Genomic DNA, 72,089 nt, shown 5'->3' on the forward strand with positions numbered 1-72,089 from the left:
AACATAAGAAATAATTTCATTCAAGAACTAAAATTATTTATGTCTTATCCAACTGAGTTCTTCTTGAAGCTGTTGTGCCTATATTTCTGCTAAAATTAGTTCGCACCTCAAGATTGATTGTTATCTATTTGATTAGTTGCTTGGCATACGATTCAATCTCAGACACGTACGAATAAAAACAAACATGCTTTGCTATGTTTCTTGTTTATTTTACTCTTGGTAGTTTTGGAAAATGCATAAAAAGTAGAATTGCCACAATCTATCACTGATGCATTTCATAGGCCTTTACATGTATTTCAAATATTAGTGGTCTTCTTCTTAGAGTTTGAGATGTGCAAATCTTTAATTAGTTTCTAGAAGAGAGGGTGGAAGGGCGTTCTGATCATTGGCGGCATGGCTGAGAAAGAAGACCATCTTCAATTTGCATTTCAAATTCAATATGGACTTGATGAATCCAGCTTACGAATAAAAATAAACATGTTTTATCTGAAAGCGGCTGTGGGGGAGACTAGTTTTGTCATGTTTCTTGTCTATTTTTTACTCTTGTTAGTTTTGGAAAATGTATGCACAGTCCAATAGATGTTTGAATTGTTATATAGCTTTAAAAAAATTTTCCGGTATAACTATATCCGATATAACGAACACTCTCATTGGTTGAAAGATGACCACGTGACACTAGTTAAATCTAAATATATCCCGACTGGGAAATAAGTTACTTATTTCCCGGTCGGGAAATAACTTGCACATGACAATAATCGTGAAAATAAACAAGTGCACGTGATCAGAACTTGAAAATCGTTGATGGCGTGATTTTTTGCGCCAATCACAAACAACAGAGCGGGAGCAGATATTTTGCTCGAATTTTCAGTACAAATGGAGCTCGAAGCGAAACAATAGAGTATTTCAAGTGTTTATACAGAGAAATTACGCTGAGACCTTTATTGAGAAAAAGGATTCGCAAAATACGAAAAAAGCGACTAAAATGCTGTTGCTAGTCTCCTCTCTTTGGTAGAGAAATACAAGACCGCATGTGAGTTGTATTTGTAAAATCATGGTCAGTTTTCGTGCACGATTTAGCTTGCTAAATAAAGTTCTTATTTCGTAAACTGACTTCTCAATATTTCTCAATTATTGCTATATAACAAAACACTTAATGTCTGGTCCCTCGGGAAATTAGTTAGTTTTGTTTGGCCAATGGCTGACCACAGATAAAAAAATGCAGATAAAAATATATCAGCCTCTTCGGACGATAACTGAGCCTCTTCGAACGATAATTGAGCTTCTTCGGAGGATAATTGAGCCTCTTCGGAGGATAATTCAGCCCCATAGTGGGATTGATAGTATCTCCTTAATACTTATACCAAATTATAGCACTTTGCACTGTTGTATTTTATGCCTTGTCGTTTTTAGTGCCTACTACTTAAGCAATAGAAAACTTTTTTCTCTGTGTTTACATAGCCTGATAGCAACACTCGGGGGGTTGGGGGAATTCTCGACAGTTACGCAAACCCTCGACTACATCTCGGGTTTGTATAACTGTCTCGAATTCTCCCAACCTCCCCTCGTGTTGCTATCAGGCTATGTAAACACGGAAAAAGTTTTCTATTGCTTAAGTAGTAGGCACTAAAAACGACAAGGCATAAAATACAACAGTGCAAAGTGCTATAATTTGGTATAAGTATTAAGGAGATACTATCAATCCCACTTTTATAAAATAAATACTAAGGGAAAACATTACCACTTGCAAGAAAATAAATCTTTATTTGGATTTGATTCTCATATCAAAATACAAATTCTCCATACATCACGAACTTCGATCGTTAGCCAATCAAAGTTCGTGTAATAAACGCCAAGGAGGCAAATGTGAAGCGAGAAAGAATAGCTAGCTATTTTAAACATTTATCATTCTAAAACTTTAAAACAAATACAAAGAAATGTCCAAAGATTGAATAGAAATCTTAATAAAAGATTTCAGAATTGATTATCTTTACGAAAGTGATCAAAAGTGGATAACAAGTGTCACTGTGAATGGAATTCTCGGTTGAAAGAAACGTAGTTTTGCTCAATTTGACAGCGAGAAAACATGGCAGCGAAGTTGATTGTTTCGTCTTGCCTCGAGAAGATACTTTGTGGAGCTGAAGAGCTATCGCTGGAAAAAGTTTGAAGCTGCTGACTGTTTCCTTGAAATACTGGTATTCTTTATCGGGCGGTGCATTTACATCATTAGAAAGCACGTCGCTGAACAACCGCAGCTGTCCTGACGAAGGACGTGTGTTGTAGCTCCTGAGGGAATTCTCTTTGCGGTGACCAACGAGAGATTGTCATGATATTACGATCAGAAAGACCTGCATGAGACCATAGGGTTATGCCTATGGCCCTGACACAAGTCAAAATTTGGAACTTCGTCTTCAAAATACATTTTTGGGGGCGTTTTTTTCCTCGAAAGAAACTGTAAATTTTTAATTTTTGAACTTGTACTGCGAAAACACGAAAGTTGTGACGTCACAACTGTGTTTACATATCCTCATGGAAACATGGCTATCAACCAATCACAGCGTGCGTACTATTTTATTTATTTTGTAAAAAGTAGTAGACACTATTGTCATCGGGTTGTGAAATTAACTCTGTCACGCGTATAAACTATCGAGTAAATAAACAAAGCATATTTTCATAACTTATACCTGTTAATCGCCAAACAGAATCACATATGAAGTAGAAGAGACCTCAAGGGAAAATTTATCTAGGTCTGGGAGAAGATTGTGGCTTTTTCATTGAGAAAACGAGGAAAACGTTCCTCAAAATATGATCGCCGTTTTGTTTCAGTCACGCAACAGTTGCACAAAATGAATCGGCATAACACAGGAAGCCCAAATTAATCAATATCAACATTTAATAAAAACCAATACCGAAACCTTTACTTTCAACATTTAAATTTTTTTCAGCAAACCCGCTATTTCAATTACCTACATATCCTTCATATATCTCATTAGTCAGCTACCAACTTCCATTCCTTTCCTGTATAACAATAATTTCTTATGGCAGTAGCCACATGCGCTTATTGAGCGTCTATTTTATTGGATTATTGATCAAGCCTCAATGTACGATCAATCGAACCCTCGAATAAAATTGCTTTAAAAAATCATGAAATGTCTTTTGAAGCTCAAACCTAAAAAGCTCGCGATGCATGGAAAGCAGATTCCTTAGCAATCTGTGTGGACAGAAAAAATGAACTGGGACCTATGCCTTGAAAAACTGACAAGAAACTAAGAGGCAGTCCGTGTAAGGATCGAGCAAAGCTGTAAATGACACAAAAATAGAATCGCCCTACCTCAACCTTTGCCTGAAGAAAGCCTACTATTGGGGTAGTCACTAGTACAACTTTTTTTGGGAAAAAATCTTTTTTCATCTTTTTGAGAAGTAAAAAACGAAGTTGGCCATTTAACGGGACACGATCGAGAACGTGAAATTAGTTAATTTCAAAATTCGCTCAAACAAAAACCAAAAGGTCTTTCGTAATCAAACTTTGAACGATTATTTTTGTGCCCTAAAACTGTTAGTTGAGTATTAAATTATATAATTTGAATAAATTGATAGGGAGATAATCTTCTCCGAACAAGGCATGTTTTGACGTTTGCAACCATGATTAATTTCAAGTTGTTATTTCATTTCTTACTCTATGACGTCACGTGAAAACGAAGAATAGAAGTGCAAAATAGCCGAAGTTCAAACAGCCCAAAACCAAGGTAGTAGATAGCTTGAGAACACTAAAAACCATTCATTTTCCCAGAAAGGTCACTTAATCTACTACCAACTTTTTCCGATTGGCACTTGCTTTGTGTTGTGAAGGAGCTTCTTTCTTACTTATTAACGGACCTATTTTAACGCTTTGTCACATCGATCGCACACTGAATACTTCATGTAAGAAATACAATACGATGATTTATGATTTATATAGCGCCCTTTAATTTCTATGTGGATATAATCAAATGGCGCTTTACAATGAGTTGTGAATGACAGATCGCTCTTAAGCAATTTACAAGCATGAGAGATGGTTAGTATGAAGTGTAGGCACTGAGGGTGGTCACTGCCAGGATTTCTTTACGTCCTCAGTGGATCTTTTACGTCCCTCCGATGTTGGAGAGACGGAACCGCCATTTAAAGTGGTCATCCGAGCCATTTGATAGTCTAACCATTTGCAGATGTAATTACAAAGGCAGCATTTTCTGCTCAGTTATTTTAAGACCCTGATTGGTTCGGCCGGGACTCGAACCACCACGACTTCCCGCACGAAAATCCGATGCTCATGAGCGAGCCGATTACAGATTAAATATACAAATGCTGTTCTTAGGCAAAAACTACATTGAATTCAACGTAGTTTTAAAGGTATAAAGCTCTGAATGTGGAAACTGCTATTGCCACATTCAGGCTTAAGCATTTGTCACGATACGTGAATGAATTAAGAGCGACTGTCTGTAAAAATCAAACATACGGCGGAAAGGCTCAAATTTTCGAATTCGCTCTACTTTTGGATTTTAGTAGTGCTTGATGAAGGAAGAAAATCTGTGTGGTTAGTTTTGAAAAATACTTTTTTGTTTTCGAGAAATAGGGAAAAATCGGTTTGAGCTCCAGGGACGATTTTCGCTGCCAAAAGATGGCTGAAAATTGCTTACTTTCGCTTGGTCCGTGTATCAAAACTATTAATCCAAATAGCCTTCTAATACTTTCTGCCAAAAGTACAACTCTTATTTGCTCAATTAAGAGTAGTTTCATAAAAATCGAACAACTCAGAATTATTTTACACAATAAAAAGCAATGGGCACTGAGTTACAATGCTGGTCAGTGCATCTCGAAAACTGCGAGTTTCCCTATGTGCCATCCTTCCAAATCTTATGAAATTATAGTCAACAACTATTGGGAAACTACTCTTTTGAAAAATGTATTTTTTATTTTGGGGAAATAATTGTGCGCTTTTTGCGAGAGCTTTTATTTTGACTCATTAAATATGCAGAAATCATTGTTTGGCGATTGCGTGACTAAAGACTTCTCGAAATAAATTCCCTTGAAACATCATTGTTTTTCAAATCTAGTCTATACAAATAAAAGAAAAAAATTAACATACTAACCTTCAACACGAAAAGGTCTTTTCCGTTGCTCCATTCATCGGAGTTATCGAGAAATTAGAATTGGCAACCGTGGCGTTGGCTTGTTTTATGCAACCGATTTCCGAAAATACCATCTATCAGTACCAGTCGACATGCACAGTTCGTGTTTCTTTACAAACAACTAGTCAGATTTCAATAAGAAATATACGGAATAGTATACTAAATTCGATTCCTACAGAGTCCAGTAGGTTATTCTAGCTTCACTGGTAAGTTGTTTAGTTGTTACAGTTGGCGCGAGAAAAGAGCGTACCGTAGTTTCTTCCGGTTCTGTCCATACCCTAGTGGTCTTGGAATTTTATGTATTATCTCTCTCTTGGTAGTTTTGGAAAAATAAACCCCAAAAATAAACCAAAAAAAAAAAAGAAAATAAACCTCATTTTGCATTTCAAATTCAATATGGACTCAGTTGTGAATCCAGCTTACCAGGAGTATTGTCAAAAATATGGAATAATTTCATATTTATAATAATATTCATATTTATAATAATATTCATGTTTATAATAATATTCTATAATTCTAGGAAGAATTCTACAAGAATTTTATGTTTGTATCAAGGGAAGGGTGACCAAAAAAGATGTTGTTTTAAAATCCAGAATACACAAAAGTCCCCCTCCCCACTGCCCCACGCTATCCCAGCCAAACATTATGAACGGTCTACTAGATACTACCATCATCGGTTTCATAGATTTTAGCTAGTGTAAAACTGGATTGAAAAGGGTAAATCAGATTTGCTTTTGCTGTTCGATCTTGTAATTACCTATGAATTTTTTCCCAAAATAATTTGTACAACTGTTCTAGCCCAATATTAGGCTTTCTTCAGTCAAAGTTTGAGAGGTAGGGCGATTTTTGGGTCATTTCCAACTTTGCTCGATCCTTGCACGGACTGCCTCTTAGTTTCTTGCCATTTCTTCAAGACATAGGTCCCTGTTGATTTTTTCTGTCCACATAGATTGTTAAAACAATCTTTCCAATCATCACGAGTTTTAGGTTTAAGCTTTAAAAGACATTTCATGAGGGTTCGATTGATCGTACATAGAGGCTTGATCAATAATCCAATAAAATGGAACTTAAAAGTAATGCCGCCGTGCAGAAACAAAAGGCTCGTTTTTTAAAAACGCGTGACACAGATTAATGAAACGCATGGTAAGTTTTATTTTAAACACTTTTTCTACCAGTGACAGTGGACTCCCTGTAAAAGATTGTAGCAAGCTGGATTCACAAAGTCCATATTGAATTTGAAATGGTCTTCTATCTCACCAAGCCGCCAACGATCAGAACGCCCTTCCTCTCTCTCTCTTCTAGAAACTAATTAAAGAATTGCATATCTCAAACCCTAAGAAGAAGACCACTAATATTTGAAATACATGCAAACCCTATGAAATACTATCCAAGATTCAGAGGGAAACAATATGTAACCCCACTGTTCACAAATAATTCAAACATCTATTGGATTGTCTGTGTGATAATTATCATTATTATTTTATTAGCATGTATCAATCACAGGCTCTATAAATAGCGAATTTAATTGCACATCAGACCATAATTCTATTGGAAGCACAAAAGCACAACTCGTCTATCAAGGTATGTCTCCAGCTACTTTTGTACACCTTTCTTCGTTCTTCTCAAGTTTTTAGGTCCAGAAACACAAATCAAAAATGCATCTGTTTTCAATACTCTGCGCGTTAAATCTAATTGTAATTGAATTGTTAGCGCGCAAATATAATGAACATTAGGCTAGTCATTCCAGAACAATTTATTCGAATTGGTCGCCATATTTCAATTCGGTGTAGCAGATATCAGAGTTACACTTTTTCAGATTTCAAACGATTGTTTTGGATTCGACGCATTCGGCAACGATAAAGTAAGTGATTAGAAACTAGTTAATGTTCAGCCACGCGTAACAATTCAAAAAACTTGTATTTTGCAACCATCACTCCCCGTACGGGGCTCTTCCGTGGAGCTCGCTCAACACACATTTCCACTACATTCTATATTTACAACACACAACTCTCAAACTCAAATGTCGATTCTTTACGGAGGGAGGAAATTCGGAGAACAACAACCCTCGTGGCAAGTGAGAAAATAACACATCAAACAAACTCAACTCACACATGATACAGTCTGAGCCAGGGCTCGAACCCGGAGCACCGCGGTAAGAGGCGAGCGATAAGCCACTACGCTACCCATGCCATAGAAATCCAGGCGTTGCCGGTCGAGGCTGACATTAGTTCACTGATTTTGATTACGTCTGACTCCTTTTTGATCCAAATCCAACAACAATGGTTAAAGGCAATGTAGTGCAACTATATATCTTCTTTTATTTGTAAATCAATGATTTTAAAATCTCTTGTGCTCAAAGCTTACTTAGGCAGTTGATTGTGATTCTCAGCATTCTCGTGCCCAGTTATCGTCGTTTCGTTCCTCCCCAAAGCCTCTTCGGCATTTGGTACGAGACAGAGGCTTGTCTGCGTATCACCTTATTTAATTTTACTGATTAAGTTCTGCAAAAAAAATTGAAATTTTCAGGACTACTTTGCAGTAAAGAAGCTTAAAGAATGGCCAAGAAAGTTCTTTTGTTATTGGTATTGTGCATGGCCTCGGTTTTCCTGTCGAATGGCGTGGAAGGTAAGGTTGGATTTGTAGCATCAGAACTAGTGTAAATATGGCCAGAAATTCTGAATAGTCCTGCGCAGTAGGTTCACTAGACCTTTAAAGACAAGCTTATGGATAAATACATTTGTTATATAGCTTTCAGGATACTTAAGCTTGGAGAGCACATTTTGCAGTCTGCTGCATTTTCCAAGCTTAACTATCATGAAAGGTTAATTAGCCGTACCATCAATCGCTTCGTATTGGATAAAACATATCCGAAGCATATCACGTCCAGCTCCGATGATGCAAAAAAGACCGTACGTGCAATAATTCCTTTCAAAGATCAAGGATCTGCAGATTTGGTTAGAAAACAATTGAAAAACCTAGCCAACAAAGTTTATATTAACATCCAACCTGTTTTTGTTAGCTGTTATATATATATGTATATATATATATACACTCGATTGCAGAAACGTTGTAGTATACATTTATACAAATATCTAATTTATTCAGTATATTTAATGATATGCAAAACAGAAAAATCGCTTTATTCGTTGTTTGTTTCATTCAATGACTGTCAAAATATTTTTTCTTGTCCATTAGATCGTACAGATTATAAATCAGTTGGTTTTAAGCATTGAAAATGGTTATTTTGTATTATGCATCTAATTAGATATACTGGATAAATTATATATTTGTATAAATGTATACTACAACGTTTCTGCAATCGAGTGTATATATATATATATATATATATACAGCGATATGCAGAAATTCTGACCCTTTTGTACATATGCAAGTATATCAAAAGTATATCCAGAAATCATGTGATCTCATCGCTGATATTTTTTTCGGGTTGCCTATCACTAGGACTTTCTGAAAAAAATATCAGAGATGGTATTCCATAATTTCCAATACACTTTTTATATACTTTTATGTATATACAAAAGGATCAGAATTTCTGCATATGTATATATATATATATATATATATACAGCGATATGCAGAAATTCTGATCCAACCAAGTATATAGTGCATAGCTATATCGGGTACATTTTGGGTAATAGACCCGCGGTATTTAAAGCTAAGTATCAAAGCGTTGGCTGGCGTACCGAGTGTTGTTTATAAACAGCGCTAAAGTCAAGAAGCGGGAACTATGTGCTCACTTTTTTATACCTCTACACTACTAGAAATAAATGTCATATTGTAATTAGTTTTATTGATGTAAAGTGAAACATTGGAAGTTTTGCAATTGGTTGAGTTAAAAATCAGTTCAGAAGTCGTTCTTCTTGGAAGTTTCGGTTGAGCTGCGCTCAATTCTGAACTCGTTCTTCGCTTATTTATATGTGCCCTTCTAAAACAATCAATCACTCCGATGACAGCAAAACCAAAACAGTCGGTAATATGACTTATGACAAGTGGCACAAAAATTGTTCATGAGCTACTCTGGATAGGATATTTTGCTTTATTCGTAGTCTACCGTGTTATTGTCATTGAGCATCAACTCAGTCAAATCTCAGTCGATGAACATGCTGAATACAATTTCTAGATAAACAGAGGTTATTCTTAATTAAGAGGCATATTCTTCCACTTCTCCTTTGATAACTTAGTGTTTCTATGTGGTTACTTTTTCTTTTATTCTCTCTCTCTCTCTCTCTCTCTCTCTCTCTTTTTGCTCAAGCTATTAAAAGCTTTGCATTTTTATGCAAAACAAGTTCACTCACGAGAGTGAAAGTTTGAATATTAATCACCATTGCATTAAAGCGTTTGTATTAATCAAAATTGCTTAAAATAAACAGCGGTTTATATTGAAAATAACGCCGACTGTCGAGTCCTAGGCAGGGCGAAAATTCTTTTTCTGGTTGGAACAAGCGGAGTTTGTTTTGAAAGGTAACTTATCTTTAAACAAAACGCCAGCCAACGCTTTGATACTATACTTTGAATCCCGCGAGTCCATTACCCATAATGCACCCGATATAGTTATATACTATATACTTGGCTGGATCAGAATTTCTGCATATCGCTGTGTCTATATGTATATATATATTCTATATTATGACAAAAGTGGTACAAAAATTGTTCATGGGCTACTCTGGATAGGATATTTTGCTTTATTCGTAGTCTACCGTGTTATTGTTGTTGAGCGTCAACTAAGTCAAATCTCAGTTGATGAACAGTCTGAACATAATTTCTAGATAAACGGAGATTATTCTTACTTAAGAGAGGCATATTCTTCCACTTCTCCTCTGATAACTTAGTGATTCTTTGTGGTTACTTTTTCTATTATTTCTCTCTCTCTCTCTCTTTTCGCTCATGCTATTAAAAGCTTCGTAATTTTATGCAAAACAAGTTTACTCACGAGAGTGGAAGTTTGAATATTAATCATAATTGCACTAAAGCCGTTTGTATTAATCAAAATTGTATAAAATAAACAGCGGTTTATATTGAAAATAACGCCGACTATTGAGTCCTAGGCAGGGTGAAAATTCTTTTTCTGGTTGGAACATGCGGAGTTTGTTTTGAAAGGTAACTTATCTTAAACAAAACGCCAGCCAACGCTTTAGTACTTTGAATCCCGCTTTGAATCCCGCGAGTCTATTACCCATAATGCACCCGATATAGTTATATACTATAAACTTGGTTGGATCTGAATTTCTGCATATCGCTGTATATATATATATATATATATATATATATATATATATATATATATATATACACACACTTGATTGCAGAAAGGTTGTAGTATACATTTATACAAATACCTAATTTATTCATTATATTTAATGATATGCAAAACAGAAAACTCGCTTTATTTATTATTTGTTTCATTCAATGAACGTTAAAATATTTTATTCTTGTGTTTTACATCCTACAGATTATAAATCATTTGGTTTTGAGGGTTAGAAAAGTAAAATTGCAATATGCATCTCATTAGGTATTGGTATAAATGTATAAATGTATACTACAACGTTTCTGCAATCGAGTGTGTATATATATATATAAACTTGTATAAACTTGAATATAGATGGTAGATCAACGATGAACTTCCAGTAGAAGGATTCCAAAGAACTCAACAGTCTGTTCTCTTCGTAGAAATATTCTAGTATATAAAAGTAAAAAGAGAAAACAGGTAACTTTTAACTGTTCCAAAAAAATGTATTTAACGTTTCGGTCGTTCGGCCTTCTTCAGAAAAAATAAAGATATATACAGCATAAAAAGTAAAGAATGAATAGCCAAACAACTAGTATTTAAAGGGCATAAGAACAAAAGGATGATGTAACCAGTAAATTCAGACGAAAAGCTTGGACCACGGGCTAAATCAGTCTTTTGTAAGATAATGAAATATAAAGAAACAAAAGTGAAAGGTATACATAAAGGCATTTGCAAAAATTATGGCCGCTTCCAATCTATATACGAGTATATCAAAAGCATATCAAAAATTATGGGATATCATCCCTGATTTTTTTTTTTTTTTTTTTGAGTTGTCTATCACCAGGGCTTTCTGAAAATAATATCAAGAAAGATATCCCGTTCTGTCTGATATACTTTTGATACACCTGCATGTCTATTTGAAACGGCCATAATTTTTGCAAATGGCTGTGTGTGTATATATATATATATATATATGTGTGTGTGTATATGTATATATATATATTTAGGTGTCCCCTATTAGTAGAGAGTTATCCCTCAGCTAGTTATTTTCTTGACACGTTTATAAAGTATCTATCTATCTATCTATCTATCTATCTATCTATCTAAGTAATATTTATCAAACTCATTAATAATTCATGAGGAAAACATAACAGAAATCACGACCGTGAAGAGTGTTGTAAATTTGATACAAAACTGTGCTCATTTGCATAAACGTTAAGTTGGATTTTCTTGGCCAGATTCACTTTAATTTTGAAAATTTTAATGAAACACAATTGAACTAACCTAGACGTTTGATAAGTCATATACAGTATTCGTGGCCGTGTTGTATCAGATATACAATCACTCGGCTACGCCTCATGGTTGTATATCTGATACAACACGACCACTCATACTGTATATATTACATATATGTGTATATTATATATGTGTGTATATGTAATATATACAATATGAGTGGCCGTGTTGTATCAGATATACAACCACGAGCCGAAGACGAGTGATTGTATATCTGATATAACACGGTCACTCATATTGTATATTACTTATGAAACGTCTAGGTGTATACATTTATGTTCTACTATAATTTTAAAGATAAAATTGAATTTGGCTAAGAAAATTGGAGTTAAAGTTTATGCAAATCAGGACGATTTTGTATCAGGTATACAACCTCCTCCACGGACAATGATTTCTATTGTGTTTTCCTCACTATTTATTCGAGAGTTTGATAATATTATATATAATTTATTGCAGGAAGGTTGTAGTACGTAGTACACATTTATAGAACTAGTCATTTCAGATTGAAAGTGAAGTGCTGTGGATTGATTTGTCCTTTTCCTTCATATTGTGTTATGGAAGAGTCAATATAGTAAAGTATTCGAAAAGGAAATTCTTTTAACTTGTTTCCATGGAAACAAGTAATAAACAGCAAGAATATAAGTTTATGTCATATCTTCAATAGTAGAATGTTTATACAATAACAAGTGAAATTATAATTGGAATAAAACAAATTCATAAACAAAAAAACAGACAAATTTATAATTTCAATTGATTTATCTCCCTCGTGAGAGAAAACATTAAATTACGTTGTTTTACAGCCCACAATTATAGAGCGTTTTCACGTGACGTCACAGCGGCCATTGTGGTGTACCAAAGCAATACATTTTCTATCCTCCGGGAATTGAACTCTATTCTTATGCTAAAACTATGCAGAAAGTTTATATTGTTTGGGACACCAATATGGCTGCCTTCTCAAGTGAGTGAAAACGCTTTATTAATTTTTCTATTTTTCATGGGCTAAATATATTGATATCGTAAAATCATCGAAAAAATAGACCTATAGAGCCGTTGGATTGATTTTTACTTGTGCACATTAATATTCAGTAAGTGTTTATTAGTAAAATGCAACAATCTTTGGATCATTTGTAGTATTTTTTATCGTATTTGACAATCCATATTACCGCGCTGAACAGTAACAAAATGTATAACAATTTGTTGTCCTCAAAGACGTTTGGCTCGAAGATACTGTACTGCTATCGAAAGCAAAAGGCGAAAAAACAGTGTTAGGCAAATAGCTTAGAGATATATGCTATTGATCTGGGGTTGCATGGCTTTCAAAAGCATTTAGATACATCTTGTCACCTTCGATTAGTATGTTATCTATAGTAGAACGACTCCATTCATGAATAGGACAGAACTGCGCACATAAAAGTGCCGACAAACTCATAAATGAATATTGCCTCCAACGAGAAATGTAACTGAACTGTTCATGACCTTGATGAATAGTTCCACGAATATATAGAACCGCATTGTTCGTATAAATGGACATTAGAAGCTCAAACACGTTGGTCGAACGAAGGAAGACCTTGAGGCTGTGCAGTGGTCATCTGTGCATAATGTAATAAAATAGACCGCTGCCCAAGTGTGTTGGGTGTGCATGTTACGGAACTGATGACGTAAAAATCCATTATCGCAAACGCATCCAGATTTTTTCTACCTGATGTGTCCAGTACCTCTCGTTCGTGTATGAACAGGATACCCTTCAAAATTAGTGTTGCTCCTCGCTTCGCTCGCAGCGAGGCTTTTTTTTCAAATAATTGAAATCATTTTAAAAGGTCGCCTGTGACGGAAGCTTTGGGTATTAAATGATTTTAATTATTTGAAAAAAAAGCGCTCCTTCCATCTATCATTATTGATGCATTTTCTTGATCATCTGGAATACTATTTCAATTTCAGTCAAGACCAGGGCTGCTGCATGCCGTTGTCAACCTGGCGGCCGGGAGGGGGATTATTGGTTTTGGAGAGGTTCCTGCCCGTCAGGATATGGCTACAGAAGTGTGTGCAAAATTGGCTGGGGGGATATTTGTTGTTTCCCAAGAACTTAATAACAGGTTATAGATAAACTGTAGTTAACTAAAATCTCAGTAGTTCAAAAAATGATAAATTGGTCAAATAAATAGTGATTAATTCAAAGATTAAAACTGAAATGTCTTCAGAGTGATAACTTAGTTGTAAACATGTTGTAATCATAAGGGAATGAACTACAAATAAAATCACAGGAACTCAAAGAGATAGAAGTTTTGTGCTTTGAATAATTAATATTAAGAGAGAATTCTTTTCGTATTCAAGCAGTGAGCGCCAAAAACTATTTTCTTGAAGAAAGGCTGTTGTACAAGGCTAAAATCTTGTTATTCAGAAAGTTTAACTGGTTTGGAAGTGGAGATGAATCAAAGTGTTAACCCAAAGCAAAAATTTTATTCGAAAATGAGGTTTAGGCCTTCATTTGCTTATTTCCCATATATTTTCTATGAAAAAACCTAACAAAGCAACATTCTAACACAAATGCAACAAAACATCTTTGTGCAATTGAAAATACCGCTTCAAACAGGCATTTTATCATATTATATTAGTTTCTAACTGCTTAAAAAAGGTTTTGAGTGTTAACCCAAAACGAAAATTGGGATCAAAACTCATACGAAAGTCTAGTTTTTGGCGGTTTTTTCCATTATTGCTCATTATTGAAAAAATTTTCCTCTTAATAAAAATGCATTTCAAGAGACGAAGGCAGCACATCAAATGTTGATTATTCTCTCCGACTCGTTACTTCCAGAGTGTTTCTGTTGCTTCCAGAGTGTTTCTTCATCACACAATTATAGAACAAGCTTTCTTTCAAGAAACAATAAATTCTTCACAGATCCGGAGAATTGAAGATAAGATTAAAAATACTTGTAAAGGAAATCGTATAAAAGCTTGGCTTATTTTGGGGAGTAAATGAATGAATATTTTCTTAATGAACAGCCCCCCGAATTGGAGGTAAAAATCAACACATTGATGTGCTGCCTTCGTCTCTTGAACTACATTTTTATTAATTTTAAGGGAGCATTCACAAAAACGTGTTGGGAAATATGGGAACTGATGAGAAATTATCCTTTGTGAAAAAAATTGGCAGGATCCCCTTCTTCCATTATAAAAATTTCAAGGACCCCACTAAATATAGAAACTTAATAATATGAGACACCCCCACTGTCCCCAAAACCTGGTACTAGACCTCAAATTCACTCTTCATCAATTAAATATTTAGTATATCATAGTAGAGTGCTTCTCATTTGATTTGAAAACGGTATAGCCCGTAACGTAGCTGTCAGTGTGTATATATCTATAGAAAAAATTCAATTGAACACTCATGCGAGAAACCCCCTAATTTAGACATTTCTAATTTCTTACTTTACCACAATCAGTTAGCCTGCCTACAGGCTCTACACAATCAGTAGTAAAGCCAGTCAGTGTCGAATCTTCTCACAATCCTTCTTCCCGATCTAGTAGCTGTTACACTATCTTCTTCTGTGACTTCATGTGTACATTTAAAGGGCCAGTCTCAGCGAAAAATGCGGATTTTTTAAACAAGCTGTGGAAATGTGTCTTAACACATATTCAGCCTTTATTGGCTTGTTTATTTATTTTTTTAGGGGTAGTAAAGTCGAATTTTTCGACTTCCATGCAAAAAAGTTTCGTTTTTCAGTCACGTGATCTTACGACGTCACACGTGTGTTGAGCTACAGTGTTGATCCTTCTTACTTCAATAGCTTGTATCGAAACATGTCTAGTACGGAGGAAAGTGATTCTTGCAATGTTAGCTCTAGTTTAAGTTATAGCAGTTCCGGTTCAGATGGATCTGAAATGCTCGATGATGAGGGGGAGGGAAATGTTATTCGACCATGGCGTTTTGAACCGGTGGGTCGAAGACGACGGGAAGCTGAAGGAAACAACTAAAACAGCAATGAAGACGATCAGCAGGAGCGACTTGAAAACAGTGAATGGTGAGAATTACTTTTTTTATAAATTTACTTTCACTTTCGCTCGATTAATTCATGAATTGATCGTCTTTACTTATTAGGTGTACCTGCGAAAATTGACAAATAATGGATAGAGCTGTAGAGTGTAAGTGTTGTCAGGAGATCGCCCAAGTTAAAGCGAAGCTTCGTGAGGCAGTCGAAGTGGATGGCTTGGAAGAGGAGCCGGCCTGTATTACCTACCATCCTGGCTTCCTAGCCGTTTGTACGAACCGATGGGTTCTTTAAGCGGCTTGGTATCAATACAGGCAGCATTACAGTGGTAATGCAGCTGAGGTTCCTCTTCATAAGCGGAATCGACATATTGCCTACCGGCAACTGGTTCGCTGGTGTTGGGGCATTCTGGGCAAAGAAATACGAGTTGCTCTCCCTTCATGCGCTGTCATGTGTATTAGAGCTCATTTTCCTCCCCTAGGTTTGGAAGAAGATTTTGTATTTACTGGTTTTAAATATGCAGATGAATAGTTGTGACTTGCATTTATGAAATATCTTTGATACGTATTTTTTTGATATATCGAATAAGCTTATTATATTTACTATTATACTAGAGTGGTTTTCATTAACCCGTGAGGACAAAGTGCTAATATTCAAATAGATACAATAGAATACAATGTGATAAAGTATAATAAGCTAAAGTGTATTTCACGGGTTAATGAAAACCATTTTATTAATTGTTTCTTTTTGTAGCTAATATAGATAAACTTTATTCACAAATTTATTCATCAAAGGTACACATGAGCTACCGCATATTCGAATGTAGTAATACTTTTGACAGTTTATAAAGATCATCGATCAAAATCTAATCAAACTTAGCTTTGAACATGACTTTCCTAAATTACTACTATAATATTACAAAGAGATTTTTAGGGGTAGAAACTAAAGTTGCAATTTTATATTGAACAAGCATATCAAAAACATATTTCAAAATTACATTTTGTTATGTAGACCAGTATGCACCTGGTTTGCATCCCCAAAACAGCACTCGGAGATTATTTCTGGTTAGTTGAATTTCATATTGAAATGGCTATGATAGGAATTGGAAGTCAGTGAACTATTTCCCGGCGGTAATATCTGGAGACATAATCCAGAATGGCTTCCTCTTTATCGGGCTTGTCTTCAATGGAGGCGGTTAGTGGGGGAGGTGTGCTTTTCTTCAGGTTTTCCATATAGAGACGTAACTGTTTTGGGCTCTTGCTATATTCATCAAACAAGAGATTAATGGCCTTTTTGCAGTATTCTTTTTTAAAGCAGTAAAAAAAGTAAATGAGAAATGTTTTCAATTTGCCTACAGGAGCTTTGTAATAAATTTATTGTATTTTAATTTTTTGTTCATTTACCATATGTTGCTCTTGTCTTCTGTGGTCTGACAGCACGTTTTCCCTTCTTCGCTTTAGGGAATTTAAGAGAATAGCAAAGCCTACCCTCCTTATTGACTGCTTGCATTCTGTCAGCAGCTTCGTTATAATGTAGTGCTGACAAACATAACCTTGAAATAGAACAACCAAAATGGGCAAATAAACCACATCAGATGTGGGGGGGGGGGGGGGGGCACATAAGACAGTCAGGTAGATTCAGGGAAGGGGTAATGGGATTACAACTCAGCCAATAATAGATTTGAATTTTTTAATTTTTTTTGTATGAGTTGTCAAGGTGAATCACATTCTCATTCCCCTCCAATAGAATGTTTTTTCTGCCACTGGATATTTCATCACACCTGAAAGACACTACTTTTATTATTACTAAATGGGTCTTAAAACCACTTGAAATACTTTGTTTGCATTCCCCAGTATGAGAAAGCTGTGTGCTTGGGCACAAACTGTATATCAAGACTATGTTTTGCCTCCAAAGTTGATGTCTGATAAACAGGCGAAAGTTTGCTCACGTCATCAAGCACTCGTTTTTTAAGCAGAAGTTCCTCTAGATTAACTGCAGCAGTTGAACCTGTGTGATTTAAAGTTACATCTGATTTCAAATAACAGTATTTGCTGCCATAGCCATTTTTAAAAAAACCTGGTATTTCGATACTGTATAAATTTATGTACAACTGTACAAAGATGCTTTCAATTTGTACCTTTGTCCAACCATAGTCTACCATTGCTCTCTCCACGAAGTTGTCCATGGCCACATTCGGGGTATAGAGCATTTCCCCCTCTGTGTACATATATATATGAATGTGTAATGGTAAGATCTCCCACTTTGCTTTGATAAGATTTCCATCACCATCAGGTGTTGAGGCTGCACACCAATACATATGGTTACTAATGGACTGTTTCCATTCCCCAACATCTTGACAGTCCTTCTGTTTGGCAATCTTATCGATTTTTTTTGGCAAGTCCTACAATTAAATAATCTGTATTAATTTTGTATTTAGGGACTTCATCGGGCAGAATGGCTGGACATATCATTATGCAAATTTAATTACTACACCTCAGTGTTTCGAGCTCGGCGCGGGAAGTTCAAATCTTTGAAGCAAATTTACAAAGAAAACAGTCAAAACGCGTCAAGTCTGCCGCGAATATTGGTTCTAACTCTGCTGTTTCTTTTTTTTTTTCAACTGCTACCAGCTGGTTTCGGAAGAGGAAATATTTATCAACTTTGATCCATTGATTTTTTTTGTTTCTCTTACAAACTCACGACGGGAAAGAAGTTTTAATATTGGGTACATTTTGGTCGATTATGTATCTACACCCGACATGCTTAAATGTTTGCGTTCATTTTTATAGTCATTCAAACATTAAATGATCTCACTACCAGCGGGAAATGATAAATCGAATATGAAATTCAGTCTTCATCTTATCAGCTGACCATCAATAACTATCTGGCTAGCGGGAATTAAACTTCAAGCAAGATAAATAGTTTCGGCTACATTAGTATTCAAGGCTGAGCACATTTCAAATTTCCCGCACAAGGTTTAGCTCCGCCTACTTATCTCCCTAGAGAAAACCTATCTGATCGTTACTCTGGAAACACCCACGCTCTCGTTTCGCTCGAATGCTCGACACATCCGTCCTACGTGCCTCGACGCTTCAATAAAACCATATGATTGCTGGTTAAAATACCCATCCACCATCAAAACAATAAACTCTCGACAGTCAGAGTCTCGTAGAATAAATTTTACTCTCACAAACAACGACCCTCTTAAAACCAAAGTCTTGTCGAATGAGTTTTATTCTCATCAAAACAATAAACTCTCGACAGTCAAAGTCTTGTCGAGTGAGTTTTACTCTCACAAACAACGACCCTCTTAAAGTCAAAGTCTTGTCGAATGAGTTTTATTCACATCAAAACAATAAACTCTCGACAGTCAAAGTCTTGTAGAGTAAGTTTTACTCTTACAAACAACGACCCTCTTAAAGTCAAAGTCTTGTCGAATGAGTTTTATTCACATCAAAACAATAAACTCTCGACAGTCAAAGTCTTGTAGAGTAAGTTTTACTCTTACAAACAACGACCCTCTTAAAACCAAAGTCTTGTCGAGTGAGTCTTACTCTCACAAACAATCCTCTTAAAGCCAAAGTCTTGTCGAATGAGTTTTTTTCACATCAAAACAATAAACTCTCGACAGTCAAAGTCTTGTCGAGAGAGTCTTACTCTCACAAACAATCCTCTTAAAGTCAAAGTCTTGACGAATGAGTTTTATTCACATCAAAACAATAAACTCTCGACAGTCAAAGTCTTGTAGAGTAAGTCTTACTCTTACAAACAACGACCCTCTTAAAACCAAAGTCTTGTCGAATGAGTTTTATTCTCATCAAAACAATAAACTCTCGACAGTCAAAGTCTTGTCGAGTGAGTCTTACTCTCACAAACAACGGTCCTCTTAAAAACAAAGTCTTGTCGAATGAGTTTTATTCTCATCAAAACAATAAACTCTCGACAGTCAAAGTCTTGTCGAGTGAGTCTTACTCTCACAAACAACGGTCCTCTTAAAAACAAAGTCTTGTCGAATGAGTTTTATTCACATCAAAACAATAAACTCTCGACAGTCAAAGTCTTGTCGAGTGAGTTTTACTCTCACAAACAACGACCCTCTTAAAGTCAAAGTCTTGTCGAATGAGTTTTATTCACATCAAAACAATAAACTCTCGACAGTCAAAGTCTTGTAGAGTAAGTTTTACTCTCACAAACAACGACCCTCTTAGTGAAGCTACACCTGGGCAAAGCGCCATCTTTTTACAATGGAAACAACAAGACGAAGGCTCGACACATACGAAGAGTGACCTTTCAGTTCAGAGAGGAATAGCTAAAATAAAAATAAAAACGGCTCTTTTAGGAGCCAACAAGCACTAAGAAAGTCATGACTAATGCTTATTTCAGTAAAATGAAATGTTTGAAATAAAAAATAATGAAAACCTTGATCAAGAATAGATATTGATCATTATCTACGAATAATCATACTTCGGACCAGACTCCTAAAATCAAAGTTTCCATAAGTTTGGCGGCCCGCTATTAAATCCCCTCAGTATTGGCGATTTTAATTGCAAAAAAATCGTAATTAATCACTGGGTTTAAAAACAACAAACAAATCTGGCTGCTATGAAAGTGATTGACAGGTGTGAATTTCATGGAGCTGATTTTCAACATACTAATAAGGAGGCTCAGTCTCTTTAGGGAATACTAAGGACCAATCACTCATCCCTTTTTTTTGTCATTAATATTCATTTTGAGATGATGTCAATAATTGAGTTTAGATGGAGTTTGATAATGATGTCCATTAAACAATAGCCATTCTGCCCGATGTGTCAAAAATTAGAAGGGGGCGTGGGGTGGAGATTTTGAATAGGGGTGCAATAGGGGTGAAATTCTGTGACCCTACCCTTGGATTTGTCCAAAAAGCAGAGTTTTTTCATGCCCTTCCCTTTTTATTGGCTCAAAAAGTTATGACCCTCCCACATTCCCCCCCCCCCCCCCCCCTGTTAATTTCTTACAAGTCCCTTAGTTATGTGTTCTATCATTTATCCTTTAAAAAGTAAGATAAAATAATACCTTTAGCAACATGCCAGATGGCATAGAAGTCTTTGGTGTCCTGTAATTTTGTTCGGATGTATTTTGAAACTGACGAGCTTCTGTCGGTTATCAAAGTGCCGATTGAGAGGTCCACTGTAGTCAAATACTGTACGCTTCTCTTTAGCCCCTCAACCTCCATCCAAGAACTGTTCTTCACTTCATTGCTCTAAGGTAAGTAATAAGTATGTGTGAATCATTTTCAACATTTTCATTGAACCCCATTTGCAACACCCACCCACCTGAACAAGTTGAAAATCAAGAACTCTATTTATGGTTTGCTCAATCACTGTGTAAGACCCAAATTTCGCACTATGGCCAGGGGAGTCGCACCTTGCATCGCCAGTAAGGATAAGGGGGTCTCCACGATCCTACATTTGCTGACATAGAATGGCCTGTTCATTTTTCCAGCACTGTATTATGGTTGGGGTAATGTATGTGGTGCTGTGTCGATAAAATGAAGACCTCGACACACAGGCAATATTCAAAAACTGGAACATCCTGAGGATTTTTTTCTGTGGGAAGACCTAGAAATTGGATACATGAGACATTGGGTTACGATGAGAAAAATGGAGGCCTCTAGACTCTATAAATATTTATATTTGTAACAATGCGCTATAAATACCTGACATTACTATGGCTGCTGACAAAAGGAGATTTCCTACAGGCATTGTCCGTATAAATCTCTGGTTTGTCCACACCTTTTCATGCTTGCAGTGTGGGTCTCTACACCGCTGGACAATCTTTATGTAGGTGCCTTGCTCATCTGAAATGGTTCCTTAGGATGCGCTATTGCAAACGGGGCACCATTGGAATAGTTCTCGCAGAGCACTTTCAAATACTATGTACTTTCTTTCGTTACGGTATTGTAGAGGGCTATAGGGGAAAAAACAAAACAGATTATCGATGTAGCTTACTATATACAAAGTACTGGTGACACACCCTACGTATAAACTTACCCTTTCAATCCTTTCTTTTTCTTGAATGTTTTATCTTTGCAATCCCTGTCTGAAAAATCCACATCTTCCTCTGAATACGATGTTGACTGAGGAGAGTACAAGTCCTCTGAAAAATCATCATCTGTTTCGTAAGACTCGATTCTGGGCATGGGCAACCCTATCGGGGGAAGATCAGCAAGGTTACACTGCACACCAATCTCCTGTTGCTCAATAGATGTTTGGTCACCTGGAAACGCAGAATCATTTAGATATTCAGTGTCATTATTTTATAAGTGGCCTATAGATAGCTTCTGTCATGAAACGCATTTCAGTAACAATTATGATTACTTACCCCTACTTCTTCTTTCAGGTCTCCTAAAACGTTTTTGCGTGGCCTTGTTTGCTGTTAACGGGAATAGTCTTTTGTTTTCCGATTCCACAGAGCTTGACAGGCTGAGAGGATCAGCTGATTGCAGCGTATCATCACTGCCAACGCTCTCTGCTCTTTGACTTTTACTCTCATGTGTAAACTCGATCTGTTTCATGGTCTACGACAAGGGCGAAAAACCAAAATCATAATTTCAAGGACTTTTTTCATTTTTAACTTATTACAGGAATTGGAATGGCTATTCAAAATCACAAAATTACTTCTATATGAAACTTACCCGCTGGGCGCTAAGTTTAGTGAGAGCATTTCCCCTTCTTGAAGTTCGCGGCGTACCTTCGGTGTCTTTCGAAGTAACAGGCGATGGCGTACTGAGAGAAATTTTTCGAGCCTTCTGAAGTTGCTTGGGGGTCGGGTTTGGCTGAATCGACGGAACAGCTCCTTTTTTTAAAACAAGTTTGCTAGAAAAGCCTGCCAGTTTCGCCCCATAACTCTCATAATCGCTTTGCAAGAAGTGATCACTGCAGACGTGACCCGTTCCTGGTGACCACCCTTTTCCGTCCCGCTTCATCAGAACGAACTTATTCCATTTCTGGCATAAGATAGCATCCTCGGAAATTGGTGCAAGCTCACACCTTCTTCATTGGTTTTGTCGCAAAACATGACAACACAACGTTTGCCAGGTTTGAGTTTACGCTTCTGACCTACTACAGGGTTCAATGAGGTCGCCATTTTACTACTACTTAACAGCAAGAATTTGTGTCTTAAAATGACCAACAAGACAAACAACTTTCGTATTGGGCAAGTTTTATTTGTACGCTTTCGCAACATATATTCAAAGCATAGATATTAAGCAATACTTCTTATCTTTCCCCGATTCTACTGCAGCATTATGTACCTAAATTTTATCGCTTTGGATCCACTCACACGCGTGTGACGTCACCAAGTGCGTGACTTATTTTCAGCTTGTTTTCAGTCACGAAAGAAAATATTGCTCTTTAATTGAAAATCGCTTGGAAAAAAACTTTTCAGTTAGTTTTTTCTGCTTCCAGATTGCTATTCTTGGGATAAAGTGTCGGTAATAATTGTCAAAAATGGGTAAAAAATTGCCGGGACGGGCCCTTTAATTGTTTTTTTTTCCAAATTTATATCAATCTTATGTATCATCATCAATTTCAAATCATTATCTTCTTATGATGGCATGAAAATGCCGAAACATGTTCAGATTAAAACTGTTTTGGTATTTTTAAAAATTACAAAGAAGAAATAACAAGTGTTATTCATCACTTTATAATATTCTAGTATCCAAATATCAGAGTTCATAGGTTAAGTTTTCATGATATTGTTGAAGTATAATTGAACATGTTATTCCGTGGCCTGGTTTATCTTTTTAATTTCGGGTACCCCCTTCAGAGCTTTCTTTTCTTTTGTTCTCTTCTTTTTTTTTTTTTTTTTTCTTTTCTTTTTCTTTCCAGTACCCCCTTTTATATCTTCATTTTGGGGGAGGGGAGGGGGGTGTTTTGAATGCTTCCTAATTATTCAAAGCACAAAAACTACCATCTCTTTGAGTTCCTGTGATTTTATTTCTAGTCCATTCCCTTATGATTACAACATGTTTACAACGAAGTTAACACTCTGAAGACATTTAAGTTTCAATCTTTAAATTAATCACTATTCATTTGACCAATTTTTTTTTTTTTTTTTTTTTAACTACTGAGCTTTGATTAGCTTTAGTTTATATATAGCCTGTTATTAAGCTTTTGGCAAACAACAAACTTGCACGCCAAGTTTGCAAGAATTTTTGTAGCCATATCCACTCGGGCAGGAACCTCTAAAAAACCAAAGATCCCCTTTAACCTTTCCTAGATTCGTACCCATATAACGTACACCACAACGGCATGGAGCGGCCCTGGTCTTGACTGAAATTGAAAAAGTATTCCAGATGATCAAGAAAATGCATCCTTAATAAGGGATGAAAGAACGAGGCATTTTGTTTTAAAGAATGATAATCATTTAAGGAGGATGGAAAGTGTTTTATGCCTTCACATTATGAACTAAAAAAATATTATGGCTATAATATGACAGAAAGTAAACCTGGAAAGCCAAAGACCATAAAACAAAGACCACTATGCCATCAAAAATGTTTATTTAAAAATCGATAACTCAGGAACCAAATGGTGATTTTTTTTAAGAACCGGAATATTTAAAGTTCGTATCGAAATCTTCTTTTTGACAAAAAAAAGAAAAGAAAAAAAAAGAAAGAAACAAAGTTGTAAAAGGGAATTCGCAAAAGTCAATAAAATTTGTTTGGAATAGTTCCCTCTTGCGGTATTTGTATAAATGGGTACTACAACCTTTCTGAAATAACGTTTATAAGTAGTATAGGCCGCACCGCACGGGTCGGATAGTATACATTTATACATTTATACAAATATCTAATGCGATGCATAATGAAAAATGACCATTTTCAACGCTTAAAACCAACTGATTTATAACCAATACGATCAAATAGACAAGAAAAAAAATATTTTGGCAGTCAGTGAATGAAACAAACAATAAATAAAGCGATTTTTCTGTTTTGCATATCATTAAATATACTGAATAAAGTAGATATTTGTATAAATGTATACTACAAGGTTCCGCAATCGAGTATATATATATATATATATATAACAGTTAACAAAAATAGGTTGGATGTTAATATCAACTTTGTTGCCGAGGTCTTTTAAATTGTTTTCTAACCAAATCTGCAGATTCTTGATCTTTGAAAGGAATTATTGCACGTACGGACGTTTTTGCATCATCGGAGCTGGACGTGATATGCTTCGGAGATGTTTTATCCAATACGAAGCGATTGATGGTACGGCTAACTAACCTTTCAGGATAGTTAAGCTTGGAGAATGCAGTAGACTGCAAAATGTGTTTTCCAAGCTTAAATATCCTGAAAGCTATATAACAAATGTATTTATTCATAAGCTTATCTTTAAAGGTCTAGAGAACCTACTGCGCAGGACCATTCGGAATTTCTGGCCATATGTTTACTGTAGTACTGATGCTACAAATCCAACCTTACCTATCACGCCATTCGACAGGAAAACCGAGACCATGCACAATACCAATATCAACAGAATTTTCTTGGCCATTCTTTAAGCTTCTTTAATGCAAAGCAGTCCTGAAAATATCAATTTTTTTGAAGAACTTAAGAGGCTGTCTCAGTAAAAGCCGCCCATTGAATTTATTTTGAAAAGTGAATTTTTCTTAAACTCAGGTTATAGAAAGACTTCATTGAGTTTATCACTGAAATGAATTTAGTTTGGCTCAAAAACTTATTTTGGCTGCGCTAGGAGCCATTATAGTTTCGATGGCTTTGCTGACCAAAAATTTAACACGTATTCACAGCGCTCTATAAAAATGATTTCGTAGCTTCCAGAAACTTTTTTATGCTAATCTGTAGGCAAACTATTGTAGTTTCACTAGATAAAAGGTTTTATTCAATCCGTTTAGCCGTTAGCAAGAAAACCAGCAGATTGTGAGCCCTACTTGAGACGGTGTCAGCAAAGGCAAAAAATAAGAGCTTGAATTGAAAAAGTGGCACTTGTCTTCAAGCTTTTGCCTGCATAACCGAAGACTTCTATCATTTAGTGATACAAATTTTTTTTGAAAGTTATGACCGTTTTTGTTTGTATACCTTAGAGAAGTTTTCGAGTTGAAGTATCTGATCGGTATGGCATCGTACCAGTACATTTTAAGTAAAATACAGCTCACCTGCTTCCTATGTCAACCTCTTTCCCTCCCAAGCCATGCTAGAATACTTTTAGATCATAAAAAGTCCATATAGATTCCGTTTGAAGAGAATATTGAGCGTTCGTAACATTGATACACTAGACGAAAGTGTTCCAGCTGTGAATCACCAAAGGCTCGATATGATGGAATTTCAAGGAGTCGAATTTTCTCTTTTGAGATTGGTCGAGCAGTGCATCTAACAGAGAACGTTTCCCAAAACACTCGAGGATAAATTTCAATGGCAAATAGTTACGAAGAAGGACTTAAAACCCAAGAATACTACGCAAACACTCACTCCTGAATCTAAGCATTTCGTGTTATTGCTGCTTTCGCAGAGGTTCGACCTATTGGGCAAACCGCTGACACAATAAATATTGTGTTAGTCGATGTTACACTGGAAAATATTTTATTGGGCTTTTATTGTGCCGGTAAAATGGAAGGCAAATGCTTATTTGAAGCTAGAGGAAAAGGTGGTTGTTGCAATTTTGAGCTTAGCCGTTTGTCAGAGTGTAAGAATGGCATTTCAGGTCACCTGATTGCCTGTCACCTGTCACAGATGATTGGGTTGTTGAGATTGTTTGACCTAATCTTAAAACGAACAGGATTATTTGATTTATCACCAAGTCAAGTAGAGAATATGTGGATTTGCGAGAAACACCGTGAAAACATGGGAAGAAAATCGAACATTTCAGCAGCTATCATAACTTTCAATATGAAGATACTGGAGTGAGAGTTTGGAGATCTTACGGCATTGGCTGTGGAAAGCTGATTCCTTATGATAAAGTCTTTGTAGAACACCAAGGGCCGACCATGCTCCAAACTCTGGAAGGCAAGGGTTTCTGTGAGTCAACTGAGAAACGTAAGATCAAAAATGACGAAGAAGATAATGAAGTGTCGCTGTTTGAAGATGCTCTGTTCCAGGTTGTGTTGAAGCATTCAAGAACTTTGCAAAACTTGAGTGGCATTTGGATGTTGGCAAGCACACCAAGATAAGTCAGTACAATAAGATAAGAATAGACTGGGCAGCAAAGTTCTCGTCTATTGAATCCAATAGAGGAAAGACTACAAGCAAAGTAGCCTCTGAAACAGCTAATAAAGAGAGTCCTCTGCTTAAGACCGGATGGGCTTTACCAAAAGCACGGGGTAACGTTAGCTTCTCGAAGAAAGTCAAGAAATATCTTATAGCACTAGATGTGCTTGGAGAGAGAACAGGCAAGAAGGCTGACCCAGCACAGGTCGCGATAAACATGAGAACGTCGACAAATTCCTCCAACAAACGACAGTTTAGCCGCACAGACTGGTTGACAAAGACACAAATACAAGGGTTTTTCTCGCGTCTTACGGCAGCACGCCGAAAAGGCTTGGTCGGAATGTCGATAGACGACGACGACGACCTCCAGTGTTTATTAGAGTCCTCTGAAAGAAAGAAAGAAAGAAAGAAAGAAAGAAAGAAAGAAAGAAAGAAAGAAAGAAAGAAAGGAATCACAAAAAACTAACTAACTAAGAAGACATGAAGGATAAAAATAAAAATGGAAGGGGAAAAAATAGTCTATTGACCCCGCGACATTAAAGCAGCAGTCTCTCCCAATTGGTCGGACCTCCGGGAAAGCAGCAATAACACGAAATGCTTAGATTAGTTCAGGAGTGAGTGTTTGCGAGTAGTATTCTTGGGTTTTAAGTCTTTCTTCGTAACTTTTTGCCATTGAAATTTATCCTCGAGTGTTTTGGGAAACGTTCTCTGTTAGATGCACTGCTCGACCAATCTCAACAGAGAAAATTCGACTCCTTGAAATTCCATCATATCGAGCCTTTGGTGACTCACAGCTGGAACACTTTCGTCTAGTGTATCAATGTTAAGAACGCTCAATATTCTCTTCAAACGGAATCTATATGGACTTTTTATGATCTGAAAGTATTCTAGCATGGCTTGGGAGGGAAAGAGGTTGACATAGGAAGCAGGTGAGCTGCATTTTACTTAAAATGCACTGGTACGATGCCATACCGATCAGATACTTCAACTCGAAAACTTCTCTAAGTTATACAAACTTTCAAAAAAAAAAAAAAAGAAAGAAAACGTACACAGGTTATTGCTGATTTGTATCACTAAATGATAGAAGTCTTCGGTTATGCAGGCAAAAGCTTGAAGACAAGTGCCACTTTTTCAATTCAAGCTCTTATTTTTTGCCTTTGCTGACACCGTCTCAAGTAGGGCTCACAATCTGCTGGTTTTCTTGCTAACGGCTAAACGGATTGAATAAAACCTTTTATCTAGTGAAACTACAATAGTTTGCCTACAGATTAGCATAAAAAAGTTTCTGGAAGCTACGAAATCATTCTTATAGAGCGCTGTGAGTACGTGCTATATTTTTGGTCAGCCAGGGTTCGTTACTGGCCCAAAGCCATCGAAACTTTAATGGCTCCTAGTGCAGCCAAAATAGTTTTTTGAGCCAAACTAAATTCATATCAGTGATAAACTCAATGAAGTCTTTCTATAACCTGAGTTTGAGAAAAATTCATTTTTCAAAATAAATTCAGTGGACGACTTTTACTGAGACAGCCTCTTAATTAGCAAAATTAAATAAGGTGATACGCAGACCAGCATCTAGCTGTCTTGTACCAAATGCCGAAGAGGCTTTGGGGAGGAACGAAACGAGGATAACAGGGCACGAGAATGCTGAGAAACACTATCAACTGCCTAAGTAAGCTTTGAGCCACAGAGATTTTAAAATCATTGATTCACAAATAAAGAAGATATATAGCTGCACTACATTGCCTTTAACCATTATTGTTGGATTTGGATCAAAAAGGAGTCAGACGTAATCAAAATCAGTGAACTAATGTCAGCCTCGACCGGCAACGCCTGGATTTCTATGGCATGAGTAGCGTGGACTGGATCATGTGTAAGTTGAGTTTGTTTGATGTGAGTATTTTCACACTTGCCACGAGGGCTGTTCTCCGATTTTCCTTCCACCGTATAGAATGAACATTTGAGTTTGAGATCAACAGTTGTGTGTTGCAAGTTGAAAGTATAGAATGTAGTGGTAGTACGTGTTGAGCAAGCCCACGGAAAAGCCCCGTACGTACGGGGTGTGATGCATGGTTGACAAATACAAGTTGTTTTGAATTGTTACGAATGGTTGAATATCAACTAGTTTCTAATCATTCACTTTATCGTTGCCAAATGTGTCGACTCGAAACAATCGTTTGAAAGCTGAAAAATGTAACTCTGATATCTGCTACACCGAAATGAAATATGGCGACCAATTCGAATAACTTGTTCTGGAATGACTTGTCTCTCATGTGTGAAAACGCTTTTGTGTACAGGAAAGAAAAGCATGAGTAGTGACTAGCCACTAGCACCACTAGCAGAATAAGCCAGTTCATACTTTTTAGAATCCTTTTCAGTGCGAATGCGATTTTATCCCGAATTTCTAATCCCGAATTAGTTTATTAATCTATCCGAGAAAATGTTTATTGCAATAAAACGCACGTCGAAAATGTTCATTTGCTCGCTAACAATCCAATTTCAATTACATTCAACACGCAGAGTATTGAAAACAAATGCATTTTTGTAAGGTTGTTCAGGCTAAAAGCATGAAGAAAGAAGAAAGGTGTTACAAAAGAAGCTGGAAACATACCTTGATAGATGAGTTGTGCTTTTAATTCGTGCTTCCAAAAGAATTATGGACTGTTGTGCAATTAAATTCGCTATTCATAGAGCCTGTGATTGACACATGCTAATAAAATAATTATGATAATTATCAAACAGACAGTGCAATAGATGTTTGAATTATTTGTGAACAGTAGGTTTACATATTGTTTCCTTCTGAATCTTGGATGACATTTTATAGGTTTGCATGTATTTCAAATATAATATTAATGGTCTTCTTCTTACAAATAATCATCAAACAGACACAAACGGGGGACCGCGGAAAAAAAACCCGACAATTTGTTTGCACCCCGAAACGCCGAACAAAAAAGAGATATGGTCTTACATCTTACAAATGATTTTCACATAAAAATATAACACTACGAAAACCGGTATTATATTTAAAGTTCTTTACAAAAAATAATTGAAATTACCGTAAAAATTCTAAAAGGCTGTCATTTAGTTGTCTTCGCCCCAAGGGTGTTCTAATCCATGTAAGGCAAACTGTCATAGAAAGAAGAAAGATTCTAATTTTATATTTCAAGTTCACGTGGACTTTGTGAGTAAAGTTTGCTTGCTTAACTTGCTTATATACTGACTACATAAATTGATCCACCCTAGACGTTCGTTTTAAGAATATGACGCAGCTTTTCTTGATAAATTCCCACAGAGATCGATCTAATGCTCTTTATTTTGTTATGATGGCCCAATAGACACGAATGAAAAACGTTTGCACATGCTATTAAATAGTATGCAGATTATGCAAACTTAGTGTCCATGCTTGAAACTTAAGGCTTATTCTTTCATACTGTGCTTGGTAATACAGTATCTTAGTCTGGCAAAAGTATACTTCCAAACTTTTTCGTGCACTCGGAGGAAACAAACATTTCATTCTCAATCAAACTCTTCAAATTCTTAGAAAACGTGCTGAAATGCACGCATTCACAAACGTTTTTAACTCGTGGATATGCGAAGCGTAGCAACGAGTTATTGTGAGGGGTCTGAATATAGAAATGTGATCTCGTATTTATCGTTAACAGAAGTGCTTGACTATTCTAAATAAACTAAGAATACTTTCCTCTCTTACTCCGACGAAGGACTAGCGTCCGAAACGTCAGTAAGTTTTTTCATCTTTTCACGGTGCATAATTTACTTTTTCATCATTACTGTAAGAATACTTTAAATGGGCAAAGATGTGTTTAAAACTCCCGGGTATCTAATATTCTGAAATTAGTTCCCGGGTGCCGGGTATCTAAACACTTCGGAAGAGTTATCTTCGTTAAGTTCGAAGACTTCTTCTTGTTTTTCCTTTTTACTCGTTTGATTTTAAGTAAACAGAAACGCTTTATGTACAATCGTCAACATATATCGCTCCAATAAATAATCATTATTTTTTTACAGACTTGAATGAAGACAAATTTAAAACTAGCATTTCTAAACGAATTTCTATAAAATATTCGCTTAGTTCACAGTGTAAATAAATAGTTTCATAGCGCTTGAAGGTCAAGATAAGTAGTAGCGGCAGACGGGCAAATTATCTCGTATATTCAGTTTTAAGCTTGTAGGTCGAATGATTTCAGAAATATAAAAATCATTCAGCCCGACTTTTGAATTGAAAACAGAGAAAGCGTTAGCAAATAGATCTTTCAATTTTACTCTATACTTGACTCAGTTGACTCCATTGAAATCGAAAACGTCTTTTCATCGGAGAATTTCCTTCCAAACTCAACAAAATATCAAAGATCTAAACAAAGTAGGCGTTAAAAGGATAATAAAAGGACGTTTACTCATCTTACCAGCTAAGCTGAGCATATAAAATGTGAAATCGAGCAAAATACTAGAATCCTTTGAATGTCAACAAGCATAAGAAGGGCACAGGGAACACAATCTCTGAAAAGCGCAACTAGTATCCACGAGTTCGCCACACGATGGCTTGATTTTCTAGTGTCGGCCCAATATTCATGTTACCTTGTCGTATTCAAGGAAAAACGAAAGGGATGCCATTGACTTTAATTAATAATTCACGCCCTTCCTCCCTTTCTTCTAGAAACTAATTAAAGAATTGCATAATATATCTCAAACTCTAAGAAGAAGACCACTATTATTTGAAATACATGCAAACCCTATGAAATGTTATCCAAGATTCAAAGGGAAACAAGATGCAATCCTACAGTTCACAAACAATTCTAATTAAGCAATGGTCAATGCTTAGCGCGCGTAAATCTATTGGTGGTGTACGCGGATAGTTGGGAGAGCACGATGGTAGCGTAAGAGTTGTAAGAGCTGAGGCAACTCTAGCTACCATCGTGCTCTCCCAACTATCCGCGTGCACCATCAATAGATTTACGCACTGCTATAGCATTGACCGTTGCTTTTATAACATAAAGAACAATTTTACATGATACAAACTGTTTATTACACTATGATCGAATCACAGATTCTCCTAAGATGCGAGCACGAGCTTTACGAGCTGAATTTGAAATCAGTCAAGTCTCGTGTTAGGAGCAAAAACAGCTCAAATTGCATTTTAAACTTCATTTTGAAAACTTTTTCCGAAAAATTCATGCAAGGGAAGCAGTTCCTAATTGTATTATTAAATGTTTTCATTCACAAGAAAGTTTTACAGTTCATTTGACTGAGGAGAAGTCGATTTAGCGATCTTTGTTGGCGCTTGTCTGCATCACAAATTATCTGAAAACTTTGAACCGTAAATTTCTCGAAAACAGGGTCGAAGGAATGCATCAGTGGATTTACTTGGACTCCAGTAACCATCATGGCGTTAAGCTGGACTGCTGTGGTGACCTGTGCGGCGGATTGAGTAAGAAAACTGAACCAATTGACTTCTCAACTGCAAGACTTCTCTATTTCGATGTGGTGAGCTGGTCGGTTGAAGGCCGAGTTTTTTAGTTAGTTTAATTGAAAGGAAATCAATAGTTATATTTTACCTTTAAATGTACAGAAAGGTAGACCAGTTAGTAGTCTTTTTAGTTTTATCTGAATGCTTGCAATTTTCTCAGAATTTTCACCAAATTGACCTCACCAGGTGCTCCATACGAGTTCTCCATACATTTTTTCTTCATAGGTGGTGAACCAATCAGAGCGCGCGTTATATCTTAGTTATGTTATAACATCTATTGGACTGTACATACATTTTCCAAAACTAACAAGAGTAAAGAATAAACAAGAAACATAACAAAACTTGTTTGTTTTTATACGTACGTGTCTGAGATTGAATTTTATGCCAACCAACTAATCAAATAGATAACAATCAATCTTGATGTGCAAACTAATATTAGCAGAAATATAGGCACAACAGCTTCAAGAAGAACTCAGTTGAATAAGATATAATTCAGATTGGTTCTTGAATGCAATTATTTCTTATATTTATATCAAGAAGAACTCAGTTGAATAAGATATAAATCATATTGGTTCTTGAATGTAATTATTTCTTATGTTTATATCAAGAAGAACTCAGTTGAATAAGATATAAATCATATTGGTTCTTGAATGTAATTATTTCTTATGTTTATATCAAGAGGAACTCAGTTGAATAAGATATAAATCATATTGGTTCTTGAATGTAATTATTTCTTATGTTTATATCAAGAAGAACTCAGTTGAATAAGATATAAATCATATTGGTTCTTGAATGAAATAGCCTGCGTCACATCCGGACTTTTTTGTCGGTTAGGTCCGTCTGTGAAACAACGCCAGAAACCATGTTCTGACCCCCTGCGAATTCGCCACGATATATGAAGCGATTTCTGATTGGCTATCAATCGGTTTTATTCTAACGCGAACGCTGATTGGTTGAATAGCTTGTAAACAAACTTCGCGCGAAGTTAAGCAATGTTGTGATGTTAGACTTGACTACACGTGAACAATTTGACATGTCGTAGCATTTTTTTTTAGAATTTAGTTTTTTGGAATCTCGTCTTTGCAATCTTTACTTTAAAACCGTCACAAATACTAAAGAAAAATTTTTAATCAATGGTAAGGGAAGCTTTAATGCTTCATTTGAAATAAGAAGCCTTTCTATCGAGAGAAAGTCGGAGTACATTTGCCGTCCATGCTTTAGAAAGCTAAAGAAACGAAGACGACTGATAGAAGAATTGAAAATTATAGAATATTCCTTCAGATCAAAAGGTCAAGATCAACCCAGAGAAACATCTCTGCTCAAGAGACAGAATACTGATAATCACAGTACAGTAAGCAAGGAACTAGACGGTAAGGAACTTCAAGCTACACCACCAAAGAGATCTCGGAGAGATTTGCCTACACAGGCCTACCCCGCGGATCCTTAAGTCGCGGTAATTTAAAGCAACTTAAGGCGATTTAAGAAGAAAATATGATGAAATTTTGGGTATTTTTAGGGCGGTTTAAAACAACTAAGGTGATTAAAGAGAACAAAGTTAGTTTCTTGTAAATAAATGAATAAAATGATTTATATAATTAAAGGTAAACAAAGGACTGTCTTATTCCCTGTTATTGCCTGTAAAGTACGTCTTATTTATCATACATAGTACACCTTTTGCTGTTCATTAACAGAAAATGTATATTCATTTGTGCCAATAGTTGTATCAATATCGTGTAATGTACTTTCATCAACACCACAAGTAACATCATTAGCGCGGATCAACTTTCAATTTAACAAATCGCACATAGATTTCCATTGTCTGTCCTCTTATTGATCATAGATTGTTCAAAACTAACTCTGTAGATTTCTTTATCCTTTTCAATATTAGCTAGGTTTTAACACATATTTGCTTGAAAAAAATGAGCTGACCTACCTTGCAACAGTTTTAATACCCATTTGGTGTTTCTTTTTGTGCCCTTCGCGTTAGCACTTGACACAAGCTCATTCAAGTCTTTTTCTTCGCAAGTTGCAAAGCGGGATGAATTTTTCACGTCTTCCTCTATCTTTTCTGCCTCCAGAACTAAATATTCGTCGGCAAGACTATCAGTAAGATTAAGTTCAAAGTTTGGTTCCTCTTCTGGTTCCATTATCGACTTTTATTAGCAAAATAAATTCGCAAAATCACAGTCCTTACGATAAAATCCTACCTGCGAGTCTTGGTTTCAAAAACATTACGTCATCCATGTGTCTGTCCTCTTATTGATCATAGCTCTCAGCCAATCAGAATGTGTTATTTACGTGAGTTGTTGTAAAAAACGATAATTGAATATGCGTGTACATCCATAGGCATCAATGGACAATCAATAGCGCGTTCGTACATTCATATGCGCGGAATGTATTTTCTTGTGCGCGAAATTCAACTTCAATGACACCAAATGACAACCAATTGCATTTATGGACAATCATTTACCCAAAAGTGAAAATTCATTAGTGCTATTAGCATAATCATTGACAATCTATAACGCGCTTGGACAATCATGAGGGTCAACGTTATATTCTATTGCGTGGTTCGACAAACATTTGCATGATTCGAACGAACAATAAGAGAAATAAAACAATCATTAGCGATGTTCTTTTTTATCACTTTAAAACATATAAAAAACTCAGGAAACTGCCTCCATAATAGGGGCTACGTAGGAGAATAGCAATTAGCTCACTTAAAAGCAGCAATCAAAGCCGACATCAGTCGTCCAACCATAAAGCCATAAAGTCCAACCATTTCCACCCGCGTTGTCTGAGTTTGGAAACCTTCGCCTGCCAAATTCCAAATCTGACCTCCTAAAGTGTCTTCAACCACAAAGTCTCAGTTGTACAGACCCTCCCCCCACCCCCCAGTTTGATTGCAAAGTCTTGGATGGTGCAGTTATTGTCCACTGCCTGCCTACTTTTGAGGTTTCTACTTTTGATGAATACGCAGAGAAGGTATTCCTACCGCATCTTCTGCAGCAGCTCCGAGAAACGAGACGTGTTGACATTGTGTGAGATACCTACGTTCCTGACAGCTTAAAGGGTGCAACAAGGGGAAAAAGAGGTCCAGGAGTTAGAAGAAAAGTAGCAGGCCAAACAAAGCTTCCAAAGAACTGGATGATGTTTCTGCGTGACCCGGACAACAAATCTGAATTGTTTTCTTTACTGACGTCAAAGGTAGCAGAATTCCAGTGGCCTCCTGACAAAGCAGTGTATATTACATCAGGTTAGCAACATATCTGTGCTCTATTGATTTAGAACAGTGATTGACCACTTTCTAGTTCTTTATTGCTCAAGATCAGACTCAATAGCATGTAATTAACTCTTTTGTACTGAATGTATACTTCTACAAACAATGGTTTTGAATCGGCTCTAAGGTCAACCGCAATCGAGGCCTAGCTTGAGCAAAAGAAGACTCAAAACTAGTTTTGGTTTATATATATAATACATTTGTAATTATATGCACTTGTTTGCATTTAAGGAGCATCTGTAGTATCCCATGGATCTGAAAATGCAATGGGTTCAGTGCAACCACGAAGAGGCCGACGCACGTATCGTTGTCAATGTACGCCACGCTCTCGTGGAAGGGGCAGAATCTGTCCTTGTCAGAACGATTGGTAAACACTTTCTTTCTTCGAAGATACTGTTGATCGTCCATGTTTATGGAAGTCACTGTCGATTCTATAACTGTTGAAGTGGAACTCCCTGGTGTTTTACTTTTCTTTGCTACTTCATTTTTGACAATTTCACGTTCATTTTATCAGTCATTAATTAGAAAAACGATCCCAAGAACTAATAAAAAAGGGAAAAAATCTTGGAAAGAGAGTTTTCAGCGTCATAACAGATATAAAAAGCTATAGAAATAAAGCAAGTTTAAGCTTATATGCGCGTTAAGACATCGAGTCGAGTTGGCAAAGATGAATGAAAACAGTGCCGCCGGTTGACCGTCGTTTTGTTCAGTAAAGTTTTCAGTGTCATTCTTTGTTTTCAATACTATATCATTAGCTAGTAGGTTTATGCTAAAACTACTCGTTCTCGTTTTCTATGAGTCAAATAGTCGATTCTATCTATTATTAGAGAGGTTAAGCTTCTCAGTTTACGGCAAACGTGAAACGTCAGTTGGCCATTATTATTATTATTTTAATTAGTGAAAAAAATGAAACGCAATGATCTCCAAGTAGTAGCTAAAAATAAGAATATGTGTCTTTGTCGGGAAGGTTTGCAAAAGGTTAAGTGAAATGTAGGGTAACGAAAAAAACGTGGTCACTGCCAAGAAACTATAAACAATCCAAACAACACGGGAAGTGCGGGAGAGAAAAACGGGAAGCTTAAGCTTAATCTATCTATTGACTCATAGAAAACTCGACCTCGTAGTCTTATCGTTAAATAGACTTTGTGAGTCAAGCTTGCTACAATCGTAATAATATTCTAAGTACACGAATTGAACCCTCCCCCCCCCCCCCCCCTCACGTAGACGTTCGTCAAAGAACATAGCGGCTTGCAATTTACGAATCTTTAATGGTAGGGTTGTTGGTGACTTGACGGGCAAAAAGACTTGTTTTCGATACAACGGAAATAGTCTAGTTGACTATGTAATCGGGAGTACAAATCTACTTGAAAAAGCTCGATTTTTGAAGGTTAATCCACTAATGCCAGATCTATCCGATCATTGTCATATTTCTTATGGAATAGAAATCCAACTTTCCCCCAAAAACAGTGGAAACAAAGAAAGAGAAGAAAATAGGGAATTTTTGGCAATTTCTAGCTTAAAGTGGCATACTGGAAATATCGATAAATTACAAAACATTTTAAGCACTACAGAAATACAAGCAACGCTACGCGAATCAATAGAAAACGCAGATAATGTAGACTCAATGGTTAAGGCATTTACTGAAACCCTAACAAGCATAGGAACAGAAGCAGGTCTTTGTTCCCTAACTAAACAAACTAAAGCATTTAAAGAAAATACAGATTCACAAAAGTGGTTTGATTCAGAACAAAAAGAAAAATCTTCGATCTCTTGGAAAACAAATTTGTAGGAATCCAAATAATGAACAACTTCGTAGGAATCTACATACCCATAAAAGGTCCTTTCGAAGCATGTGTAGACGTAAGAAAAACAAATATTTCAATTCAAAATTAATGAACCTTGGCCTCAAAGATTCGAAATCCACCTGGAAGTCTTTGAAACAACTTTTTAATGTAGGCAAAGCAAAAAATGCAAACTCCTGTCGAGCAAACGAAAAGGACTTATTTAATCACTTCAAGACGCTTAATAGTTCCCAGACATCTGCAGTAAATACTACGGAGACCTTAGAACAGTCGCAAAGTCAAGGGGAATTAGATTTTTCCATTACAGACCAAGAAGTATATGAAGTTCTAAGTAACCTAAAGAAACATAAAGCTCCCGGCCCTGATAATATTCCAAATGAGCTATTGATAACGGGAAAGGAAGCACTAAAAGGACACCTAATGGTAATTTTCAATAAAATCCTAGACAACGGAAAGTTTCCCTCTTCATGGAATCTAGGATATATTGTTCCATTGCATAAAAAGGACGATCCAACGAAAGCTGAAAATTACCGTGGAATAACACTCCTTTCTGCAATTGGCAAAGTTTTTACGGCAATACTTAACAAACGGCTCTATGATTACCTAACTACGAATAATATATAATTAAACAGGAACAGGGTGGGTTTAGAAAAAAGCACGGAACAACAGATAGTATTTTTATTCTGAAATCTGTAATCGATAAATATGTTAAAAGTAAGCCACGGAAGAAAAATAATTTCCTTTTTTCCTGCTTTGTAGATTTTCAAAAAGCGTTTGACTGCATCCCAAGGATAAAATTAATGGTAAAACTTGAAAATGTTGGTATAAATGGAAATTTTCTAAGAGTGATACAATCGATGTATTCCACTGATCAATCAGCAATCAAAGTAAATGGACACATTTCTCCGACATATTCCTGTTATATTGGTGTTAAACAAGGCTGTATGCTGAGCCCTACATTATTTAATTTATATCTTCACGATCTGCCTGACTCATTAAATTCGTGTAACAACAATGATGTAATGTTGAATAGCAAACCGTTTAGTACTCTGTTATATGCAGATGACCTGGTTCTGTTCTCTAAATCTGCTAAAGGGCTTCAGAACTATCTCGACAAGCTAGAGGCATTTTGTGAACAATCAGGCTTAACAGTTAATAAAACAAAGATAAAAGTGATGGTTTTCAATAATACAGGGAAGACAATGAATAACTTCCAATTCTATTTGAACAAATTTAAACTAGAAAACGTTAAATCATATAAATATTTAGGATTAAATTTTACAACCTTTGGAAACTTTACGTTTGCAAAACAAGAATTTAAAAAAGCTGCATTAAAGGCACTATTTCAGATGAAAAAACAAATGGGTGAATTTTTCACATCCAATATCAAATTAACTGTTTGACTCGCCTGTTACGCCAATACTTCTATACGCAAGTGAGATATGGGGTATCGAAACATTAAGCACCAAAGACCAAGAGCCCATGGAACTTGTTCATTTGAAATTTTGCAAAATGCTCCTCAAGGTGACAAAGAATGTTAGTAACCTTGCATGCAGTAAAAGCTTTAAATTCTGGTATAAAATTATAAAGTCGGAACTACACCCAAAAAAAATTTCAGCCGAAGTCTACCAAGATATTAAAAAATGAAACTAAAAAAGCCTTTTGGAACATAAAAATTAAAACTACTTTAGAACAACTCGGATTGGGGATAATTTGGATGAAACAAAATGAACTTTCTCCAAGATGGTATGAATATGGAAAAGTAATAAGCCAAAGAATATATGACATTGAGAGGCAAATTTTATGGAGTAATCTCCACAATGATGAAAGGAAAGACGACAGACATAAAAATAAACTCAGAGTCTTTCGTCAGTTCAAAACGGATTATAACTTTGAAGAATATTTAAGTCAAGTCACCAATATTAAGCACAGAGTGGCGCTTACAAAATTAAGAATTAGCAACCATAAGCTTGAAGTAGAAACGGGGAGGTATAAGAGGCCTTGTCTTATTTACGATGAAAGGATTTGCCCAGTGTGTAAGTCGGGAGTAGAAAACGAAAAACACTTTCTAGTTTGGTGTCCACTATATGACTCTCATAGAAACCACTCAAAAGAGTTCATAGAAAAAACCACCAGCATTAATTTCAACAATATGAACGCTGACAGTCTTTTTATGTTCTTAATCAATTCAAAATCAGCGTCTTTACAAAGAGCCATATCGGCATACATTCATCAATGTATGCTGATACGTGAAAATGAAATAAGAAAATTAACTAATACATAGTATATATATATACCTATAACATATTTGGAATCAAACACTCATGTACTATTAGTATAAGGTGCCAAATAAGATTGTATTGTATTGTATCATAGCGGAGATTTTCATTGTAAGTTTCAACACAGATTCCCTGCTAGCAGAGTCTCTCTTCTCTTTCTCTCCCTTAATTCAGGCGGGGAGAAAGGAGACTCTGCCGATGTAGAGCGTTTCCTTTGATACACCACTGTCCATGATCGTGGACGAACAAAACCAGTTTTAAAACCGGTTTTTAACCGATTACATGTAGTGCGCATGAGCAAATGTAACACACCGTTGCGCCAGACATTGTTTGACGAGCACGGCTGTCAAAATCATGACAGCCTTGCTAAGGGTTACGCCACGCATGCGCGACAGAAATACCGTCCTACATCAGCAGAGTCTATTTTTCTCTCTCAACCAAAGCAAAAGGAAAATAGCCTCTGCTAGCAGGGAACCCCACAGATCGATCTATTGCTCTTTATTTTGTAATGGTGGCCCAATATTCATGTTACCTTGTCGTAAAAACCAAGGAAAAACGAAAAGGGTGCGATTGACTTTAATTAATAATTGAAAAATATAACTACTTATTATACAATTAAATCAAAAGTGAATATACCGGAAGTTTACAATCAAGTGCTTTCATCGATGAAACATACGAAATCATTTCATTCAAGAACCAATATGATTTATATCTTATCCAACTGAGTTCTTCTTGATATAAATATATAGGAAATAGTTTCATTCCAAAACCAATCTGAATTATATCTTATTTAACTGAGTTCTTCTTGAAGCTGTTGTGCCTATATTTCTGCTAAAATTAGTTCGCACCTCAAGATCGATTGTTATCTATTTGATTAAATGGTTGGCATACAATTAAAACTCAGACACGTACGAATAAAAACAAACGTATTTTGTTATGTTTTTTTTTTTGTTTTTCGTTAGTTTTGGAAAATGTATAAAATAAAAGTAGAATTGCCACAATCTATCACTGATTCATTTCATAGGGTTTGCATGCATTTCAAATATTAGTGGTCTTCTTCTTAGAGTTTGAGATGATGCAATTCTTTAATTAGTTTCTAGAAGAAAGGGTGGAAGGGCGTTCTGATCCTTGGCGGCATGGCTGGGATAATAAAAGACAAACCATTTGCATTTCAAATTCAATATGGACTTGATGAATGAATGAATCCAGCTTACGAATAGCAAGACCCTGGGCTTAGGGTGCGCTGGGATACCTGGTAAAGATGGGCCTGGTTATGTGATGTGATTGCTGGAAAGGTTGCGCATCTAGAGAAGTTATGTTAGACATTTACACCTTTGGGGTCTCTGTGTTGTGATTTATTGATGTTTTTGATGAAATAAATAAGTGGGCGTTTTGAATTGAGTCGATCAGCAATGTACAGTAAAACTATACTGAATTTATTTGTGAACACTTTCTCAGAAAGAAAAATGGTAGCTAATAATCTAGCTACTTACAGTCTGTAATAGATGGTTTCAAAAATTGTTGAAACAATTTTCAGATGATGTGAATTTTCAGATGATGTGAACTTCCAGAGAAATTTGTTATAAACTTATAATTATTAGGATTCCAACCTCTCAATGGAACCTAAGCCAATCTTTAGGAAGAAATTTCTTTACATACTAATTAGGAAAAGGGAATGATAATTAAATGTAATAACAGTATAGTTTCTTTGTTCCTGTCTATAAGTAGAGGTGTATGGTGAAAAGCTAGTCTGCTAGTCCTGAGAAGAAGGAAGGTGGATAGGAATGAATTATTTTTCAAACTACAAGGAGTGGATGTTGTTGGATGGTCTGACCAAATATATTTTTTAATCTTGGGATGACAGCATCATTAGGATGGTGATACAATTAATTTGATTATATACTGTTCTGTTAATTTTCAGCACAGGTTGTTCATGATCATGGTTATGAAATGAACAAAACTAAAGATTTCTTTTACTTCATATGTAAATCCTCTATTAAATTAAGCTGGGAGGGGTAGGCTTATTTATTTCAGGTAGTTTGATGGGGGCTTATTGGCTCATTAGTGAGGGGGTCTAAGTATTGATTTAGTCCAAATGCAGTAGGTTCTAAGCTGTCAAGTTCGTCATTTCATCATGTTCGATTACAGTACAGACCCATAGAAACCTGACTTCGATTTGTTAAATTCACAAGGAACTAGAGTGCAGAGTGGGACAAAACTGAAGTGGGAAGGTCATGCAACCGAAAATAAGGACCAAATTAGTGTGATTTAACATGTTGGTGAACTATCAAGACTTTAATAAATCACATTTAATCAGTATACATGTTTCTTTAATTGGGAAGGTTTGGCTTTAAAAAATTCTTTCTTTAGAAAAGGGGTTACTTATTAGGAAGGGGGGGTCTATTCGAGAGGGGATGCTTAACAGAGGATTTACGGCAAGTGCATATATATTCTATTGGGTCTTTTCTTTCTCTTATATATTAAGTCAGTCTAACCATGAAACATGAGTAAAAAAGGAAATTTTACCCGTTTGAGAATTTTCTATGATTGTAACCACTTTCAAATATGCTTGCAAGATGAAAACAAATACAGTACTTGTACAGTGAAATAATAATTATTCACGACTCTACCCCAACTCGGTGATTGTAGGTTAATTTAATTTAGGAATAAACCATCAATCTTGTCACTAAGAAATAATTAACCGAGTTACCTCCATTACCTCTATCTATTTTAGCGCCTTTCAACACTAATCTCTCGTTCCCAACGTTGAAATTTCTATTTGATTTTATTAAAATAAAGAGTAAAATAACGACTTAGCGACAACCTTTTTCATAAGGCAATAAAATATCCATTCGATAGCGTTTTAAATAATCTCCAAAAGACACAGAGAACTAGTAAACAAGCGCTGTTAGACAGAAAATATTCCGCCATCTTGGGCAATCTCTGCAGCTCAATTCAGCGGTTTTTCCTATTAAAACTTATATTTGCACGCATGCGCAGACAAAATGCCTACGTGCTGTCATTTACAGCTTTGCTCGATCCCAGTCTTACACGGACTGCCTCTTAGTTTCTTGTCACTTCTTCAACACATAGACCCATTTTGATTTCTTCTGTCCACACATATTGTTAAAACAATCTTTCCAATCATCACGAGTTTTAGGTTTAAGCTTTAAAAGACATTTCAATGATTTTTTAAAGCAATTTTATTCGAGGGCTCGATTGATCGTACGTTGAGGCTTAAACAATAATCCAATAAAACGGAACACAAAAGTAATTGCGCCGTGCAAGCAACAAAACGCTCGTTCGTTTTCTAAAACCGCGTGACACAGATTAATGAAACGCATGATAAGTTTTATTTAAACACTTTTTCTACCAATGACAGTGGGCTCCCTGTAAAAGATTGTAGCATACTGGATTCACAAAGCCTATATTGAATTTGAAATGCAAAATGAAGATGGTCTTCTACATATCCCAGAAACTAATTAAAGAATTGCATCATCTCAAACTCTAGGAAGAAGACCACTAATATTTGAAATACATGCAAAGGCCTATGAAATGTCATCCAAGATCCAGAGGGAAACAAGATGTAACCCTACAGTACACAAATTATTCAAACATCTATTGGACTGTGCATACATTTTCCAAAACTACCAGCAGTAAAGAATAAACAAGAAACATAACAAAACATGCTTATTTTTATTCGTAAACTGGATTCACAAAGTCCATATGAATTCTAAATGCCAAATGAGGATGGTCTTCTATCCCAGCTATGCCGCCACAAGGGCTGATCCAGCCAAAATGTTAGGGGGGTATAAACAATTTTAGGGGGGGCTAATTGAGTTTCTTACGTCAACACAACTCAAAACAATATAAAAAAGCATCGTTTTTTTCTGCTGAAGGGGGGGCTTCATCCCCCCTTTGCCGCCCCCCACCCCCCCCCCCACATCCCCTGAATCCGCCCTTGCGCCAAGGATCAGAACGCCCTTCCACACTCTCTCCTAGAAACTAATTAAAGAATTGCATCATCTCAAACTCTAAGAAGAAGACCACTAATATTTGAAACACATGCAAAGGCCTATAAAATGTCATCCAAGATTCAGAGGGAAACAAGATGTTACCCTACAGTACACAAATTATTCAAACATCTATTGGACTCTGCATACATTTTCAAAAACTACCAAGAGTAAAGAATAGACAAGAAACATGACAAAACATGTTTATTTTTATTCGTAAGCTGGATTCATTCATTCATCAAGTCCATATTGAATTTGAAATGCAAAATAAGGTTTATCTTTTACTTTTCCAGCCATGCCGCCAGGGATCAGAACGCCCTTCCACCCTTTCTTCTAGAAAGTAATTTTAAGAGCGACTGTCTGTAAAAATCAAACATACGGCGGAAAGGCTCAAATTTTCGAATTCGCTCTACTTTTGGATTTTAGTAGTGCTTGATGAAGGAAGAAAATCTGTGTGGTTAGTTTTGAAAAATACTTTTTTGTTTACGAGAAATAGGGGAAAATCGGTTTGAGCTCCAGGGACGATTTTCGCTGCCAAAAGATGGCTGAAAATTGCTTACTTTCGCTTGGTCCGTGTATCAAAACTATTAATCCAAATAGCCTTCTAATACTTTCTGCCAAAAGTACAACTCTTATTTGCTCAATTAAGAGTAGTTTCATAAAAATCGAACAACTCAGAATTATTTTACACAATAAAAAGCAATGGGCACTGAGTTACAATGCTGGTCAGTGCATCTCGAAAACTGCGAGTTTCCCTATGTGCCATCCTTCCAAATCTTATGAAATTATAGTCAACAACTATTGGGAAACTACTCTTTTGAAAAATGCATTTTTTATTTTGGGGAAATAATTGTGTCGGAAATCGGTTGCATAAAACAAGCCAACGCCACGGTTGCCAATTCTAATTTCTTGATAACTCCGATGAATGGAGCAACGGAAAAGACCTTTTCGTGTTGAAGGTTAGTATGTTAATGTTTTCTTTTATTTGTATAGACTAGATTTGAAAAACAATGATGTTTCAAGGGAATTTATTTCGAGAAGTCTTTAGTCACGCAATCGCCAAACAATGATTTCTGCATATTTAATGAGTCAAAATAAAAGCTCTCGCAAAAAGCGCACAATTATTTTCCCAAAATAAAAAATACATTTTTCAAAAGAGTAGTTTCCCAATAGTTGTTGACTATAATTTCATAAGATTTGGAAGGATGGCACATAGGGAAACTCGCAGTTTTCGAGATGCACTGACCAGCATTGTAACTCAGTGCCCATTGCTTTTTATTGTGTAAAATAATTCTGAGTCGTTCGATTTTTATGAAACTACTCTTAATTGAGCAAATAAGAGTTGTACGTTTGGCAGAAAGTATTAGAAGGCTATTTGGATTAATAGTTTTGATACACGGACCAAGCGAAAGTAAGCAATTTTCAGCCATCTTTTGGCAGCGAAAATCGTCCCTGGAGCTCAAACCGATTTTTCCCTATTTCTCGAAAACAAAAAAGTATTTTTCAAAACTAACCACACAGCGTTTCTTCCTTCATCAAGCACTACTAAAATCCAAAAGTAGAGCGAATTCGAAAATTTGAGCCTTTCCGCCGTATGTTTGATTTTTACAGACAGTCGCTCTTAAAGAATTGCATCATCTCAAACTCTAAGAAGACCACTAATATTTGAAACACATGCAAACCCTATGAAATGAATCAGTGATAGATTGTGGCAATTCTACTTTTGATACATTTTCCAAAACTACCAAGAGTAAAGAATAAACAAGTAACATGACAAAATATGTTTATTTTTATTCGTAAGCTGGATTCACAAAGTCCATATTGAATTTGAAATTCAAAATGAGGATGGTCTTCTATCTCAGCCGTGCCGCCAATGATCAGAACGCCCTTCCACCTTCTCTTCTAGAAATATCATCCAAGATTCAGATGTAACCCTACAGTTCACAAATGATTCAAACATCTATTGGACTGTCTGTTTGATAATTATCATTATTATTTTATAAGCATGTGTCAATCACAGGCTCTATAAATAGCGAATTTAATTGCACATCAGACCATAATTCTTCTGGAAGCACAAAAGCACAACTCATCTATCTATCAAGGTATGTTTCCAGCTACTTTTGTAAAACCTTTCTTCATTCTTCTCATGTTATTAGGTCCAGAAATACCTATCAAAAATGCATCTGTTTTCAATACTCTGCGCGTTGAATCTAATTGTAATTGAATTGTCATACTTTAAGAATAGTTTTCAGTGCGCATGCGATTTCATACCAAATTTCTCACTTTCTTTTGCTTAATTAAAAACAAAATAAGGTTTAAACAAAAGTAGTGGAGAAATTTGGTATGAAATTGCATGCGCACTGAAAGCAATTCTTAAACTATGAACTGGCTTATACTGCTAGTAGTGCTAGTGGCTAGTCACTACTGTCTCACGCTTTTTCCTGCACACAAAAGCTAGCGTTTTCACACATGAGAGGCTAGTCATTCCAGAACAAGTTATTCGAATTGGTCGTCATATTTCAATTCGGTGTAGCAGATATCAGAGTTATACTTTTTCAGCTTTCAAACGATTGTTTTCTATTCGACGCATTTGGCAACGATAAAGTAAGTGACTAGAAACTAGTTAATGTTCAACCATGCGTAACAATTAAAAAAACTTTTATTTTACAACCATCACTCCCCGTACGGGGCTCTTTCGTGGACTCGTTCAACACGCACTACCACTACATTCTATATTTACAACACACAACTCTCAAACTCAAATGTTGATAATTCTTTACGGAGGCAGGAAAATCGGAGAACAACCCTCGTGGCAAGTGAGAAAATAACACATCAAACAAACTCAACTTACACATGATCTAGTGATTCTAAGCATTCTCGTGCCCAGTTATCCTCGTTTCGTTCCTCCCCAAAAGCCTCTTCGGCATTAGGTACGAGACAGATGCTGGTCTGCGTATCACCTTATTTAATTTTACTAATTAAGTTCTGCAAAAAAAAAAATGAAATTTTCAGGACTGCTTTGCAGTAAAGAAGCTTAAAGAATGGCCAAGAAAGTTCTTTTCATATTGATATTGTGCATGGCCTCGGTTTTCCTGTCGAATGGCGTGGAAGGTAAGGTTGGATTTGTAGAATCAGTACTAGTGTAAACATGGCCAGAAATTCCGAATAGTCCTGCGCAGTAGGTTCACTAGACCTTTAAAGATAAGCTTATGAATAAATACATTCGTTATATAGCTTTCAGGATACGTAAACTTGGCAAAAACACATTTTGCAGTCTACTGCATTCTCTAAGCTTAACTATCCTGAAAGGTTAATTAGCCGTACCATCAATCGCTTCGTATTGGATAAAACATCTCCGAAGCATATCACGTCCAGCTCCGATGATGCAAAAAAGACCGTACGTGCAATGATTCCTTTCAAAGATCAAAGGATCTGCAGATTTGGTTAGAAAACAATTGAAAGACCTCGGCAACAAAGTTGATATTAAGATCCAACCTGGTTTTTTTTAACTGTTATATATATATATACACACACTCGATTGCAGAAACGTTGTAGTATACATTTATACTTATATCTAATTTATTCAGTATACTTAATGATATGGAAAACAAAAAAATCGCTTTATTTATTGTTTGTTTCATTCAATGACTATCAAAATATTTTTTTTCTTGTCTATTAGATCGTACAGATTATAAATCAGTTGGTTTTAAGCGTTGAAAATGGTTATTCTGCATTATGCATCTCATTAGATATTCGTATAAATGTATAAATGTATACTACAACGTTTCTGCAATCGAGTATATATATTTATTTCAATAAAGTTAGTCGCCTGAAAAGCTACAAAGCTGAGACCAACAAGGATTATGGGTAGTTACATTTTACATGTTTCAACAGCTTTGATAACTGTTGATGGATTTTAGATCTTTTACCCAATTACAGTCTCACCTATTCTGAGCATCCTCAAGCTGCAAATTGTATCACAGGCTTTACTTGTTTGATATTAAAAGTTTCCCATGATCCTCAGTGGTCTCAGCTTTCTAGCTTTTTTGGTGACTAACTTTATTGAAATAAGTGTATACACTCGATTTTAGTATACATTTATACAAATATCTAATTTACTCAATATATCTAATGATATGCAAAACAGACAAATCGCTTTATTTATTGTTTGTTTCATTCACTGACTGTCAAAATATTTTTTTCCTTGTCTGTTTGATCGTACAGATTATAAATGAGTTGGTTTTAAGCGTGGTTGCTTTGCATTATGCATCGCATTAGATATTTGTATAAATGTATAAATGTATACTACAACGTTTCTGCAATTTAGTGTGTGTGTATGTATATATATATTTATATCGGAAGTAACAGAATTTTTTTGGTTAGGTATATATGTATATATATATATATATATATATATATACAGCGATATGCAGAAATTCTGATCCAACCAAGTATATAGTACATAACTATATCGGGTGCATTATGGGTAATGGACTCGCGGGATTCAAGGCTAAGTACCCAAGCGTTGGCTGGCGTTTTGATTAAGATAAGTTGCCTTTCAAAACAAACTCCGCTTCTTCAAACCAGAAAAAGAATTTTCACCCTGCCTAGGACTCGGCAATCGGCGTTATTTTCAATATAAACCGCTGTTTATTGATGCAATTTTGATTAATACAAACGGCTTACGTACAATGATCATTACTATTCAAAGTTTCACTCTCGTGAGTGAACTTGTTTTGCATAAAACTGCAAAGCTTTTAATAGCTTGAGCCAAAAGAGAGAGAGAGAGAGAGAGAAAAGAAAAAGTAACTAGAAAGAATCACAAAGTTATCAGAGGAGAAGTGAAAGAAAATATACCTCTCTTCAGTAAGAATAACCTCCGTTTATCTAGAAATTATATTCAGAATGTTCATCAACTGAGATTTGACTGAGTTGACGCTCAATAACAATAACACGGTAGTCTACGAATAAAGTAAAATATCCTATGCAGAGTAGCTCTTAAACAATTTTAGCACCACTTTTGTCATAAGTATTACCGACTGTTTTGGTTTTGCTGTACTAGGAATGATTGACTGTTTTAGAAGGGCACATATAAAAACAGGATTCAGAATAACTTCGCATATTTCAAAACCCGTGTTGGCGTCAAATTCAAAGAATTTTTAAATAACTTTGCCAACTTTGCGGCAAAAATGAATTGAATACCATTTGCTTTTACTGAAAAGTTTAAAAAAAGGCAATTTATTTACTTTTTAATGCTTTTACTCAATGAATAGTAATGGGACATCCTAAGAAAGAAGTTTCTAGTTTTGCCCAATTGGAAATTTTTGATAATTATATCGGCAAATTTATACTCTAGGATACCTTCCCCTTACTTGAGCTCAAAAAACGCGTGACACACGTAAATGCATTACTTGTTTAATTCAGTGACTTCAAAATACCTCAGAGATGATCAGGAATTCCTGACCACTTTTTACAGAACACCAGCCCTACTAGCGGCTCTGTATTTTGCCTCAAATGTGATCAGGAATTCCTGACCACTTTTTACAAAACACCATCTCGACTAGCGGCTCTGTATTTTGCCTCAGATGTGATCAGGAATTCCTGACCATTTTTCACAAAACACCATCTCGACTAGCGGCTCTGTATTTGCAGAATTTGTAATAATATATATGGCCTTCAAAGTTGCTATGCGTCCAGCATTCTTCGTTATGACAAATAGTTGCCATTTCTTCTCTTTGGCAATCCTTAGTAGTTCACCTGAAAATGCATTAAAAAAAATAGCGCATCTCAGGTTTCAGTCGTCTTAAGGGATGAACCATTCGATATTTTACGGGAATATTTGAATTTTTGGCTGCTCGATATTTTTTTCGTGGCCTCACGTATTGTAAGATTTCTAAGCGATTTCTACTTTTTGAAGTTAACCAACCACCATACAAATCACGTATACTATTCCATTACTCAAACATTGTTTGGCGGAGCATTTGTTTTAACCTACTAGCCTACGCTATTAAACTATTAAACTACTATTAAAGCTATTAAACTACTTAGTTTACGTACCTTATCTTGAGGCGTGAGTTCATGACTGAACTGGTCCATGTTATTGTGTGCCTGATCACAGTTTTATCGCTGCGTTGGTGAGCATTTCTTCAACGAAAAAGATACAAATAGAAAAACATTATTGCTTTATCATGATTCTCTCAGTCTTTCTCATCTTTTACTTTAACCGTCAATCATACTCTTACATTTAGCCATTAATTTATGTATTTATAGTAAATGAATCCATACCTCTAAACAAGATGTCATCCACCGATTTGAGTGGGTACAAATCTTGATGCTCCTCGTTGAGTTCTGCCATAGCCACGCGCCGATGGTTTCCGCCAATAACGACCTCCAATTCATAAGAATCAATGTTCTCAGCTTCGAAATCTTCTATTCTGTGGAGCCCCTTTACCACGACTATTAACGGCTTTTGGCCAGGAACAGGGTTGTTGAGCATCTGCTCTTTCAGCTGCTTCACAATAACGTGGTCAACGCCACGTAACTCGTATTCCGCTCTCGGTGCTGTTAAAGAGCTTGTTAACACTTTGGTGGTCACTACAATGACAAGCACAAAAATAAAATAATAAAAATGAATAACGCCCCCATTTTTAAAAAAAGATGTCGTAAGTACCAAAAGCGTATAAGAACCCAGTGTCCTAGTGTAACGTAATATTGCACCTTTTTTTTTGGAACTTACCGTCAACTTTAATGGCAAATTTAAGGAAAGTGGATAACTGCTCGGGAATCTGCTGATCTGCTGTTTCTACTTCAGATAAATGTGCTAGGGCTGTAGGGAGATTAGCACTCGGTGAGACAGGCAGATCATTCCTTGGCTCGACAGATAGTTCAGCGCTTTTTTGCCTAGTTTCGCGGCGCACTCTCTTTGCTTGTGGTCCTTTGCTTAGGCTTCCTAATGGTGTTGTCGGCATTGCACTTTCAAGCACCTCGATCCCTAAGATGGCTGAAGCCTTTGCCGCAAAATCTTTTCCATCTGGCCAAGGTTCACATAGCGTTATATCTAGCATCCTGTAGCCATTTTAGCAGTTAAACTATGACAACAAAAAAAAGATCGAATATATAAAATTACTGAATGATGTCCAAATCTATGAAGTAGTTATTCAATGACCTTTCCTACCTTATGACTTTTGTGTAGCAGAAGCTTAACAGTGAAGGATTTTGCCCAAGCACTGCCCTTTTTAGTTCTTAGGTTGTTCTTTAGTACCTGAATGTAAAATGTAAGGGCTCTCATTCTGCACGAAATGTCTGCTGATGAAGCCATGTTGAAATACAACTGTAAGCGGTACTGAGTACGGAGAGACTAACTCGTGGATTATATATTTTAGGCCAGAACGAAGAAATGACCTTTATGTAAGTAATAAGCAATTAGCATGTCCAGAATAGCCACAGGACATGTATCTGGACTCTATCAAATGCACACCATGAACTCATGACCTTCACTAAGGGTTTTACAAACTAAAAAGGTAAATTTCGACATACTGCAAAAAGATATCCTCTGCTGAACAAAAACTGTCCATGTTTGATATATTATTGTATAAAATATTAACTAAAATATTTTTCAAACGATGATGCCAAAAAATCATTTAGTATTCCTAGCTGTATGTCATCTTTCATCTATGCCCTTTTGACAGTTTCTGGAGATCTTCTTTATCAGGAAGACGTTGAAAAACTCATTGTGTGTGTCCTGTCACGTGCAAATTTTGGCGGCATTTTGATTTGCAAATAACATAACAATCAACGGTTCTTTGTGTAACTGAACGTTTCGTCAAATTTAGTCTTCGATCACCATGAATGAAGACAAAGCACATTCGTCGCCTCAGAAAAGACAAAAAATTATAGAAACTAGTAATGATTTGGTAATGAGTTCGTTTACTGATCTCCATTGAATAATTTACACCAAGATAAAAGCATCCCTAACGACAGCAGCTTCAGTAAGGCCGGATCGCCAGTGAAGACGGTGACTAAGAATACAGTTTTTTACATCCCTTCTGACAGCAGCTTTGTTAATGAATCGCCTATTGAGAAGTCTTGTTCCAGCCTCAAGAATATTCCTACGGATAGCAGCTTTGGAGATGATTCGTTTGACATAGTAGGTATTCCGACTAATTCCAGCTTTGAGGAATTCTCCCCAGCCACGAATGCTAAAAGCCCAGCTTCAATATATATCCGAGCATTCTACGGACTGCTCATCGCCCAAGAAGGATCAACTTGAAAACGAAACTATTCTTTTTGGAAGGACGCGAACTGATCCTATCTACTGCTCAACGCCAATAAACCGCCATTCATCTGGGGATGGTCCTTATGATAAAATTTCGACATCTAGCACACCTCGCTCAGGACAAGATACAAAACCACAAGACGTGGATGCATTAGGCAAAAGTAAAGACCAGGAGATCTCTAAAGGTAAATGCAGTTATTTGTCAAATCAAGTTTTTTCTTCTTATCTGAAAGCAAGGAACTTGAAATGATGGTATAGCAGAATCGAGGCAGAATTTCAACATTTTTTGACGCTACTATTGTAACCTGTGTTGTACGTAACAAAAGAAAAAGAATCCGGAAAAAGATTGTCGCATTTGCCATCAAAGCTTTCCAGTAGAGGAGGGTTTAGACCAATCGTAAAAAGAGTTTAAGACAAGTTTTCCTAATGCTCTTTGTCCCGAATCTACCAACCATAAACAAACACAAAACTCCTGGCTTCAAAATAGAATAAGCGGTGTCAAATTTAATGTGAGCATTGTCGCTGTTCTGTTGACAAATTCAAACTTGAAGAACACTGTCAAGCAAATAGCAAGCCACCGATCATTGGTAATGGCCGACGAGAACTTCAAGATGTGCTATTGGAAGGGATCGTGGAGGAACCTTGGATGTCTGGTTTCCCCCCTGAACCATGGACGGATGAGCTTCCAAAATCTTGTATACTGCTAACAGATTTTACTCTGAACGATAAGAACAAATTGCAACATTGAACTGCCAAAAATTAAAACTGGAATATAAGAAATTACAAGGTTAAAATTGTTTAGCTAGAACCTTTATCATAAACGGAGTACTGTATCTCTTTAAAAAAACCTAGGCTTTCCTTGCTAAAAAGTAGTAAGGAATCAGGCAAAATACAGAGCCGCTAGTCGAGATGGTGTTCTGTAAAAAGTGGTCAGGAATTCCTGATCATCTCTGAGGCAAAACACAGAGCCGCTAGTCGAGATGGTGTTCTGTAAAAAGTGGTCAGGAATTCCTGATCATCTCTGAGGCAAAACACAGAGCCGCTAGTCGAGATGGTGTTCTGTAAAAAGTGGTCAGGAATTCCTGATCATCTCTGAGGCAAAATACAGAGCCGCTAGTCGAGATGGTGTTATGTAAAAAGTGGTCAGGAATTCCTGATCACATCTGAGGCAAAATACAGAGCCGCTAGTCGAGATGGTGTTTTGTAAAAAGTGGTCAGGAATTCCTGATCACATCTGAGGGAGAATATATGGTTAGTGTGCCCTGTAGTTGGTTTAATACATGATAAGCAATTAAACAAGTATACGGTGATACCATGACTTGTAGTGATTTCTTGCAGCACAATTTCAATACTTTGGTATTTTTTTTGCCGCCCCCACAAAAAATGGTCAAGAAATTAAAAATCTTTAACTGATTTTACCACTTTTGAAATATGCGAAGTTATTCTGAATCCTGTTTAAATAAGCGAAGATCGAGTTCAGAATTGAGTTCAACTCAACCGAAACTTCCAAGAAGAGCGATTTCAAAACTGATTTTAAACTCAACCAATTGCAAAACTTCCAAGGTTTGACTTTAAATCAATAAAACCGTTTACAATATGACATTTTTTTGTAATAGTGTAGAGATATTAAAAAGTGAACACATTCCCGCCTTTTGATTTTAGCGCTGTTCATAAACAACACTTGGTAGGCCAGCCAACGCTTTGGTACTAGCTTTGAATCCCGCGGGTCTATTACCCATCATCGAAAAATCATCGAAAAAATAGACCTTTAGAGCCGTTGGATTGCTTTTTACTTGTACACATTAATATTCAGTAAGTGTTTATTAGTTAAATGCAACAATCTTTGCATCATTTGTAATATCTTTTATCGTATTTGACAGTCCATATTACCACGCTGAACAGTATCAAAACGTATAACAATTTGTTGTCCTCAAAGACGTTTGGCTCGAAGATACTGTACTGCTATCGAAAACAAAAGGCGAACAACCAGTATTAGGCAAATAGTTTAGAGATATATGCTCTTGATCTGAGATTGCATGGCTTTCAAAAGCATTCAGATACATCTTGTCACCTTCGATTAGTATGTCATCTATAGTAGAACGACTCCATTCATGAATAGGACAGAATTGCGTACATAAAAGTGCCGACAAACTCATAGATGAATATTGCCTCCCCCGAGAAATGCAACCGAACTGTTCATGATGAATAGTTCCACGAATATATAGAACCGCATTGTTCGTATAAATGGACATTAGAAGCTCAAACACGTTGGTCGAACGAAGGAAGACCTTGAGGCTGTGCAGTGGTCATCTGTGCATAATGTAATAAAATAGACCGCTGCCCAAGTGTGTTGGGTGCGCATGTTTCTGAACTGATGACGTAAAAATCCATTATCGCAAACGCATCCAGATTTTTTCTGACTGACGTGTCCAGTACCTCTCGTTCGCGTATGAACAGGATACCCGTCAAAATTAGTGTTGCTCCTCGCTTCGCTCGCAGCAAATACCCAAAGCTTCCGTCACAGGTGACTTTAAATGATTTTTATTAATTGAAACAAAAGGCATTGCGCTCTTTCCATCCCTCATTATTGATGCATTTTCTTGATCATCTGGGATAATGTTTCAATTTCAGTCAAGATCAGGGCCAATAAATGCGATTGTTTTTATCTCGGCCGGATGAGAGAGGGCGATTTTTGGCTTTGGAGAGGTTCCTGCCCGGGTGGATATGGCTACAATGGTTCTTGCCGACTTGCCTTGGGGAATATTTGTTGTTTCCCAAGAACTTGATAACAGGTTATAGATAAACTGAAATTAACTAAAAGTTCAGTAGTTCAAAAAAAAAACGATAAATTGGTCAAATGAATAGTGATTAATTCAAAGATTAAAACTGAAATGTCTTCAGAGTGATAACTTCGTTGTAAACATGTTGTAATCATAAGGAAATGAACTACAAATAAAATCACAGGAACTCAAAGAGATGGAAGTTTTTGTGCTTTAAATAATTAATATTAAGAGAGAATTCTTTTAGTATTTAAGCAGTGAGCGCCAAAAACTATTTTCTTGAAGAAAGGCTGTTGTACAAGGCTAAAATCTTGTTATTCAGAAAGTTTAACTGGTTTGGAAGTGGAGATGACCGATGAAAGTGGAATCAAAATGTTAACCCAAAGCAAAATTGTATTCGAAAATGAGGTTTAGGCCTTCATTTGCTTATTTCCCATATATTTTCTATAAAAAAGCCTGACAAATCAACATTCTAACACAAATGCAACAAAATATCTTTCACAATTGAAAATACCGCTTCAAACAGGCATTTTATCATATTATATCAGTTTCCAACTGTTTAAAAAAGGTTTGAGTGTTAACCCAAAACGAAAATTGGGATCAAAACACATACGAAAGTCTAGTTTTTGGCGATTTTTGCTATTATTGCTCATTATTGAAAACATTTTCCTTTTAATAAAAATACACTTCTCAGCATCATTAAGGCATGGCTCTCAGATGAAAGACTGATTAGCTATATCATAGCCAGTTTTCTACGAATCTTCCCCAAACTTGGCAAGTTAATGTCTTTTGTGAAAAGAAGGAACCTTAGAGCCTTGGTTACCATGGAAACTAAGTCCCGTGACCACAAGGCCGCCATCTTGGATTTTTAAACAAGCCGTTTTTAAACGTACCAAAACATCTTTGAAGGTCATGAGAATGCAGATTACTATTCATATTTACAATACCTATATGGATCTAATTGGATATCTTGGAAATTATTTTAAGTTTAATTTTTGGAATATTTTCTATTTTTTCCAAAAAATTAAAAATATTCTAAAAATTAAACTTAATATAATTTCCAAGATATCCAATTAGATCCATATAGGTATTGCAAATATCAAAAGGAATATGGATTTTCAGGACTTTTGAAGTAGTTTCAGTACGATTAGAAACGATTTTTTTTTTAAATCCAAGATGGCGGCCTTGTGGTCACGTGACCTGGTTTCCATGGTAGCAAATATGCGGTAATTGCTTGCCTTGAAGAATTACTACTACGAGCCAAATTTGGGAAAGATTCATAGTAAACTGTCAAAGATATGAATAAATAACTGATTTTCCATCACTTCCTCAAAAGAGTCATGCCTTAATGGTGCTGAGTTCAAGAGACGAAGGCAGCACATCAAATGTTGATTATAACCTCCAATTCGGGCAGCTGTTCACTCAGAAAATGTACATTCATTCCACAAAATAAGCCAAGCTTTTCTACAAATTCCTTTACAAACATTTTTTACCTTGTCTTCAATTCTCCGGGTTTGTAAAGAAAGTATTGTTTAAGGCAACATTCTTGCAGTCTTTGATATTGATCAAAGCAGAGAACTGAATATACTTCTAGAGTTTATTCAGAAACGCATGATTTATAGAGTAAGGTTTTACGTACGTTACAGGGTTTTTTTTAGCGGATCTCCCGCTCGGGCCGAAGGCCCACTCGAGCGAAGCACCATAATTAAGGTAATTCCCTTGTTTTGCACTGCGTACGCTCTACTGCGCATAACAAAGAAATTTCCAAGATGGCTGCTTTTCTTGCCGGCAAAGTTAAAAAAGACGTAAAAGGCCGGTTTTGCAGTGATAAAGAAAGAGACAGACGTGAAAATTTGTTGGGAACAAAAATAAATACTGATTTACAGGATACTATAGATCATAACTCTAATGATACGGTATTTCAAGACACTTTCCAGCTGGACGGTAGACGAGTTGTTGAACTCGGAGTACTCGTGAAAGATCTCGATCGTGGCTGCAAAACTTGTAGTAAACCTCTGAAATTATCCAACTGTATTCATGAAACTGTATCAGGATTAGGTTCATTCCTGTACATAACATGTGAGAATGAAGACTGTGGCGAAGTAACGTTTGCCATAAAAACAAAAGCCATCGATCAGCTAGGACTACGCGCGGCAGACCTATCTTTGATGTAAACACTAAACTCGCTGCAGGTTAGTAGATTTCAGATTTTTAACTTTAGATTATGCATTAGCCAGACTCCGGACCTGTAAACAATTCCCGATATAGTCTGTGGCCTCACATTATATAAATCCTACACTTTTTAGGCATGTTGCATGCAGGAATAGGTCCCACGCACGTAAATGCCGTCTTGTCGTCGATCAATGTCCCAGCAATCGGTCAGAGTACTTTGAAAGCTAGAGAAAGAGAGATCGGTCCAGCTATTGAAAATATCGCCAAGACATCCTGCTCAGATGCCTTAGAAGAGGAGGAATCAAACTGACCGTGTGCTACAGCATCAGGAAATGTGTCTATTGGGGCATCGTATGACATGGGCTGGCAAAAGAGAGGCAACGGTCACAATAGTTTGACAGGTATAGTTATCATGCATATTCAACATAATTATCCCTAAAAATAGCGAAAACGGACAAAAACAATGCTTATGACTTTTATTTGCACCTTATTGACAATACATGAAATTCCTGTGATGAAGATGATGGTGTTAATAATAATAGTAATATTTATAAAATTTATTATGAAGAAAATAATCATTATAAATTAGAAATGATATTAATTATAGTAAATTAGAAATGATATTTACATGCACTAAATACCTTAAAACATTTAATTATATCTTAATAACCTTTGCACTTTAGGGGCTGGTTCTATGATTGGCATTACGACAGGAAAGGTGATAGCATATGGCACTAGAACCAAGAGATGTGCAACCTGTGAGGCAGCAGAAAGAAATGCCAAAAAAACAAAAGAACATGACTGCAAACTTAGTTGGCTAGGTTCATCCAAGGCAATGGAGCCAGATTTGTGTGCAGAACTTGTGCAAACATGCTAGGAGAAACACAATGCTGAAATAGGCATTTTGGTTGGAGATGATGACTCATCCACCATCAAGAAAGTTAAAGAATCAGTTAATCACAAGGTAATTATTTCTTAAATATAATAACCCAATGCATGTTGTTTGATCAAAATGAATAGAAAGCATTTCAGTCAGGATTCACATGCAAAAATAAATAAATGTTGTACTTGAAAAACAACAATTACAAAACCTAAAACACATTTACACTGATTTTCACTTATTTTGAAAGGATCTTTGTCAATTAAGACCAAATTTTAATTATGATTTACTTTGCACATTGAAGTAGATTCATAATGTTTTTGGTATCTTTAGGTTGAAAAATGGTCTGACATATACCATGTAAAACGGTCATTTAGAAACAGCCTTTTCAATCTAGTCTCAAAGATCAGTTGACTACCTTCAAAAATGCTTCAGTTATGCAATTATCCCTCATGCATTTGGTAAACATGATAGTTGCAATGTCTCGTGGTGTGGCTACTTACAAGATCCATCTAATTACAAATACTCAAGCATTCCAGACGATCTCCAGGGTGAATCCCTTGAAAAAGACCTGCAAGAAATCATACAAGCATTTGTTAGAAATGCAGAAAAACTTGCACCGCTTGGTTCTAGCCAACCAAACGAGTCCTTGAATAACATCATTGGCAGCAAGGCCCCAAAAATTCGCCATTATGGTTCAAGTGAGAGTAATGATTTCCGTGTGGCATGTGCTGTGAGCCAAAAGAATCTTGGTCACTCCTACGTAACGAAAGTGAGTTTCAATTCAAGTGTTTTTTTTGTCTAAAATCTTGTCTCACTAGCAATTAGGAGGTGGGAAAAGAGAAAATTGGTAATCACAGACATGACTATTCCTAGACAGTCTTAAACATTGTAGAAGGCACATTTGTAATAGAAATGCACATTTGTAATAAACTTGCACATTTGTAATAAACTGTGAATTTTGGACCCATTTGTAATAAGGTGGAACATAAAAGTGTATTTTTACAACTTTATTCATAGATAGGATTTTTAAAATGTAATAACAGTATAGTTTCTTTGTTCCTGTCTATAAGTAGAGGTGTATGGTGAAAAGCTAGTCTGCTAGTCCTGAGAAGAAGGAAGGTGGCTAGGAATGAATTATTTTTCAAACTACAAGGAGTGGATGTTGTTGGATGGTCTGACCAAATATATTTTTTAATCTTGGGATGACAGCATCATTAGGATGGTGATACAATTAATTTGATTATATACTGTTCTGTTAATTTTCAGCACAGGTTGTTCATGATCATGGTTATGAAATGAACAAAACTAAAGATTTCTTTTACTTCATATGTAAATCCTCTATTAAATTAAGCTGGGAGGGGTAGGCTTATTCATTTCAGGTAGTTTGATGGGGGCTTATTGGCTCATTAGTGAGGGGGTCTAAGTATTGATTTAGTCCAAATGCAGTAGGTTCTAAGCTGTCAGGTTCGTCATTTCATCATGTTCGATTACAGTACAGACCCATAGAAACCTGACTTCGATTTGTTAAATTCACAAGGAACTAGAGTGCAGAGTGGGAAAAACTGAAGTGGGAAGGTCATGCAACCGAAAATAAGGGCCAAATTAGTTTGATTTAACATGTTGGTGAACTATCAAGACTTTAATAAATCACATTTAATCAGTATACATGTTTCTTTAATTGGGAAGGTTTGGCTTTAAAAATTTCTTCCTTTAGAAAGGGGGGTACTTATTAGAAAGGGGGGGTCTATTCGAGAGGGGATGCTTAACAGAGGATTTACGGCAAGTGCATATATACTTTATTGGGCCTTTTCTTTCTCTTATATATTAAGTCAGTCTAACCATGAAACATGAGTAAAAAAGGAAATTTTACCAGTTTGAGAATTTTCTATGATTGTAACCACTTTCAAATATGCTTGCAAGATGAAAACAAGTACAGTACTTGTACAGTGAAATAATAATTATTCACGACCCTACCCCAACTCGGTGATTGTAGGTTAATTTAACACTGGAAAATTTAATCGATTTTCATGTAATGTAAATAATTTGTAAACTTTAATTTACATACATTTTACAGACTCTATACTCATTCAATAGTATGTAAATTTATCAAAAAAAAAAATTGATTGGCTTTTGAAGTCCCAAGGTTTGTAAATTGTATGTAAAAGGTTTTGTAAATTACGACCAGGAGGCCTCTGATAATATGTAAATACTATGTAAAAAGCTTGTAAATTACATATAACCGGTTCCAAAGTATTTTGGGATTTTCCATTTTAGAAAATAATGAATTAGAATGGTTTTATTAGCCAAACTAACACGCCAATGGATGAACTGCGATTCGTTGTTTATCAATTTTTTTAAACACTAGCAAACTTCAGCGAAAATTCAATTGTTTTGGTTTGAAAACCTAAGAGAGGGACTTTGGAAGCTACTTCAATAAATAGGCAATACACAAGTATGGTTCTCCCTTACTTTAATCAACACGCAAAATATCTGTGTTTACAATATGTACATGATGAAGGCATGGATAAGGATAAACAAAATGAATGGTTTTTCAGTGATCGCTTGCCATGGTTATTACAAAACAGTGTGAGAAGACACGGTTCAGTGTTTTTTGCAAATGCAATGTTAAAACTGGCTTAAAATTAACACTTTTAATCCTTCACGTCCACCTGTATGCTTTTTTATCACTAAACAAGCTGTATAAATCCTCCTATACAAGCTATTTGGCATTATATGATAAATTTTACCACCACATGGCTCAAATTTTTTGAGCATACTCAAGGCACCACAAAATTAAGACAGAAATTACAATTTATGTCCATGGGAGTGCTCAAAATTTTTGAGAATACTCAAGGCATCATAAAATTAAGACAGAAATACCATGTATGTCCATGGGAGTGCTCAAAAATTTTGAGCATACTCAAGGCATCATAAAATTAAGACAGAAATACAATGTATGTCCATGGAAATGCTCAAAATTTTTGAGCATGCTCAAGGCAAACAAATTACTTGTGTATTTAGAAGTTTACGAAAATTACGCTTTGAATTCCTGGTCATTAAAATCCAAATTTTGAAGATTTCCGAACTTTTGAAGGACAAATCAACATTGCAAAACAGACTTGAAACTGGTTTTAAAAAAATGGTAAGCAAAATATAATCTTACTTTTACTGCTTTTTGGTTATCTATATGAAGAGTCTTGTTTTTACATGGACCGTATACTTTTACCGCAATGAAAATTGAAAAAAAGAAATGTCCCTGAAATAAAATTCCTCCGAAACTCTCTCCGATAAAAGTTGAGTTGTCATCTGGAAGTTTCTTGTTTTAAACTCAATGATTTTCGCTTTGTTTACATCCGCAAATGTAGCACAAAACCAGTTTTTTTGTTATGACTTTGCCACTTGAACTCCTTCATATATACTTCCTTCTATCGATAATGATGATTTTTGAACCAAAACTTTCCAGTAATCACTCGTAGTAAATTTGAAGCTTAGTTGCACAGTTTTTAGTTTGAATGTCTTCAACTCAAAAACCAGTTTTTATCAGTTGTTTGATTTCGTGAGCCTGCCGCTGCTTTTGATTGGCTAACAGACAAAACCTAGTAAAACTGGTTTTCCTTGAATTTGTGATCCACCTCTGATCGACCTTGCATCATCTGCAAAGTAAGTGATGACTAAATCGTTGAAAATCAGCTGCAAAATGCAGCGTTTTTCAATACTTGAAAGCTACTTTAATCGTAAAATTGAATTCGTGACATTTACCAGAAGCAAAAGAAGGCCTTAATCAAGCAAATTTAATGGAATGCCAGTGAAATATAATCATTTGAAAAGGAAGATCTTCGTTCACCATGCATGCATAATAATGTAACAAAGGTGTGTTTTTCTCGCAAAAATGGTTAAATACGGAATATTGTTTTAAAGATATCCTTTTTTGAATAAAAGAATTTAGTTGGGCAGTAGTGCTGCACTTCGGAAATCTACCAGTTCTTGTGAGAAACGTTTTTTAGTTTAATTTAGCTTACTATTGCTTAGTTTACTATTTAACCTGGAGATTTGCCTTAGCATTTGTGTGTTTTATTTACACTTTTCAATTTACTCCTGCTTTTTGTGATTTACTCAATAAATGTTCATCTTTTCATATCATTGTAGTGCACGTTTTAATATTTTAAGCTAGTTAAACCAGTAAATTGATAATTGAGGTTGTTTTTCCAGAATATTCCGGTGGAATCTTAACCAGCTCATGTAAAAGTTGAAAAAGTTGTGGAAAAGTTGAAAAAGCCGTGGAAGGGTCTATTTGTCACATCAATAATAGTTTATCCATATAAAAGTTTACTTTCTAAACCTTTTATTTTAAAATGCTTGGTCATTCTTTTCCACCAGAGTGCTCAAAATTTTTGAGCATTGCCGTGGACAGAAAGACAAGAAGCACGACCTTCCATCAGAGTGCTCAAAAGTTGTATGTAAAATGTTTGTAAATTACTACCAGGAGGCCTCTGATAATATGTAAATACTATGTAAAAAGCTTATAAATTGCATATAGGGGGCCGTGTAAATTGTATGTAAAATGTTTGTAAATTACGACCAGAAGGCCTCTGATAATATGTAAATACTATGTAAAAAGCTTGACCAATGCTAACTCTGTATTTTAACACGTGACCAGATTCGAATAGCTTGACGGTCATTTTCACTAAACCGTTAAAGTAGAATAAACGACGAAGGTTTGCTTGGATTTATTTCTTTCTGTTGCGCTAAAATTGCTTTTTACGGTTGGTTAATGATGCGTGGAAGATGTTGGAAGCATTATAACTAAAGTAATGTTGTCTTGGAAGAAGAAAATGCCGCGAAAGAGCCAAATACTCGCTTCCTATGGCTAGTTGTTGTTCATCGATCTACAGGATCTACAGTCGAAGCTCGTAAAGGCGCAAAGATCGTTTGGTAAGTTGTATTTACTGACATTTTCAGTACAATAAACCTATTAACATGTTTTTGGAATGCCGAGTTAGATTTAAGTTTACTAATACCGAAGTTTATTCTTGCCTCGATGTTTTATAGCACGAGTTTTAAAACAACAGCTTCAAGTATAAACAGGCAAATGTTTATCTTAAAGATACGGTCAAATGTCTTTAAACAACTACAAAATGCTATTCAACAGTACTTGTGTAAATAAATATAGGTATTACTAATGTTTTATTATTGTGAAACAGCAAAGAAAATATGAAAAAAAAGAGAGGAAGGCAACAAGAATACAAAGAGAAGCAGAGAATGCTTGTTATGTATATAACAACTTATCACCAAAAAAAAAATATATATATATATATATAGATGTTATTAACTTATATTCTTCTTAACATTGAATATTATGTACACTCAATTGCAAGATGATTGTCTGGTTTCAAAACATAGAACACAGAAGCTGAGACTAAAAGGACATTTTTATATATACCATGATTTTATCATATTAGACATGAAGTCGATAAAAAAACATGTTAAAAGGCTTCACATTTTCACGCAGTGCAAAAAATTATGAACATTCCACATATTGTATCACTTGTTATACTTCTAATTAACACACTTCCATGTATAGTACCATTTCGGCCTCAGCTTCAATGCTTTATGCCTTTCGAACCCAGCAACTATTTTGCAATTGAGTGCATACAAAAATAATGATAAGGTTAATATAAAGTGGATGTCTTCGTAACTCATATAGCATGGAAGAATAAAACAAATGCATTGAATTTGCTCGAGTTTTTCTCGCATAACTATGATTATGATGCTGGAGACTATATAGCCCTATAGTTTCATGGGGGAAAAATGTTCCATTAGACTTTCATCTTCTGTACTGCCTTGTCATTGATATGATTCAACTAGACTGGAACAGGATCAAGTGTAATAGTCTAATTGCCATTTCAGTGATTTAGTAAAGTCCTTCATGGCAAAAAAACGTTTTTAACATTTACATTTATGAATATATTATAGAAATATTCCAAGCTAAAAATGATTTTGAAATTTATTAGAATTTTAAAACAAATTTGAAAGTACCTTACCAATTATTATTACGATTATACTAGTATGATGTTATTACCATAATTTACAAAACGTTTATAAGTATATGTTAAGTGTATGCTACATCGAGTGTATAAGCAGATTAAAAAACTGCCTCAGTTGGGATCTCCAAAAGACACATAGAACTAGTAAACAAGCGCTGTTAGACAGAAAATATTCCGCCATCTTGGGCAACCTCTGCAGGCTCAATTCAGCGGTTTTTCCTATTAAAACTTATATTTGCACGCATGCGCAGACAAAATGCCTACGTGCTGTCATTTACAGCTTTGCTCGATCCTAGCCTTACACGGACTGCCTCTTAGTTTCTTTTCATTTCTTCAACACATAGACACATGTTGATTTCTTCTGTCCACACAGATTGTTAAAACAATCTTTTCAATCATTACGAGTTTTAGGTTTAAGCTTTAAGAGACCGATTTCATGATTTTTTAAAGCAATTTTATTCGAGGGTTCGATTGATCGTACATTGAGGCTTGATCAATAATCCAATACAACGGAACACAAAAGTAATTGCGCCGTGCAAGCAACAAAACGCTCGTTCGTTTTCTAAAACCGCGTGACACAGATTAATGAAACGCATGATAAGTTTTATTTTAAACACTTTTTTCTACCGATGACAGTGGGCTCCCTGTAAAAGATTGTAGCAAGCTGGATTCACAAAGTCCATATTGAATTTGAAATGCAAAATGAAGATGGTCTTCTATATATCCCAGCCCTTCCACCCTCTCTTCTAGAAACCAATTAAAGAATTGCATCATCTCAAACTCTAGGAAGAAGACCACTAATATTTGAAATACATGCAAAGGCCTATGAAATGTCATCCAAGATTCAGAGGGAAACAAGATGTAACCCTACAGTACACAAATTATTCAAACATCTATTGGACTGTGCATACATTTTCCAAAACTACCAGCAGTAAAGAATAAACAAGAAACATAACAAAACATGCTTATTTTTATTCGTAAACTGGATTCACAAAGTCCATATGAATTCTAAATGCCAAATGAGGATGGTCTTCTATCCCAGCTATGCCGCCACAAGGGCTGATCCAGCCAAAATGTTAGGGGGGTATAAACAATTTTAGGGGGGGCTAATTGAGTTTCTTACGTCAACACAACTCAAAACAATATAAAAAAGCATCGTTTTTTTCTGCTGAAGGGGGGGCTTCATGCCCCCTTTGCCGCCCCCCACCCCCCCCCCCCCCACATCCCCTGAATCCGCCCTTGCGCCAAGGATCAGAACGCCCTTCCACACTCTCTACTAGAAACTAATTAAAGAATTGCATCATCTCAAACTCTAAGAAGAAGACCACTAATATTTGAAACACATGCAAAGGCCTATAAAATGTCATCCAAGATTCAGAGGGAAACAAGATGTTACCCTACAGTACACAAATTATTCAAACATCTATTGGACTGTGCATACATTTTCAAAAACTACCAAGAGTAAAGAATAGACAAGAAACATGACAAAACATGTTTATTTTTATTCGTAAGCTGGATTCATTCATTCATCAAGTCCATATTGAATTTGAAATGCAAAATAAGGTTTATCTTTTACTTTTCCAGCCATGCCGCCAGGGATCAGAACGCCCTTCCACCCTTTCTTCTAGAAAGTAATTTTAAGAGCGACTGTCTGTAAAAATCAAACATACGGCGGAAAGGCTCAAATTTTCGAATTCGCTCTACTTTTGGATTTTAGTAGTGCTTGATGAAGGAAGAAAATCTGTGTGGTTAGTTTTGAAAAATACTTTTTTGTTTTCGAGAAATAGGGGAAAATCGGTTTGAGCTCCAGGGACGATTTTCGCTGCCAAAAGATGGCTGAAAATTGCTTACTTTCGCTTGGTCCGTGTATCAAAACTATTAATCCAAATAGCCTTCTAATACTTTCTGCCAAAAGTACAACTCTTATTTGCTCAATTAAGAGTAGTTTCATAAAAATCGAACGACTCAGAATTATTTTACACAATAAAAAGCAATGGGCACTGAGTTACAATGCTGGTCAGTGCATCTCGAAAACTGCGAGTTTCCCTATGTGCCATCCTTCCAAATCTTATGAAATTATAGTCAACAACTATTGGGAAACTACTCTTTTGAAAAATGCATTTTTTATTTTGGGGAAATAATTGTGTCGGAAATCGGTTGCATAAAACAAGCCAACGCCACGGTTGCCAATTCTAATTTCTTGATAACTCCGATGAATGGAGCAACGGAAAAGACCTTTTCGTGTTGAAGGTTAGTATGTTAATGTTTTCTTTTATTTGTATAGACTAGATTTGAAAAACAATGATGTTTCAAGGGAATTTATTTCGAGAAGTCTTTAGTCACGCAATCGCCAAACAATGATTTCTGCATATTTAATGAGTCAAAATAAAAGCTCTCGCAAAAAGCGCACAATTATTTTCCCAAAATAAAAAATACATTTTTCAAAAGAGTAGTTTCCCAATAGTTGTTGACTATAATTTCATAAGATTTGGAAGGATGGCACATAGGGAAACTCGCAGTTTTCGAGATGCACTGACCAGCATTGTAACTCAGTGCCCATTGCTTTTTATTGTGTAAAATAATTCTGAGTTGTTCGATTTTTATGAAACTACTCTTAATTGAGCAAATAAGAGTTGTACGTTTGGCAGAAAGTATTAGAAGGCTATTTGGATTAATAGTTTTGATACACGGACCAAGCGAAAGTAAGCAATTTTCAGCCATCTTTTGGCAGCGAAAATCGTCCCTGGAGCTCAAACCGATTTTCCCCTATTTCTCGTAAACAAAAAAGTATTTTTCAAAACTAACCACACAGATTTTCTTCCTTCATCAAGCACTACTAAAATCCAAAAGTAGAGCGAATTCGAAAATTTGAGCCTTTCCGCCGTATGTTTGATTTTTACAGACAGTCGCTCTTAAAGAATTGCATCATCTCAAACTCTAAGAAGACCACTAATATTTGAAACACATGCAAACCCTATGAAATGAATCAGTGATAGATTGTGGCAATTCTACTTTTGATACATTTTCCAAAACTACCAAGAGTAAAGAATAAACAAGTAACATGACAAAATATGTTTATTTTTATTCGTAAGCTGGATTCACAAAGTCCATATTGAATTTGAAATTCAAAATGAGGATGGTCTTCTATCTCAGCCGTGCCGCCAATGATCAGAACGCCCTTCCACCTTCTCTTCTAGAAATATCATCCAAGATTCAGATGTAACCCTACAGTTCACAAATGATTCAAACATCTATTGGACTGTCTGTTTGATAATTATTATTATTATTTTATAAGCATGTGTCAATCACAGGCTCTATAAATAGCGAATTTAATTGCACATCAGACCATAATTCTTCTGGAAGCACAAAAGCACAACTCATCTATCTATCAAGGTATGTTTCCAGCTACTTTTGTAAAACCTTTCTTCATTCTTCTCATGTTATTAGGTCCAGAAATACCTATCAAAAATGCATCTGTTTTCAATACTCTGCGCGTTGAATCTAATTGTAATTGAATTGTCATACTTTAAGAATAGTTTTCAGTGCGCATGCGATTTCATACCAAATTTCTCACTTTCTTTTGCTTAATTAAAAACAAAATAAGGTTTAAACAAAAGTAGTGGAGAAATTTGGTATGAAATTGCATGCGCACTGAAAGCAATTCTTAAACTATGAACTGGCTTATACTGCTAGTAGTGCTAGTGGCTAGTCACTACTGTCTCACGCTTTTTCCTGCACACAAAAGCTAGCGTTTTCACACATGAGAGGCTAGTCATTCCAGAACAAGTTATTCGAATTGGTCGTCATATTTCAATTCGGTGTAGCAGATATCAGAGTTATACTTTTTCAGCTTTCAAACGATTGTTTTCTATTCGACGCATTTGGCAACGATAAAGTAAGTGACTAGAAACTAGTTAATGTTCAACCATGCGTAACAATTAAAAAAACTTTTATTTTACAACCATCACTCCCCGTACGGGGCTCTTTCGTGGACTCGCTCAACACGCACTACCACTACATTCTATATTTACAACACACAACTCTCAAACTCAAATGTTGATAATTCTTTACGGAGGCAGGAAAATCGGAGAACAACCCTCGTGGCAAGTGAGAAAATAACACATCAAACAAACTCAACTTACACATGATCTAGTGATTCTAAGCATTCTCGTGCCCAGTTATCCTCGTTTCGTTCCTCCCCAAAAGCCTCTTCGGCATTAGGTACGAGACAGATGCTGGTCTGCGTATCACCTTATTTAATTTTACTAATTAAGTTCTGCAAAAAAAAAAATGAAATTTTCAGGACTGCTTTGCAGTAAAGAAGCTTAAAGAATGGCCAAGAAAGTTCTTTTCATATTGATATTGTGCATGGCCTCGGTTTTCCTGTCGAATGGCGTGGAAGGTAAGGTTGGATTTGTAGAATCAGTACTAGTGTAAACATGGCCAGAAATTCCGAATAGTCCTGCGCAGTAGGTTCACTAGACCTTTAAAGATAAGCTTATGAATAAATACATTCGTTATATAGCTTTCAGGATACGTAAACTTGGCAAAAACACATTTTGCAGTCTACTGCATTCTCTAAGCTTAACTATCCTGAAAGGTTAATTAGCCGTACCATCAATCGCTTCGTATTGGATAAAACATCTCCGAAGCATATCACGTCCAGCTCCGATGATGCAAAAAAGACCGTACGTGCAATGATTCCTTTCAAAGATCAAAGGATCTGCAGATTTGGTTAGAAAACAATTGAAAGACCTCGGCAACAAAGTTGATATTAACATCCAACCTGTTTTTGCTAGCTGTTATTAAATATATATATATACTTACACTTGATTGCAGAAAGGTTGTAGTATACGTTTATACAAATACCTAATTTATTCAGTATATTTAATGATATGCAAAACAGAAAACTCGATTTATTTATTATTTGTTTCATTCAATGAACGCCAAAATATTTTATTCTCGTGTTTTACATCCTACAGATTATAAATCAATTGGTTTTGAGGGTTAAAAAAGTCAACTTGCAATATGCATCTCATTAGGTATTTGTATAAATGTATGAATGTATACTACAACGTTTCTGCAATCGAGTGTAGATATATATAACGCTATAGAGCGTTTTCACGTGACGTTACAGCGGTCATTATGATGTACCAAAACAATACATTTTCTATCCTCCGGGAATTGAACTCTATTTTTATGCAAAAACTGTGCAGAAAGTTTTTATTGTTTGGGACACCAATATGGTTGCCTTCTCACGTGAGTGAAAACGCTCTATTAATTTTTCTATTTTTCATGGGCTAAATATATTGATATCGTAAAATCATCGAAACAATAGACCTATAGAGCCGTTGGATTGCTTTTTACTTACACATTAATAATCAGTAAGTGTTTATTAGTAAAATGCAACAATCTTTGGATCATTTGAAATATCTTTTATCGTATTTGACAATCCATATTACCACGCTGAACAGTATCAAAACGTATAACAATTTGTTGTCCTCAAAGACGTTTGGCTCGAAGATACTGTACTGCTATTGAAAACAAAAGGCGAACAAACAGTATTAGGCAAATAGTTTAGAGATATATGCTCTTGATCTGGGATTGCATAGCTTTCAAAAGCATCTAGATACATCTTGTCACCTTCGATTAGTATGTTATCTATAGTAGAACGACTCCATTTATGAATAGGACAGAATTGCGCACATAAACGTGCCGACAAACTCATAGATGAATATTGCCTCCCCCGAGAAATGTATCTGAACTGTTCATGACCTTGATGAATAGTTCCACGAATATATAGAACCGCATTGTTCGTGTAAATGGATATTAGAAGCTCAAACTCCACGTTGGTCGAACGAAGGAAGACCATGAGGCTGTGCAGTGGTCATCTGTGCATAATGTAATAAAACAGATCGCTGCCCAAGTGTGTTGGGTACGCATGGTTCTGAACTTATAACGTAAAAATCCATTATCGCAAACGCATCCAGATTTTTTCTAACTGACGTGTCCAGTACCTCTCGTTCGTGTATGAACGGGATACCCGTCAAAATTAGTGTTGCTCCTCGCTTCGCTCGCAGCAAATACCCAAAGCTTCCGTCACAGGTGACCTTAAATGATTTTAATTATTTGAAACAAAAGGCATTGCGCTCTTTCCATCCCTCATTATGGATGCATTTTCTTGATCATCTGGGATAATGTTTCAATTTCAGTCAAGACCAGGGCCGAAAAATGCGAATGTTTTATTTACGGCCGGACGAATGAGGGGGATCTTTGGCTTTGGAGAGGTTCCTGCCCGTCTGGATATGGCTACAATAATTATTGCCGAATTGCCATGGGGAATATTTGTTGTTTCCCAAGAACTTAATAACAGGTTATAGATAAACTGAAGTTAACTAAAAGTTCAGTAGTTCAAAAAAACCATAAATTGGTCAAGTGAATAGTGATTAATTCAAAGATTGAAACTTAAATGTCTTAATAATACTTTATTCAAAAAAATGCAGATTACATATTTTGAAAAGGAAGACATTGAGGTTAGCCCTATATAAGTCCCCTAATTTAAAATAAATAAATAATTTTAAGAACTAATAATATATATATATATATATATATATATATATATATATGTACAATACTAACTTCAAAAAATGTTCATGTGTTTCTTAAGTCTTGTTTTAAATTTATTTACGTTGGGTTCATCTGTATGATTTACTACGTTATTAGGAAGATCATTCCAAGATTTGATTATTCGCACAAAAAAAGAATATTTGTAACAATTTACTCTAGCAGATTTGGTCTGTATTTTGAATTGGTGATTAGCTCTCGTTTTCGTACTTTTACAAAGTTCAAAATAGTCACTGAAATCTAGACCGTTCATCTTGTGTACAATCTTATAGCACTCAACTAGAGAGAGGAATTCCCTTCTAAGTTGCAAAGAGTTCCATTTGAGTATCTTACATCTGTCTTCATATGCCATCTCTTGTCGTTTTTGACCAAGTGCGATGCGTGACGCTCTTCGTTGTATAGATTCAATTGCATGGATATCCTTTACTAGGTGTGGTGCCCAAACTGGGCATGCATATTCCAGAATGGGACGGACCAGTGATTTATAGAGTATGGAAAAGATTTCCTTATTTCTACTACCCGTGGTACGTTTAACTAAACCAAGGACTTTATTTGCTTTATGTACAATTGCTTCTACATGTTTGGACCAACTTAGATCGCTCGACATTATAACTCCAAGGTCTTTGTAGTCATGTACGTTCTTTAATGCTGTGTCGGATATGTGATATTGTGTTCTATTCTTATCACCCTTATGAGTTATCCTCATGGCTTCACACTTTTTAGGGTTAAACTTGACTTGCCAATCCGCCGCCCAGTCTTCTAAAGAAGCAAGGTCCGACTGTAGAGCTGTTACATCCCCAACGTCGGTTAGTCGTCGATAGATCTTAGTATCATCAGCAAACAATTTGATGCTTGATGTGGCTACATTTGGAATGTCATTTACATATAACAGAAACAAGATCGGCCCCAGAATTGAACCTTGCGGGACACCCGATGTTACTGGAGACCAATCAGAAAAGGATCCACGTATTTGCACTCTTTGTTTTCTATTAGTTAGAAAATTCCTGAACCACAATAGTAATTGATCGTCAATGCCATACCTGTTAAGCTTGAAGAGTAGGCGTTCATGTGGAACGCTGTCAAACGCCTTTGACAGGTCTAAAAAGATAACATCTGTCGCTTTTGAGGTATTTCTTGATAAACACCAGTCATTATAGCTACTTAGAAGTTGGCCTACCGTTGATCTGCCTTTTAAGTATCCAAATTGATTTTGGTTTAATAGTTGATGTTCTGTCCAGAAGGCTATGACTCTTGATCGTACTATTTTCTCTGCCACTTTACAAATGATAGATGTCAACGAGATTTGACGGTAATTTTCCTTGTTGTGTTTTGGACCTTTTTTGTGGATTGGAGTTATATTTGCAATTTTCCAGTCCGATGGAAGTGTACCAGAATAAAACGACTTGTTAAACATCTTGCACAGTGATGTGGATAATTCCTTTGCACATTCTTTCAAGATACGCGGTAGTACTTGATCGGGCCCAGGGGACTTGTGAATGTTCAATTCTTTTAGATAACTTTCCACTTCATTAGCTGAACATTGAACGTTGCGTAACTTTTCAGTAA

General features: G+C 35.9%; 2 protein-coding genes, 2 long non-coding RNA genes and 2 pseudogenes across 7 annotated transcripts in view; 3 read left to right on the forward strand and 3 right to left on the reverse strand.

Annotated features, from left to right (window-relative positions):
• Positions 1-5,225: 5,225 nt before the first annotated feature.
• Positions 5,226-13,976, forward strand: LOC148904852 (kappa-actitoxin-Avd4p-like). Of its 2 annotated transcripts, XM_089024868.1 has the most exons (4): positions 5,226-5,368; positions 6,650-6,743; positions 7,689-7,787; positions 13,645-13,976. In XM_089024868.1, exons 3-4 carry the CDS (start codon positions 7,718-7,720, stop codon positions 13,791-13,793), a joined length of 219 nt encoding a protein of 72 aa, XP_088880994.1. In that variant the 5' UTR covers positions 5,226-5,368; positions 6,650-6,743; positions 7,689-7,717; the 3' UTR covers positions 13,794-13,976. The 2 variants fall into 2 exon arrangements, with proteins under 2 accessions (XP_088880994.1, XP_088880995.1); XM_089024869.1 differs by lacking the exons at positions 5,226-5,368; positions 6,650-6,743 and adding an exon at positions 6,890-7,023.
• A 2,825-nt stretch (positions 13,977-16,801) lies between these two features.
• Positions 16,802-21,262, reverse strand: LOC148904853 (uncharacterized; annotated as a pseudogene).
• A 3,956-nt stretch (positions 21,263-25,218) lies between these two features.
• LOC116301133 (uncharacterized) lies at positions 25,219-32,667 on the reverse strand. Its single transcript, XR_004197692.2, has 3 exons — positions 32,463-32,667; positions 29,507-29,605; positions 25,219-25,257 (listed from the first exon to the last, which is right to left on the reverse strand). It is a non-coding gene; the product is annotated as an uncharacterized LOC116301133 (long non-coding RNA).
• A 16,300-nt stretch (positions 32,668-48,967) lies between these two features.
• Positions 48,968-51,121, reverse strand: LOC148904854 (uncharacterized). 2 transcript variants are annotated; one of them, XR_016118843.1, is made up of 5 exons: positions 50,920-51,121; positions 50,482-50,833; positions 50,031-50,339; positions 49,803-49,889; positions 48,968-49,502 (listed from the first exon to the last, which is right to left on the reverse strand). XR_016118843.1 is itself a non-coding variant. In XM_089024870.1 (3 exons), the coding sequence occupies exons 1-3, from the start codon at positions 50,807-50,809 to the stop codon at positions 49,858-49,860; spliced, it is 669 nt and encodes a 222-aa protein (XP_088880996.1). In that variant the 5' UTR covers positions 50,810-51,121; the 3' UTR covers positions 49,794-49,857. The 2 variants fall into 2 exon arrangements, 1 of the variants encoding a protein (XP_088880996.1); XM_089024870.1 differs by lacking the exon at positions 48,968-49,502 and having other exon boundaries at positions 49,794-49,889; positions 50,482-51,121.
• Positions 51,122-56,569: 5,448 nt separating this feature from the next.
• On the forward strand, positions 56,570-59,518 carry LOC116291490 (uncharacterized; annotated as a pseudogene). Its single transcript, XR_016118857.1, has 4 exons — positions 56,570-56,992; positions 57,107-57,373; positions 57,656-57,936; positions 58,186-59,518. The product of XR_016118857.1 is annotated as an uncharacterized LOC116291490 (transcript).
• A 2,490-nt stretch (positions 59,519-62,008) lies between these two features.
• LOC148904855 (uncharacterized) overlaps positions 62,009-72,089 on the forward strand; it is a 210,401-nt gene continuing 200,320 nt past the window's right edge. Inside the window, exon 1 of the long non-coding RNA XR_016118844.1 lies at positions 62,009-62,787. This is a non-coding gene — a long non-coding RNA (uncharacterized LOC148904855). The remainder of the gene's footprint in view (positions 62,788-72,089) is intronic.

The sequence above is a fragment of the Actinia tenebrosa genome, unplaced genomic scaffold, assembly GCF_029948245.1.
Source record: "Actinia tenebrosa isolate PJP-AT-01 unplaced genomic scaffold, QUT_ActTen_1.0 PGA_scaffold9__36_contigs__length_13948895, whole genome shotgun sequence".
In the NCBI taxonomy this organism is placed as follows: Eukaryota; Metazoa; Cnidaria; class Anthozoa; order Actiniaria; family Actiniidae; genus Actinia; species Actinia tenebrosa.

Bases quoted from the DNA above. Each gene is read 5' to 3' on its own strand.
- LOC148904852 (XM_089024868.1), top strand. From the start codon at position 7,718: ATGGCCAAGAAAGTTCTTTTGTTATTGGTATTGTGCATGGCCTCGGTT. The intron at 7,788-13,644 runs GTAAGGTTGGAT...TTTCAATTTCAG, and splicing joins CCTGTCGAATGGCGTGGAAG to TCAAGACCAGGGCTGCTGCA.
- LOC148904854 (XM_089024870.1), bottom strand. From the start codon at position 50,809: ATGCTAGATATAACGCTATGTGAACCTTGGCCAGATGGAAAAGATTTT. The intron at 50,340-50,481 runs GTAAGTTCCAAA...TTGTCATTGTAG, and splicing joins ATTTGCCATTAAAGTTGACG to TGACCACCAAAGTGTTAACA. The intron at 49,890-50,030 runs GTATGGATTCAT...TTTTCGTTGAAG, and splicing joins GGATGACATCTTGTTTAGAG to AAATGCTCACCAACGCAGCG.